Source organism: Anser anser (genome assembly GCF_964211835.1).
Source record: "Anser anser genome assembly, chromosome: 3".
NCBI classification, from domain to species: domain Eukaryota; kingdom Metazoa; phylum Chordata; class Aves; order Anseriformes; family Anatidae; genus Anser; species Anser anser.
Window position 1 is genome coordinate 12,238,946 of NC_139722.1, and position 72,089 is coordinate 12,311,034.

The 72,089-nt window shown below is 37.2% G+C and overlaps 1 protein-coding gene and 1 long non-coding RNA gene across 5 annotated transcripts; one reads left to right on the forward strand and one right to left on the reverse strand.

Annotated features, from left to right (window-relative positions):
• Positions 1-1,635: 1,635 nt before the first annotated feature.
• RAD51AP2 (RAD51 associated protein 2) lies at positions 1,636-17,269 on the forward strand. 4 transcript variants are annotated; one of them, XM_083830807.1, is made up of 4 exons: positions 1,638-4,614; positions 5,945-9,990; positions 11,873-11,974; positions 14,515-17,267. In XM_083830807.1, the coding sequence occupies exons 2-4, from the start codon at positions 5,982-5,984 to the stop codon at positions 14,631-14,633; spliced, it is 4,230 nt and encodes a 1,409-aa protein (XP_083686933.1). In that variant the 5' UTR covers positions 1,638-4,614; positions 5,945-5,981; the 3' UTR covers positions 14,634-17,267. The 4 variants fall into 4 exon arrangements, with proteins under 4 accessions (XP_083686932.1, XP_083686934.1, XP_083686931.1 ...); XM_083830806.1 differs by lacking the exon at positions 14,515-17,267 and having other exon boundaries at positions 1,636-4,487; positions 11,873-14,501; XM_083830808.1 differs by lacking the exon at positions 11,873-11,974 and having other exon boundaries at positions 1,637-4,614; positions 14,515-17,269.
• A 2,380-nt stretch (positions 17,270-19,649) lies between these two features.
• LOC310898059 lies at positions 19,650-33,046 on the reverse strand. The gene is made up of 3 exons (XR_014582930.1): positions 31,840-33,046; positions 31,019-31,112; positions 19,650-25,324 (listed from the first exon to the last, which is right to left on the reverse strand). It is a non-coding gene; the product is annotated as an uncharacterized lncRNA (long non-coding RNA).
• Positions 33,047-72,089: the final 39,043 nt, after the last annotated feature.

Consider the following 72,089-nt stretch of genomic DNA (forward strand, 5'->3'; position numbering starts at 1 on the left):
CCTTTTATCAGAAATAGATACTACTATAAGACTAAATGAATCACTGTGTGTTACTCATGCATCACACGTAATTTAGTTAGTCTGTACATGATAAGCATAAAGACTGAAAGAAGACAGCAACAATGAAAAAAGGACGATGGTTTACTTAAAAGGAAAAAAAAAATGTGGTATGACTAGCTTTTTGAATCAAGCAGCTGAGAGGCAACGAGGAATCTCCATCCGTAGAGGTTTTCAGAGCTTGACTGGAAAAGCCCTGAGCAGCTTGATCAAAGATTGAAGTTAGATGCAACTTGAAGCTTGGCTCCACTCTGAGCAGATTGGTCCAGAGGATTTCCAGAAGCCCCTCCCAACCTAATATTTTTCTACGGTTCTGTGAAGACAACCATATGTTGTGTACTGTATCTTGAACAAAAGTCGGGCTTAGGGATCATATGGACTGAGTTAATTGCCTTGCTAGCATGAAAGGGAGGGTTCAGCATTCTGAGTGCCTTTGGATGTGTATGACCTGAATTCAGCAACATTGCAGATTTATAACAAAGAGTTTTGAACTGTCTGGCAGGCATAACTATTTTCTTTGTTTCCCTTTGTGAATAAGATGGATAGTGGCAGGTAAAATTGGATGAAGATCCTTTGTATCTCTGTGTCTAGGGCTCTGTATATGAAATATCTTGTTTTGCTGCTTCTGTTTTGGAATCAAGCTGCAAACAAGGTACTTCAGCTGGAAAATGAGAATGTCTTTGGGAATGTAGAGGGAGTTAATATAATAGAGAATGATATGATCACAGCAGCAGAGCGGTATGATCAAACAGTGCATCGGGTGATAGGAAGAGAACGTGTCCAATATATCAAGTCCAATGAACAACAGCTTTTATTCAAAGTGACAGCTGTCAAATGTGTAGGATATGAAGCAGTCAAGCAGTGACTTCATTGCAGTGGACAAAAGAAACGGGTCGCACAGGGGGATGATTCACCCTACAGTTACATAGGGATAGTTTAAGCTCTTAAATGCATCTTAAGATTGCATGTCCTTCTTGTATTCCCCAAGATGTAACAAAGCTCCATTTGAAAACAACAGATGAGTCTATTATCAGTGGAAAGCAGAGCACCAAACCGTCTTCAAAGAATTCAAGTCATCGCTGTGGAGCTTTGCTAGACCAGTGCAGGGAGAAGACAATGTGTGTAACTCTTTTCAAAGGGTTGAAGAGTGGATACTTTGTAACCCCCTTGCTTTACAACAGTATTTTTCTTCTAATTTTTCTCTTTATGAGGCTGGAAGGGAAAAATTTTCCTTTTGAAGCAGCTTCATTTTTTTTTTTTTAAGATGGTTGCATTGTGTTGGTCACAAAAGAGTTGTCACCATTTAGAATGGTAGAAACAAAGAGGAAAATCAAAATTTGAGTACTAATGGAATATAAAAATAATAATGTCTCAAGAAATGGTACCAAGCATTTAGTAAATATTTACTAAATAAATTCATGGAAACTTGTGATTTTGGGGACAGTTTTATTCCGGGTCCAGCTCTGAGGGACAAGCAGATGCTGAATCATTCTCTTTTCGAAGAACTGTTGCATACACGTGGAACCTGATAGAAACATAGTGTTATCTCCTATATGATGGTTTTTGTTTGTTTTTTTTTTTTTTTGTGATTATGAGCACTGCTGAGAATATGGATTTAAGGTATATGATGAAACACGTGGTATTCCTTATGATTGCAAGTCCGCTGGGTATAGTTGAAGTTCTATCTTTAGTCTACCAAGGAACATTTAGGAAAAAAAGCTTAACAGCTAAGTATTAACTATTGGAGAATATGGATTAATCAGGAACACAGGGAATGGTGGAAGTCTTTATTTAAACTATTTCAAAATGACATGGGTATATAGAAATATGTGAGTTAGAGGTGTACAGCAGAAGTTATGATAGAAAGTATGTGAAGTATTTTCACGCAACAACTCTTTTCATGGATACTTTTAATGATACTTGTGTTACATGTGTGACAGTAAAATATTGAAAAAAGTTAACTTGTAAAATACTAGTTCTAAGAATGCTAATTTTCATGTTCATGAGTGTCAAATGCAACTTCTTAATGATGAAAAAGGTGGAGTATGATAATAAAATAATTTCCTACTAAAGAATAACATTACTTTTGGAATCTTAATTATTACCCTTAATGAACCAGTGTTACATGGTGAACTACTTTCAGAGTGGAATTTTTTGCATTACATTTCATGATAGAAACACAAAAGATTACAACAGACTTGAAGTTCATTCTTAAAATGCAGTTTACTTACAATAAAGTACAAGGGCAAGGCTGCGGTCATTAAGCTAGCACAGGCAGACTGAGAAAAAGGAGTTAAGTAACATTATGTTGTTTCACTTGGCAATTCAGTTGTCAAATTTTAGTGTCTTACAGCTCACATAGACTAGTATCATTATTTTTGGTACTGTCTGTTTATATTTGACTTAATCTCATAGTATTTATTTCTGACCTTTATTTGTTCCTGACCTTTATTTTATAATAGTTTGCCATGTTTTTCTTTCCTATTTTGAGAGAGAGTGAGTGTGCTACAAAGCCAATGTTTTAAACACTAGTTTGAAGTACAGGAGTGTTTCTGAAGTTGGTCACTGCATCAGAAACTTCTTTGTTGAACCCAATTAGTCAACTTGCAAACATAGTATAATAAAGGTTATATGAGAGACATATGGAGATATAATCATTTGACAGAAAGTAAAATTTTTGAAATTATAAAAATTCTAGAACTAAAATGTGAAGTGGTGTTTACATCCCATTAAAATATTACTGAACTTGATAGTGAGGAAAATCATTATGTCTTTTTCCTGCTCCATCTGTAGAAATATGCTGTATCCAGTTTGTAATATCAGTAATCAAGTAGTATGGATGTTTTTGGTTATGATTTGAAAATTGAAGTGTGCAAAATATGCTTCAGTGGAAGTCTGTCAGGTTATGCTAGCTAAGTTGTATATAACAAAATAAGCCACAGGTCTGAAACAACTGAATGGACTTTAATAATCAATCTTGATTTATCGTGGTGTAGATGCAAGAAAAAAAGTCTTCTTTATTTTTCATGTAATCCTTGTTATTTTCAGTGTTCAGAGACAATGAACAATTTTAAACTGACTCCTGTCTACCTGCAACCCACGAAGCGTGGTGAGGGACTTCACACTGGCAGGCAAGCGAGGAGCTATTCCACTCAGAAGATGTGAGAAAGCACTGTGAACACGATAACATTTCTGCTTCAGAAAAACACAATAATTTGTCTTCCAGGAATGCCACCTTGATGCTTCTCTAATGCAAGGGAATAGCACACACAAGTGTTGTGGTGACCCCGCTGCTCTCTTGCCTGCCTTAAAATCTTATTTCTAGTTCATATCATGGTCTTTGTTCCATATGGTGTTGTAAATACTTTAAAATATGAGTGTAATCTAATTGATTTCAGTGAGATTATTTGTTGCTTAAACACAGACAGGAACCATATCTTGTTAACTAAAGATTGATTCAATTAATATTATTTCTTGAGTATTAGAAAGCAGATATTACCCAGATTTATTTACAAAAGCAGGAATACTGAAAAGAAAGATATTTTAAGTCTCAGTTCCATACAGTTCGTAAGTGCAATGTGTGCTGCCAGGTGCAATGGATGTGTTGGGCTTCAGGAGACCTAATCACTGTGGCATGGAAACACACCTTAACAAAAATATATTTGTGGCAAAAGTCCCTGAAGATATTGGTATTTTTACTGTCGGTCCTTAATGGTGTTAAAGCAACCAGCTGGTTTAGTATGCACTTTAAAAAATAACCATTCTGAAAGGAATTTCAGGAGGGGAATAGAAGACACCTATTTCAGAAGTAGAAACCTGTGTGAATATTTGGTAGTTTTGGAATAAGTTTGTTGCCTTAAGCAATGCTTGCTACTGTGGGAAAAGAGTTGAAGGAAACAATGTCTTTTCTGCTGCCAATGTATCAAGAGAAGAATTGTGGAAAAAACCTTTGGATGTGAGGGTTTACATACACAGAGCCTCCTGCTTTTTGGAATTACGCAAGACAGAAGAAAGCTTGTAGAAATAACTGCCCGCGTGCTATTCGGTCAGCATCATCGCCTTGCTCGGGCACCAAATCTTGTACTTGTGGCCACCCCTCCTCACAGCGGCTGGGCAGCTGCGGCTGCCGCCGGACTTTTTCCTCCTGGCGGAGGGAGACTCAGACTCTGAGGAGAACTGATGTGAAGCGACTGGGTGGGGCGGAGGGATTCTTCCCGCCTCCAGAGGCTCTGCCTGCCCTGAGGCGACGGGAGCGGGCGGGCGGGGAAGGAGCCGCGGCGGGGACGCCGCAGACCGAGCGGGTCGGCGGTGTTGTCCCGGGGTCACTTGGCCAGGTTCCCAGCTCGAAGTGCCCCGTGCTCCGAGGGCAGCCCCGGTGCGGGGCACTCAGAGCCCGGGGAGGAAGAGGGCGGCCGAGGGGCGCCGCCGCGGTGGGTTCCTGTGGGCGCTGAGGGCTGCGCGGGGCGGGAACGCCGCGGGGCTGGGGCTCCGGGACAGGAGCGAGCCCGCTGCGGGAGGCGGTCGCCGTGAATGACTGAAAAATAAATAAATAAAAAGGTTTGTCAGAGGATAAACGAAAGCAGGAGGGAGAGGCAGGGGAGGAGGGGGCAGGACGAAGGGACCCATCACCTGCAACAAGGGAAACCCTCCTCAGGGAGGGGGAGAGCCTCGGGCTGGAAAGCCACAAGTTGCCTGGGCATTTGTTTCCTCTGCATTTCACAGGAATATCCTCACTTTATTTATTTATTTGTTTGTTTGTTTATCTATATATTTATCTATTTGTTTATTCTATGTGTGCCATTAAAGAGGTAAACCTGACTAATTAGGAACGCTGCTTAATCTTTTCAATCATGCGCTCTTGCTTAAGAAAAAAGAAATAAATAAAGTTTTCTTAACTATATACTTCATGAAACATTTTGAGCTCCTTCCCATTGGCTCTCGGAGGTCAGGTCTGCACGGTGACTGGGTTGCTCAGAGGTAACGGAACCAGTCTGTTACATGTGATTGCTGCTTACCTACATAACCACCCTAGAAAAGTTACTGACATTTGGAGAACTTAATTGTAATTAATATATATATATAATACATTTAACGTATAAATTTTGTATCTAATATATAAGCATATGCGTTTATTTTACATGTTTTTAAACCTTTATTTATTAATAATTATTTGCATTTCAAGAAATAATGAATTCCCTCTATCAGTACACGAAATGTTACTTTGTTCAAATTATGTTCCACACAGTACCTAGAATACCTGTTTGTAAATGTACTTGCTGTGTGCTTTTACTTTGAAGAGGCATGAAGCTAAATATCATGTAGGCTAGTATATGTGGTGATCTAGATATGTATCCTCTACAACACTGTTTCTTTGTACATGAAGACAGATACAGTGTTTTATCATACCTGAGGATTTTTGATAAACATAGTTACAGCTCCACATTACAAATTATCCCACAGTGAAGACAAGGCTAGCTATTCCTGTCAGCTTTTAACAACTTTAAAGGACCCACTCCCCAGATTCTGAAGAATTCATCAGTGAGCATTATTTTCTTTAAATTTGTTCTCAGTACTCATTTTGGGTAAAATTGCAGTGTGACAAATACATGAAAAATGTTCTTTAACTTGTTCACACAGTGAAATTATCACCACCCATTTTAATTTTGTATGCATCTGCAGCTTTTGTAAATAATCTCCATGTTAAATTTTAGGTCTTGTTTTTAAATGATTTTCAGTGATCCTGTCTTTATTCCTGTTATGCATACCAAACAAATATCAGCATGGTAACATGTATGTATAATAGAATTACTAATTTATATTCTGTACATTTTGGAAATCATTAAAAGATAATTTATGCCTAACACTCCAATATTTCTTTAATTTTCAGGACTGTCTCCACAAGTACACAGCTCATTTTTCTGAGCATGGAAAACGCATGTACTCAAACATTTTTATCTGTATCACAAAATCAAACCGAATACTACTTACATCCAAAGTGTGATAAAACAGAAAGTAATCAAGAAAACATAGAGGAAGAGGAGCAGCAAAAGTTAGAAGAAAGCATCTGCTGTGTTAACAGGTATCAGACACCACCAAATGAGCCTGTATATTTATCAGAAAGACAAAACAGCTGGGCATTAGAAAAGGAAAGTTGTGATAGAGCAAGAAAAACTTGTGTGAGAGAATTTTCCCATTTTCAAACTTGTAATAGTAAAAGATTACCATGTAGAGTATTAGAAAATAACCTGTCCACCAAAAGCCAGAGTCCTGAAAATGAAGATCAAAATATTGTACAAGATGACATTTCTTTGGATGTGTATGGGCAGCCTCTTGAAACAGAGTTTTGCAATGTGTGGAGTGCTACTAACACATGCAAAAATCTACAGGTACTAAATCCCATCCAAGTGCTTCAGGACAACAATATAGAACAAAATAAAATAAAAGATGATAATGAACTTAAACAAAATTGTTCAGTTACACCTTTAAACAGAGATTTATTTCAGATGGAAATGTTAAGTCATAGGTCTGTCTCTGATAAAAGGTGGAGACAATATCAACTTCTGCAAGTTCCATTTTTATGTGGTACCAGTTCTATGCTTTCACAGATAGAACACAAGAAAAATATTTTTTTGGAAAAAGTATGCAGTACAGAAAACAAAGATTATTACAATAATGGTCATCAAACTACTACAGAAAGAGATAATAAAGAAAAATACAATTCATATGTAATTCCAACATCAAAACCTTTTAAAAGTATAGAGCCACTGGAAATTCCCAATTTTTTAATGAAAGAAAACACATTTCATTTTCCTAGTATTTCAGATAAAATAAAGAATAAACTGCCATCAACTAAATTGAAGGAGATGGATGGGAAAACTCCTAAAGACCTACCATCTTTGATGCCATCTAAACAGATATGTGCTGTGCAAAAAATATCTGAGATAGGGAACCAAAATCTGCAAAATGGTGAAAACATTGTAAAAGCATCATCTGCTGGTTCTGAATGTAAAGAAAAGAATTACCAGTCGGTTAGCAAACAAGAGTACAGTGCTTGGGCGGAAGAAGACAAAGCATCTGCAACTTATTTCAGAGGTATCAACACAGATATTGAATGTAATCTAATATTTGTTGAAAGTGATTTTAAAGATAAGATGCTGGAGAAATCAGATGGTGAAGATGACCAGAAGTCAAGGATCCACATTTACATTAGTGCTAAAAAAGTTCAGAACAAGAAAGTTATCAGCAGTATGGATATTTTGAAGGGATTGGGGAGGAAGAACAGTCATAACAGGGTAACATTTAATATACAGAAAAGCATTCTAGCAGCAACAGAAGCATTAGAGAAAAATAAGTTAGACATTCACCATGGTCTGCGTAATTCCAATGCTGATATTAGATTGTATGAAGCAGCATCAAAACTATCTACAGAAGAAATACTTGATTTCAAAAGATATTTAACTAAAAACATTGTATTTGAAAGTAATTGTACTCCCATTGTTGTGCAGAATTTTCCAGATAAAAAAGTGAGTTTCAATATAGTGAGGGGAAAGAAATGGTTTAAATTAAGGTTTTCGTTTCAAAACTTGTTATTTGGAGCATTCAGGACATGGACTGAATCTTTACATAAAAATATGCCCAAGTGTCAGGCTGATGGTATTCTACATTGGTTTCATTTCTGTAAAACATTAAACAACCAGTGTTATACTCAAGAGTTAGTAAAGCGCAATATCACTAGGAGCCACAACAATAAAACATGCATTTATTTGCTGGCAATTGTTTCAAAGTATCTGAAGCTGAAACTACAAAAGACAATTCTTGCTTCCTTTTTCAATAAGAAGAAAGCTTTATTACCAACTGAAGGGAAGTTCATGCGAGTGGAGAAACATCCTTCATGTGGCAGAAAGCAAGTGCAGTTAAGTTCATGCACAGATAGTAATCTGAGGCAAAACGCAGACTTTTATAAAAAATATGAAACTTATCCAGGCATTGTAAAATCTAAATTTGTGAATACCATTAGTTTTGAATTGCATAATGAATGCCAGAGAAGACATTTTTCTAGAACTTCAGGTGATGAAAAGTCCACTTTCCTAAACAGAGGGACCATCTTTCATAACCAAAAAAGAGGATTACCTAAGGGAAGATGTATCAGAAAGGACCACCTCTTGTCCAGAGGGAGTGAAAGATTTCTCAGCACCTATTTGAAGTCTGTAAGTCACAAAAAGGATATGAAAAAGCAAATTTTAATTTCTAAATGCCTTATTTTGCTGCAGGGCAATTGTGATTGTTCTTCACTAGAGAAGATATTTTGCTCCAAAGTCACAAAAATGCAGTATCTGATAAGAGCAAATCTTAGATTTTTGACTTACCTTCCTGCTTATTCACAACTTAAATTTGAAAAGGTAAATTATAAATGTTCAAATCAGCAAATATTAGTAACTACAATAAAACAGGCAAAGAACGTATTGAAGAAAATGTTCATCAGCTGCTTTCATAGAGAAAGACTTATAGCTTTACCTTGTGTTTTAAATGACAATGAAAAACATAAAACAACTGGATTTAGAAATTGTATAAAGTCTACAAATGAAGTTATATATAAGAGGAAGAAATACTTGGGTACTTTTAGTTATGTAAAAGCTGATAACCAGGAATATTTTAAAACCAAAAAGTTACAAATAAGTTTGCATAATTTCATGTCTAAAAAAACTCTTCCAATTTTTGACACATACAAAAAAATTCCGCTTAATAATGATTCTGAAGACTTTGACCAGCTCCTGCTTGTAAATCAATATAATTCTGTCAAAAAAATGACTACTGAGGAAAACACTATCAGTAGTTCAGAAAACATTGATAATTTGTCTGATAAATCAAAAGATGCTTTAGCTTTACCTGAGCAGTCAAAAACAACTATGGAAAAATGTTGTTCTCTCTTGTTACAAGACAGTCAAACAAAGAAACCTGAATATTGCAAAGAAATAGATGCATGCAGCTTACATGTAGCCAATGAAAAAAAAATTGTAGATTTTCCAAATGCTTATTTAAGTTCTGGAAATATATTTGTTAGTTCCATAAGTGGTTATCAGTCTATCACTTCACCACTGCATAGCAGCACTTTAATCAGTAAAGATGGAGTAGTAAGTGATGATGGACACTGCAGGAGTTGCTTAAGTGCAGAAAAACAAAACCGATATGAAAGAATTCATGCCACTATGCACGATCTATCCACAGGAAGTCCTACTGTAACAGATATATACTTCCAATTACAGGCTAAAGAAACAGTGTATTTTTCTTTACAAGGACATACTCAGACAAATAAGGCTGTCAGTTTAGAGGCAGCAACTTGGAAACAACATCTTGAATATGTAAAACAGGAAGAGATAAGTGATGAACAAATGCATGTAACTAATGAAAGTCAATGTGAGAGTGTAATGAATGACTTGATTATGTCATATTCAGAAGATGAATCTAAAACATTCATTGCTGCAGAAGAGAAATTAAAAATGCATTTATCTGTAATGAACAATGGATGTCTTGAAGACATAAAAGATGAGTATTTACCTTCGGAAAACAAAATCACATATGAATTTGAACTGAAGAGGAAATTTGATTTAGTGCTAGAAGAGCTACGTATGTTTCATGAAATTAGCAAGGGAAACGAAAACAATTTATCTAGTGTGGAAACAAACTCACATAACAATTATCGTGCGTTAAATAATTCTGAGGGGATAGATGAAAATGTGGAAAGTGTTTATGAAAAGAAAACATGTGTTTCTTCTCCAGTCTGTGGTACTATAGAAGGGCAAAACATAACTGACAGTGATGAAAGTTCATTTAATGAAAAAATATCACATGAAAATGAAGACCAAGAAGCACCTAAGGAGTATTGCATTTCAAGACTGCTAGGTGAAGAATTGATACATTCACCTATTGCAGAAGGTAAGCACGTGGAATTACTAACTGTCAATAAACAAATATAATTTTTTAGGCAAATATTTATATTTCTTTAAAGGTACATTTCTTAGCTGAAAAAAAAAATCTGTAACAACAGCTGAGTTTTCATTGAATTGTACAATGTTTGTGGAACCAAAGGTCCTTCTCTGTGAAGAGCCAAATGCAAAACAGCCACACTGGTACCGCTGCTGCACATCGTGTAGTAGCAGTTGTAGTTTGGAATTCAGCCGGCGAATCTCAAACTTTACTTAATGCATTCCATTACAGATTATCTCTTTTGTCTTAAACTTCATCATAATAACCCTTAAAATCCCCCAAAATTTCACGGACTCCGTAAGATGCACATTTATAGAGAGAATAGGCTCAATTACTACATGATAGATAAAAACAATATGCGTAAAGGAGATGACTGTTCCCTTACAACCAATGTGTTCTACTGAAATACTTTTTACTATTATGGAAATCAACTTCACCTTTTCAAAATGAATTTTACATAATATTCAGAAGCCTGTTTTCTCTGAGAAAATGGAAGAGTAGAATGATCACAAAACAGAGAGAAATATTCGGAAAAATATTGTTTGGAGTTAGGTGATCAGTGGTGGCAGTCACTTATTAAATCTCTTGGTTTTGTTCTAGACCTAGGAATACATAAAAGCCAGTCTTGCAACATTTACACGTGTGGTATCTGCCATTGATACTAATATGTTCAATTTACTGAACAATAAAATACTTTGGGAAGATAGGCAGTTTAACACTAACTGAGATAAAATTAATAAAGATATATTTGAGCATTTTCATGAGCTATAGGCACTACTTGTCATGGGTGATCCTTGCTTATTTCTCACAAAGCATTTCTCTAAGCTATTTGTCCTTAACAGATAATTCTGGGCCATTGATACCGTGTTGGTGAAGGCATTTTGAAGCACTGAAGATCTCAAAATCAGGAAGTGGAAGTTGTTTCTAAACATATTCTGCATTTAATCTTTCTAAAGGCATTTCCATAAGCACTTCCTTGCCTACTTAGTTCCTTGTATAGCAACCTATTTTGAAAGACCTTTTTCCATCCAGAATAAAGGAAGCATATACACCTCACTTATGATTCTGGAAACCAAGAAGAAAGTCAGTTGAATACAGTACTTTATAGCTCCAAATAGCTCCCATATGATAGGTAAATTATTAAGACAGTTTTCAAAGAATATGCTTATAAGATTTTGCATTTGAAATCCAGGTTGCAAAACCGATGAGTTCTCACAGCTGTAAATTAAATCAATAAGAGATAAACTTTGGACAAAATTTGGTAAATTCACAGATAAAAACATGGCCATTTCAGATTTGGCATCTGAAATCAATTTCCTAGGGACTCAGCTCTAAATTTATAAAGCAAAGATCGCAGGGGTTTTGTGAAGGTAATTAGAATGAAACAATTAGAAGAGTGTCACAGAAAAGCCCAGGAGGAAATTCTGTTCAGTGGGGTTTCAACTGTATAATGTACTGCAAGTTACAGCTGCATGCCTTGTCGCAGAGAATGAAAACCTAACAAGATACCAGATTAATTGTTCACTAAATGATCATTCCTCTACCTTGGTCTGGATTAAGAACATCCAAGTGGAGAACACATGTAATCACAGGATTAAAGACTGCATCATTGTATCTATACAAAGAGTTAATGAGGTGTACAGATAACTTTTGACAGGCCTCTGAGCATGAGACTTTGCAGCTTCATTAATATTTCCCATGACGTGTACATTTTTTTTTTACTTACATCCCCAAGAACCACAAATTAACAAATAGTTGAAACAAAATTAATTATTTTTTTTTTAAATTTAGTTAAAAATCTTAGATGTTGCATTCTTGCTTCTCCTTTAAGGCGACTTTGATTCAGTTCATAAAATGCCATACACATGGGACCCTGCTTTTTTGTCCTGCATGCTTTCGAGGGAACAAAATTATAATTTACAGAAAGAGGGAGGTAAGAATATATTTTTCTATTATTTATACCCACAAATGCCAGTGCTAATAAACTCATTTCTGAAATACTACTATTTGTTTCTTCCCCATTTAGCTTTCTCTTCTCTTTCTCTCTCTTTCTCTCTCCCTTTAAATTATACGTTACTAGAAAGCTGTCTTATCTTTGGCTTTGGTTACAGAGCAAGTCATGCAGATAAGCCATTTTATTCCATGAGTAAAGAGAAGAAATCAAAAAATGTGGGGTTTCCTTTGCTTTTTTTTGGAGCTATTTGGAACAAACATCTTCAAGCTTCAATTGTTTTGATACAGCCAAAACAAATGAGAATATTATTTGCTATACTTTTCTTGGAAGAGTTGTGGTGTTGGACAGCTCGTGAAAGAAAATTCAGAAAGATATAGGCAATGTTTCTATTAGAATTTCAAAAGGCCTGTTTTTACATTTTTTCTAATGCTTGGAAACGTTCAGTAAAACAATATTATTAGTTTATTTTGAAATAAAATGTTAAAACTTTGTAAGACAATGCTATAGATGGCTCCTGTTTCACTGACGCAAATTATGTACAGATATTTTCACTTTTATTTCCTATCTTAAACTGGTGCACACATTGCTGTTCTCAGAATTCAGAGAATTCTGTTTCCTTCTTTCAGGCCATTCTGTGAAATAATGAGACCAAAAATCTTGAATGTTTACAGATCACCTCTGATTTTTTTTTCCCACTTTTTTTTTTTTTTACTGAAGATATTACGTGATACTATTTTATATGCCGAATTCAAAATGTTGCAAAGAATATGGCTGTATTTTTATTTTTATTTTTATTTTAGTTTTCTTAGAAGTTTTGTTCAGATGGTGTTGGAGCTTGCTTACTCCTGCAAAAGATCAGGAGATGACTGAAACTGGATCGTCTTCTGTTTCTTCTTCCCCTGTTGCTTTGGGTCAAAAGGCCAGAGGAAGAAAAAAACATACATTTTCTCCCTTGCTATTACTAGCAACTACTTCCTCTACGTCACTTCCTAGTCTTTTTTAAGTTCCCATCTCTAGATATGTTTGGAAGCAAACCTTAACAGTAATTGCCTGGATCACCTCTTTTCCAGTCATGTGGATTTCTAGGGCAATAGCACATTTCTAAGCCACTCTATACCTTATTTCTAGTACTTGTCAGAATCAACAGGCACCTAATAAACTTCCAGTGGAAGGAGCTGAAAAAATTTCATGTTCACATCTTCATCATTCTCAGTCAATAGACTGTATGGAACGTTTGAGTATCTTCCTACATGATTTGAGTTGTTTATGTATTTTGGGTATGATAACTGTTTTTTCTGCTATGCTATTAAGCCTATTAATTTATAAAGTTCGGTTGGCAAAGCTCTGTGGTATAACCCTGCATATTGTTCCTGTAGTTAGAAGAAAGAAGTTAGGAAGTACAGGTTTGATGCTTTCTGGTAGCAGTAAGTTCTTTGTTTTATACCTGAAGTGACCGTTGCCTCCAAAGCTGCAACTGTTTGAGAAAGGAGATACCTGAGTGGGACAAGAAGATTTATATATCATCAGTTTTACAATTCTGCATGGTTTCAGAACTACCATGCTTTATTGGCTGCATATAAGCTCATAATAGTAGATTGACTTTTAGTGCGTGCAGTTCCTCTTCCAACTGACTCTTACGAGTCTTATAAAAGATATATTGGCAGTACTACCTCATCATTGACTTTTTTTTTTTTTTCCTCATCCCATCATTTAAAATTTTGGTGCCTGCCTAAGGCTCTGATGGGCTCACTATTTGATATACTAGCTAACTGCTCATTGCTTCCTCTTTTCATAGAAGCATGGAAATAAAATTGGAAAAAGTCCTGAAATTTGACACCTTCCTTCTTGTGTGATTGTTACTTCTTCCAGATGCCTTAATGTCCTAATCTTTAGTTTACAACGTCGTGGTCTTTCATTCTTCCACACTGAATATACTGTTGTATGCAAACCAGAATATCTTCTAAAGCATGATTGAATCATGCTCCAGGTTACCACATGGGGTATACCTTACCTAATAAACTATGGAACAGAAAATCAACATCCTTCTATCCTACTTGGTGAAAAAAAAAAAAAAGTGATGCAAGAAGAGTCATTATGATTATTATCACCAGTGGAGTGATAAAAACTCCCATGGTAATTTGGAGTTGCACATCTAAACCCCTCAGACTAGTGGTAAGTATTAAAGCTTCGTCCTCTCGGTATATCCCCCTTCTCCCAGAATGCTAATTGCTGTGGACAATATGTGACTTGCCAGTATATTAGGAAAGTTTCTTTTTAACGTTAGGTTGAGGATCCTTCTATTTAAAAAAGAATGTGAGCATGACCCAGCTACTAGGATTTCAATTTCAACCAAAAAGCATATGTTAGATAATACAGCTGAATAAAATGGAGATGTGACAGAACCAAGAGGCTGCAATTAATGTTCATCTGATTTACACATCTTGGATGTATATATTTCTGGTGAATATCATATGCAATTCTGGTTTTACTTTCACTTTTTTTTCCTCTTTTTTATATAGGATACTTTCTGTCACGTGAAGTTGCAAGAGTACAGCCTCTTAAAACATGCAAAGGCCCCATCAGGATTGGTCTGTCAAGAAAAGCTAGACCCCAGAAGCTTCATCCTTACCTGAAATGACTTACTGGGTTCTCTTACCAGTCTTCACATGAAAACATTCTGCCTGAAAACTGTTGAAATGTTTTTATGCTAAGTTGCTATGTTGATAGTTTGATCTTTGTGCCTTATGTTTTTTTTAGGTATTAATATCAAGTACTTGTTCGTGATTTATTTAGGAATTCTCCTGTGAGTATTTAATAGCAAAGGGATTTATGATGAATGTTTACTAGTAGAAATGTTAATGGAAAAATGGGAACGTTTTAAAGTTTATGTGGTATTAATAAAAAGTGACGTATTCATCATCTATTGGAATGCTTATATATGTATGATTGTATAGTTTTAAAACTCAATTATTTTTTTAAAGGGAAATGTTACAAATGTTTACAGAGGTGTAGGGCAGAATTCCTGGAAGATACATTTAGATTACTAAACAGGAAGGTTATGTTTTAGGCTTCGTTTCCTCTGACTTCTTTTCAGTACCATGCACTTGTCCCATTAGACAAAGAAAACTTCAATTGCAGTGAAAGAATGATGATAAACCTCAGTACACATATTAATGCTTTGTAGCAGCTGACATGAGGAAAGCTGAGCAAGATGAATTGATAGGGAAACACATCCATAAACCAATTATTCTATAGAATCTGTAGAATTCTATTGGGTCTGTGGAATTTAGAACAATAGTGCAAAGAATAAATCACTACACAGTTGAGTCTAATTAGATGAAACCTCAGAATATGCCTTACAGTAATTATATCAGGATGCTGATCTCATAGGAACCTAAATAAGAAAAAGAAATTTAGTACACAATGTTGAGAGAAATTAATAAGGTAATAACTTTTAAGAAACTGTTTATAATTCAGTTTATATTTCTATTATCCTTGTATGAAATAGTAAAAATATCAGATAAACATTTGTTTCTGGGAACAGCTGGATCTAAAACAAGGGATTCTAGATTGCTATCTGTGGACCACAAGTTGTCCAAAAGACATAGTAAGTGACATTTACCTGCTCTAAAAAAATAATTTTATGCAGTAAAACTTACTGTAGTGATTTCACACCTGTGGCTATGTGTCAAATCATGCTGCTCCACCATGCTGCTCTCACACTCCCTGTCCTCAAAAGAACAGGGGGAGAAAATACCACGGGGTCCATCCCCCAGGAGCAAACTGCTCCAGCACGGGTCCCCCACGGGCGGCAGCTCCCTCCAGACCCCTGCTCCTGCGTGGGCTCCTCTCCACAGGCTGCAGCTCCGGCCTGGCGCCTGCTCCTGCAGGGGCTCTCTATGGGTTGCAGCCTCCTCCAGGCCACATCCACCTGCTCCACTGGGGGCTCCCTTTTCAATCTGTCTGGAGCTGTCTCTTATACACTGACCCATTAAAAATTTGATGATGCAGGTCTAAGACTGTCCATACTATTGGAGAGCATATTTCTGGAGCTCACAAGACAAAAAAAAAAAAAAAGTTCTTCCCGTAGCAGTAGTCCTAACCTATGTAAAAGTGTAAAAGTGCTAAGCAAAAGGGCAATTAGAAAACAAATTAAATATAACACCGACAAACCCAAATTAATGTGCTGTGAAGGTAATATATTAAGAGGTAATCATTGCACCCAACCATAGACCCAAGCTTAGTTTTTGTAACCTAAAGTGTCACATAAGCTTAGAAATAGGCATACCCATATGACATGACCAGCCCCACTGCATTTATTGACTGCTTGTAGGTATTGAACCATACAGGCAAAACTCATCCTCAGTCAAACATGTCACTATAGCCAATGATGACGTGACATCCACCTTTATAAATGCATGATTTTGTCTTTTACTTATTCTACAAAATCCAGTCCAAGTGAAGAATTTAGTTGATTGTTGCTGTTTCTTGTTGCTAGCATTTGGATCAAGACTCAGAGAACACACAGGATTTTCATACTGGTTTTGAAAATCCTGCGATAATTTTACACATGTTGAAAGGCAGCTGTCTGCAGCAGCACCTCCATGAGGATGCCAAGCAGTAGATCATAGGAATTTCCCTGTGTCAGACAAGATCCAGCATTCGTCAGGGCAGAGAACAGCAGGAGCTCAGCTATCAACTCTACCAAGATCTTGGGTGGGAAAACCATTGATACCTTGCTCTTGCCATGGTTGCCTCCACATCTACTCCAAGCAATTCAGAAGCAGCTTCCAAGGCAGGGAGGTTAATCAGCTCCCTTGAGGAATGTGCAAGTGAGCCTGTAATTAATCAGCTAAGAAGTACCAGCTTAAGTTTCACTGGATACAAGAAAGTAGTGACAGAAGAAAATTCTGTAGCTAACATTTTTTTTTACTATCTATCTGGCTTGAGAGCGGGTCCATAGGTATCTGAATGTCTCCCCTGGAGTTTTGTCCTCACAGTTGGGCAAGCAGTCCCTTGAGTGTTTTCCAACATGAATTAGATTTCAGGAATGACTTCTTACCAATGGCTTCTACCTCGGATTCATAAAGGTTGATGTTGACAATAGAGGATTTCTTACAATTTGTGAGTGATATTTTTGTATAACACATTCTCTGATCTCTTTGGAAAAATCTTCTCTCTATGTTGTTACCCACCCTACACCTCACACTTGCACTGAAGAGCTCTATTATCTGGTAAAAAGATAGAAAAAGCCTGATACAAGTTAGAAATACCTTAAAATGTTAAAATATCCAAATGTTAGATGGTATTATATACAATATAATTATTATACCAATAATATAAATATAAAACCAATAATTGTATACTTATATCTGTATTACATACAATATTTAGAAGTCAGAAACATGCATACTTTTAAATCAATGAATCTTGCAATGTTTTTTGCAAGATATCTCTTTACTTAATGCTTTCATATGAAAATACCAGAATTCTCTTGTGTGTAGAACAGAGAGCCACTTGTTTCAGAGCAAGAGACAAAATCCTAATTCACTGAATTTACGCTCAGCAGCAAACTTTGTTGTGTTTAACAGTGTAAAGTTTTAGCAAGAATGTTCCAAAGTATACTGGAAAATGTACTGGAAATATAAAAATGCATTCTCAAACTTAAAGACCAACCAACAAACAAAACCACAAATCAACCAAGGAAAAGGACAAAAATTGGACCATGCAGACAATTGAAAAGACTAGTCCAGCTGAGACATTATGTAAGCTTTGCTGATCATTCAGCTGGAGGTAGCTGCTAGGAACATGCCCTCATCTTAAATAACAGAGGAAGGGTTGGCACTGGGAATGCCAGACTGGACTTCTGCCAACTTTAGCTTCCCTATTAACCATCAACTGGAAAAAGCTCAGGTACCTTATTACACTGGATAGCAGGATGCGAATGTTCAGCTGTGTAAATCAGCTATATGAATTGGCCTTGTTCCATTGACTTCACTGAAGCTGTGCAGATAAATGCCAAGTGAAGATCCTGCCATATGTCTTTGCATATTTTATTAAAGCAATGTGTATAGATTCTGATTTTTTTTTCTTTTCATTGCAGAAACAGTATCTGGTGATATTTTTTGAATTAATTAAGCTCAGTTATTAATGCTGACTGTAACAGAAATGCAGGTGTTGAAGTGCCTTTATATTTTAATAATAATGCATAAAAGCCTAAATATAATTTTTGAATGATTTTTTTTATCAGCTTCTATAACAATGAATATATCTATGGCTTATTTAATACAAAAAGGATTCAATTATAGCCTAATGAACTTGAATTCTGTTATATGTACCAATAATGTGATTTTTTAATAAATAGTAATTGAATGTCTCTTTTTTTCTACCTTTGAATGACTGGATGAAATGCTCAGACTGCTTTTCTCAGGCTATTTTGGACAAATGCGGGTGGTTAGTAGGTGAACAAATGCAATACCTAAAATCCAGCTTTGTAACAACAGCTGTGTATTAGAAGTATAACTACTGTCGCTTTCAGGGAATTGAATTGAGACCCATGATGAAGCCCTGCTCCTTCTCCCACTGCTGGTAAGACAGTTTCTGAAGAAAAGAATATACAACAGACTTCTGAAAGAATGAATTGGAGAAAGGGCTGGAGTGACTGCATTTACTAAAAGGTTCTCCAACAAGCAAGATGGTGCCAGGGCTTATTGTGAACATTCATTACCAAGAAGCTTAATGTGGTTGAGATCAACTTCTGCTCTTAAAATTCACACCCAGTTTTGATCTTAACACTCTGCTCCCAACAGGAACATCCCAACACGTCATTTCCACATACCATTAGAGAACATACGTGGCCACATTCTTTACCTACTATGTTCCTTGCCAAACCATTTCTAGACAGTGTAAGATAAACTCAAAATACAATTTAAAACTACCTGGGCAAGCTAAAAGTTATTTTGTTCAATATTATTTCTGTTAAGTCTGAATAAAGACAGGCTTCCACACTGTTTTCAACATTTGTCTGTTGTTGGTCCAGGTGATAAATGGAAGTGTGACAGCTGTTTATATGAAATGCAGCAATTTAACATTTACAAGTCATGAATAATTTCTTAGGCAAAATTAGTTCATTGTGATTTTATAAAATAACCAAAGTAAACCAAAGTAAACAGTCAGACATTTTATAAAATATATGCTACCATTTGATATTTGATCTGAGTCAATGTTGTGATAGAAGAGACTGTGTTGATAGCTTAAAAGAAGTGTCTGTTCCATTTTGTAATTTAACATCTTCCCTCCACAAGACGCCTTGAATTAAAAAATGTATTTTTAGCCAGGAGTCATAATGAAAATTCAATACAAACAATTATTCAGTATATGCACTAAGATGCCTAGACCTGTTCTTTGTTAAAATACTTTCTGTCAAATCTTAAATATGTAAAAATACACAAAGCTTGCCAAAGAAACTTGAAAAATAAATGCTCCAGCACGGATATCCATCCATCCATCTATCTATCTATCTATCTATCTATCTATCTATCTATCTATCTATCATCTATCTATCTATCTATCTATATAATCTATCTAAACCTACCTTGTTTTAAAGTATAACCAGAATGTATTCTCATTAAAAATGGAATTTCGGAGCCTCTAATACAATATATTGGCAATGATATATTTCATGACTTTGAATACAGTTTATGGCTACATCTGGTCACAAACTCACCGTTTATTGTAAATCTTGAATAAAAGTATGGTTCGTGTCCCAAAAATCTTATAGTTTATGTTTTTAGTTTCTCTGTGTACTCTTAATTTATTTATTCCTTATTGCTATGATATTTATTACAGGCAAAATTACAAAGAAAAAACCTGTTCATAGAAAGCAAACTTCTTTCCTTCCTAAGGAAAAAAAAATATTTGCGGGTAGTCCAGTGTTCATTTTATCTACACTGTAGACAAAGGAATATTCTCAAATTTAAAATTATTTAGTGTATTGGAGAAGCACATCCAGGGATACCTAAGTGGAGGGAGGTGCTATATGTATGCACCAGGTAGGTGCTGACCGTAGGAAAGGTAAAGTCTCATAAATGTCTGAAGACAGATCTTTAGTTTTGTTCTCATCCGTTCCAACCAACCCCAACCTTTCTGGAGAAGACTTTTACTTGAGAAAAACTGTAATGTCCTCTCTGTGAATGAAGCCAGCAACTTGTGCCCCTTATCCTAGGTACTGTTACGTTCTTCTTTTTGCCTTACTTTCTTCCATCTCTATGGTTGCTTTCATCCCTGAACTTGCCGATGTTCTGGCATGGTAGGAAGCAAATAGAGCTGACCTTTTTTAGCTTAGTTACAATAGGGCTTACCTGCTCAGGCATGCCAAAGTTCATCTGTTATATGTTTGTGCTTCAGAAGTACATTATAACTTTCCCCTTGGGGTGAACTACTGGTCTGGTCTTCTATCTTCACCCTGCAAGAGGTCCATTGGTAACGGAGAGGTGCTGAATTGTCTCAGTATGCCTCTCTGACCACTTTCATGTATGCCTGTGTTAACACTGGCTGCTCTAAGTTGTCTGGCTTTGTAACAAGAACAGTTATGAAAAAAAGTAGTGTTAGAAATCTTCACTTTCCAGGTACCTATGAAGGGTGATCATCAAGGGAATTTGAACATGGTATAGATTTTGGAGCCAGTGCCCTAAGGAAAGTGCCATAACTCTTCTTTTGCTCCCTATGAAATAAGTTTTGTGGATAGTCCTATGCTCATTTTTCATATATCTTTCTATTTTACATGTATATTTTATTACTTGTTTTTTAAAAAACACTGTCATTAGCAATAGATCTGTAAAATAGCTTTTAGGATGGGAGAAAGCTGTAGAAAAAAATGTTTTGACATTTTCAGAAGAGGATCATTTAAAAAAGATGAGGGAGGCTTGAATTATGATTGCATACTACACTATACTACTGTTCTTTTTATCCCATGTACTTAGTATGTTATTGCTTGAAAATAATTATAGGGTACAAAGAATGGAGGTATGAGAAATAAGTATAGTTAATACTGGAAAAAGATACAAGACTGTTCAAAAAACCAAAGACACAGCGTAGGATGTGTTCATCCTTGTGAAAATTCTTCCTTTGTAAGTGCTGCCAAGGTCAATGTCAGCTTGAATTCTTTAATGCATACTGTAAGTGCTAGCTGTGCAGATTAGATCTGCCCAGAGCTATTCTTATTTGTTCATCCAGCTTTTAAAAATACATGTTTGTGCTCTTCTATTAAAAAAATTTCCACTAAAAAAATCAGCAGTCCAAGCTTGTATCAAGTCTTTCATTATACTTGTTCTCCACCTACTTTTCATTTTGCCTCAGGAATATGTACAGACAAGTTTTCAGCTGCACACTATTGAATGTGTTTTCATGTTCAGTAACAAAGGAATAATAGATTTCTTGTATTTCCCAGATAAGTTAATGAAATTCGATTTTATAAGAAATAAAAATGGTTCAATGTTAGGACTCATTATGGGAATTTTAATGTTTTCTAAAATGCTGAACTAATAATATTGAACATAGAAATGTAATTGCTTTTATTTCTAAAATGAATCTTTACCTGTATGAACCATGTCATTAATGGCACAAAATAATCAAAAGTACAGTGATATTTCATGCAGTCCCACTTATTCTATTAAGGCTACTTTTTTTTTTTTTTTTTTTTTTCCTGAAGCTTCCAAGGTAAGAGAGAAAGAAAAAAAAAAAAAAAAGACAGAAAAATAACTCTTCTTTTTATGTCCTTTTTTATTGCTAAAACAGTTGTTTGACTATTATGACCATCACTAGTGGTATTTTTTGCATAAACCTATTTTTTTCTGCAAAGAAAATATTAGAAGATATTCAAAATCAACCTGATTTCTAGGTACGGTTCTTAAGGACTTCTTGAGATACTAGTCTGCAAGACAGTGAGGTATGGGCAATCAAAAACTGGAATAATCAGAGTCTGTCAGTCTTTGCACCTAATACCTATACGCTCAGTCATTTACTGCTTTGCTCTTGACAGTTTTTTTTTTTTTTTTTTTTTTTTTTTTTTTTTAAATCAACAAGTTCAGGACAGTCCCTAGAACAGCAGATGGACAATGTTAGGCAACTCTGTGGTAGAAGCCAGTCAGAAATACTAACTCCTTCAGGACACTTTGAAGATGATTTCTTGTTATAATCAGAAATTTCTTGTTATCATCAGTAATTCTGGGCTACCAAATTCACTCAGTGTTTGACACTCTTATGTTTCAGAGGTGTTACTGAGCTTCCCAATTTGATAACAATTGACACTTTTATTGGCACTAAGCCGTCTGAAATTTCAGGGAGTGATGAACTTACAAATATCCCTCTTGATTCTGATGTTGCCATGCAACTCTCTCTCCTGGCTATACTGTTCTGTTTGCTTTGTAAGTTTAAAATCTTTTTTCTTCTTTCTTTCTTTCTTTTTTTTTTTTTTTAATTGGCTTTGCTCATTTATCTATCATTGCTGTGCTTCCTGCTGTTGGTGCTTGTCTGCCAATGGCTTTTGAAGGCGACCCTGCCACAGCCTGTTGACATTGCTAGGCTGTCTATTGTGACTGCGTATCTGTGGCAGAATGCTGGGGCTCTTGTTGCCATCCTTGTCCCACGCTGTACTTTGGTAGTTCTTACCGTGCTTCTGTGAATTACTGACAATTTATGCCATGTTGTTTCTTTATGAGAAGGGTGATCTCTTAAGACTGTGCAATAGATAGTTTTCTGTTTGGTGATTGAGCCAAACATAAAAAAGTAATGCCTGTATTGCAGTAGATTTTTTTTTTTTTCTCATGGGAATGAAAGGCTGAAAAATATTTATTCTGGATCAAGAAAACATTTAGCTCAATCTTAAACATAATATTTTGTTTCTAGTGTAGATATTTCTAACAAAAGTAAACAACAGAAATGCCGCAGTAAACTTCAGGCACCACCAGCCAGGAGCATTGCCCTTGGTGAGGAGTCAGGACACTTAGACAATGTTGATGTGGGAGGCTTTTGTTCCAGTCCTGCCTTGAGAAACATCACTTCACTTCTGCCTGCTTGGTGAATGTTTTAGGTGTCTCAGTGTATGAGTGTACTCAGACATTCAACTGTTGACAGTTTACTTTGTATAATTGTCGTTAACAAGAACTGACAGCTGCTTGTCCTACCTTCTGAAGAAGTACGTGAGAGTTTAACCTGTTATATCACTCTGATCTCTCTCATGAATATTTAAGTACTCATAAAACATTGATGAACTTCAGAAGAAGAAATGAGAACAACTAATGCTAGAACACATGACGGTCACTGCAGTGGTCGTAGTGTTCTGAGCTCCCAGTTCTTAAATGCACACCATAGTAACTGTTATTTCTGTGTGGCATCACTGAACATAACTGCAAATGTTTTTATTTGTGTATAAACAAGATTTCATATTGATATGTCACTGAGAGCTCTGAACTCTGTGGAGGGGGCAGTGATTCTTGGAGCAGGAAGCAAGGCAATTTGTTCTCCATCTCAGTCTCAGGTTAGTGTCAGCTCTTTGAAAAAGGATTAGTCTCTGCGATGATGACATTAGTAATGAGTTGTAACTCCTGCAGAAGTTTAATTCTTGTCAACTGTTTCATCACTTCAGTTCCTAGACCAGTGTAAATGTTGAAGTGTATCAAAATATACTTAGAAATTACTCAGCCTCAGTTTCATTGAAATCCACTCCACTGAGAAATCGAGTCCAAGTACTTGTGTTTAGCAAAGAGTTCATTCTGGTGCCAGAATGGTACATTGCAGTTGGAAAAGCTGGCAATAGATCCTCATCCAGCAGAGATTCTCCAAAACTGTCTCCCTGTTTCAGTCTGATAGTACAACAAGGAATAAAAGCTGTTACGTTTAGGTATAACTAATCTGGAAATGGTCTTTTGGGCCTCTCTCTGCTAGTTGTCATGATGCTAAGATCTTGTTGCTTCGCAGTCATATTCCCAGATTGTTACTTTTGTTAACCCTGGTTGTAGGATACATCTGGGTCTGACCCACTGGCAAGGCCCACAATAGTTCACTGCTCATAGCACAGCTTTCTTCCAGCACCATCTGGCTATCTAATCTGTTCAGAGTGAATAAAATGACTAATGGTCTGTTGAAAAAATCCCATTCTGAAGCATTATTCTCTCACAGAGACAGAAAAAAACTCAGAGCTGAAATGCAAGTCCCCTAGTCAATGAGAGTTTTGAAGCAAAAGTGCAACTCTCCTTTTTGCTGGCTCTCTCATGAGTTGAGGTATCTAGAAGAGCAAAAGTCCTTTGTATCAACATATTTAATCAGGTGAAATATTGCAGCATTTCAGATTGTATCTCTCTATGAAACCATACAAACTGAGTCTGTTAGAAGTTCTCTCCCTGACACTGTATTCATATATAATTGATTTAGAAAAATGGCTTCAACTTCTTTTCTCCCATCCTTGTATTTCCTGCTTCACATTATCATATTTGTCCACCAGGATGTTATTTCTCAATTCACTTTTATTGCAAGATTCTCTACCTTTTTATTTATTTATTTACTTATTTTTATTCCTGCGTCTGTATCCAATGATTTTGTATCCAGAGTTTCTTTGGTGAATGCTGTGGTGAATTTGTACTGGTCTTGTGGAAACTGTCAAAGGTATTGTAACTTGTTTCTTATCAGACAGAACATCATACCTCAGACCGTTCTCTTTATTATGGAGGTTGTGATTAAATGGATTTGATTGTCAAGTTCCCCACTGTCAATCTTATCAACCATTAGTAACCTTCTCTATCATGTTCTCAATTTAGTAAGCCAGTTCTAGGATAGCTGCCAGATTTCAATCGCAGCGAAAGCAACAGCTGCAGTTTCTCCAGCACTTCCTAGCCACTCTTGTGTGCCTATATCAGCACTTTCAGAGTCTGGACTCTATTTGATCTTCCTTAGAAAGTGATGGAGATGCACTGCCTTATTTATTTTCTCATGCATTTGTCATGCAAAGCATATAACATCAATGCATCTCCTGATCATTTCTCTGGGTAGAATCTAAGACAATTCAGAAAACTTTCTTTTCCATGAAAGACAAGAAATTTGGTCTATGAAAGACCAAGTTATTGGCAACAGATATCTACAAAGGTGTTCTCAATCTTTCTCATTGAAGCCAGCTGAGACAGAGAATGCTCCTGCACGTCCATTGGCAGCACTGGGCACCCTCTGAGGCCTCACTCTGGATGATTATCATTCTTCCTTAAAGAAAACGATGTTGTGCAAAAATTATGGGCAATGAGATGATAAGTTTATATGATGTAGATCTAGGAAATACACAATCTGAAAAAAAGGAAAAGGGTCAAAATAAATATCAGGGAAATAAAATTTCAGAAGACTGCCTCATATTAATCTTTCCTCAAGTATAAAAAGATTTGCACTAACTTCTGAAAAATATGTACTTTTAAAAAAATTATTATTTGGACAAATTGAGCTGTGATGCATTTTGTTCGTGCTTTCAACCCGGAAGGCTGTGCTTCATGAGTGTGGGCTGATGTAATGTTGCTTACTCTGTTTGGAACCTTTTTTGCATAACATTGAGAGCCAGTAAAACAGAGAAATATTCTGTTATTGTTCATCTGTTAGTAAATCTCCGATTCCACAAAATTCAACCACATGAACCCACATGTTTATAACAGCAGCGTTCAGCAGATGAATGTAACTGATATCATCCAGCAGTTTATCTTCTCAAAATTATTTCACCTCAGACGTAGCACTTGTCAGCTGTAATGAACTGTTCTTGAATTTAAGGTGCAATTAAGGTATCTTTTTTCAATTTCATATAAATTCATGTTATCTTACAGAAGATTAAAAGACTTTTTTTCTTTTCAATTACAGTACCCTAATACCAATTTATTTGATATAAATAAATTTGGTTTTGATCCTATAAAATACTATGAAGATTGAGAACCTAAAATTGTTGCAAGAGGAGATGAGGATACAAATAAAAAAAAAAAAGAAAAGCCATTAAAAAGAGATGTTAACATTACAGTCAGTGTTCATAGTTATTTTCTCACCCGTCCAGTGACTCCAATGTTTCTGTTGCTTTTAAATGCACAGCAATTTCAACATATTTCATGTAAAAACACTTCTAAATCCTACACTTTCTCTACATGCCATGGGCAAGCTAACTTTCATTTCAATCTTTCTTTTCCCTAAAATTAACAAAATAAAACAATCAGAATGGATTTTTCAGTATGGGAATGTAACTCATCGAAATGTTAATTTACAGTATTTCTTGGCATTGTTCAATTTTCTGTGACCATCAAAACAAATTTTAAATTCTATTTCTTGATTAACCAACTGATTTGGTTATTCATTCCCAGTTGTGATTGATGCTATTGATTGACTTCTCAAAGGGTCTGATTCCAAGCCATTTGAAGACAAGAGAGCATCAATAATTTAGTTTGTGTACTCCGGATCAGGACTGACTTGTAATCAGAATAACTGACGTTTTCTTGTTGGCTGCTCTCACTGCCACCGATTTTGTAATGAGGAGAAACAAGCATTAGCCAGGACTAAACTGTAAAATGTTAGTTCTTTAAATTAAAATATAAAGATGAAATACTGAAAACATGACAAGAGTATTAATGGTATTTCCTACTTAAATAACACTAATGTTGAACTATCTAATAAAGATGCGAGGGTAAAATGCACCGTGATTTTTATTTTGTGAGTGAGAAAATGAACCTAATTAAAAACTATGATGATTACAGGTAACAACAGTTGTACAGAGAAATGAAATCTAATTGTTGTTTGAGTGAAATAATTTGAATCTCTCCTAAAATATACAAGTTTCAACTTGAAGCTCCTAACTTAGTGTGATCTGTAACAAAAATCACGTTAACATTAAATTTACATTTATGTTTTTACTCTAAAATTTAGGAAATAGGTTTATTAGGCAAGCAGGAAGTAGCATTCTAGTGGCCAAAATACTGTGTTAACTTTTTCTTATTACATTACTTTTGTTCTGGAGAATCATTAATATTCATTCACTGAAATCTAGCAAATGTCAGCTGAAAGATAATTGTGTGAGAAGGACTGGATACCTTTCCTTGCAACTTTCAGTTCATTTAAAAACAAGTTTTTTTCTTCTTCTTTGGCAAAACTAATTTGAAAAAGGACTTAATGGGCTCTCTCTATCAGCTCTCTCTTATTCCAAGACAACCTTTTAGATTTTGTGTCTACTAGAGACACACACACACACACATACACATTCTGTAAAGTGCTGTGAATTTACACTAATTTGAAGAATTAATTACCAGCAACACTGAAAACCAGCTAGTTTTGAAGTGCAATGAAAAGCACCACACAGCAGTTTAAGACAGCAAATAATTGCATCGTATCAAGCAGAAACTCTGGTTTAGTTAAGCAAAATTGTCCAAGTGCCAAATTGGTGTTTGGCCAGGACACTGCAGCAAAACCCTTACTTTTAAAGCAGTAGTACTTGAGCATTAAGGAATTAATGAATGAATGTTAAGGAATCGAAAAACATTAAGGAATAAAAGTGTGCTGACTTAGCATTTCAGCCAAAACATAAAATAAACTCTCTGAACATAAAGGGCATGTCAGCATTGTATAATTATTGTAAATACCTTGAAACTTCAAACTTAACCTTAGGTGACAATTGCAGATTGAATTTATGCTTCTAATTTAAGCTGGTGTATCACCATGTTTTCAACCCAAGTGAACGTATTTCACTTTTTTTTGGCCTTTTATTCTAATTGTGGTTTATGATCCAGCCTGGCATCAAACAGGGGCTCCAGGGCAGCAGGGAAGGCTCCAACTTATGTTTCTGGCTGTTTCCCCCGGAAGGAGCCCCCGAGGAAGAGGTGAGATTGCTCCTTCCTGAGGAGGAAATGGGCATTCATAGAAGGGGAAATTTCTGGAGCGCAGGGAGAGAGAGGCAGAGACAGCATTGGGAGCAATTCTGCCACAGAGGGAGAAGCCAGGAGGTTCCTTAAAGGAGCAAGGACACGGTCAGGCTTTGGGGTGATGGCAGCTTTCATTGGAAAGATGAGGGGAATGCACAGAGCCTTTTCACACCAAACACACAGAAAACAAGGGTAAGAAACACTAAGAGAGCAGGAGAAAAAAATGTTTTTAGTTTAGTCAGCCTCACGAAACAGAGTTGTGTTACACCTCCAAAGTGATTTTGTATTAGTTTTCATCCGGATCAAACAGTACCTGAGATTCAGATTTTTCCGATATCTTTAGCGATTGCCTTAAGGAAAATGTAAGGTGATTCAGTAAGTCTAGTTTACCTGGAGCTCAGTCTCACAATTCAGCTTATTCAGAATTACATTGTTTTCTCTTAGTGTTGTGACAATCCTAAGTAAACCAGTCAACTGCCAGCAGCCACCTGAAATTGCTTAAATTCCTGGAATCTGACTATGCCACAATAACATCAGGTATTGCTGATTCCATTCTCCCACTGTAAATGATAACGGAAGAAATTTAAGGCAGAGTTATCACTATGCAGGTAGAGAGAACCATCACATTCTTGATTTTTTGGGGGCTTGCAAAGTTATTGGTCAAATGTTACACCCCCTACAAGAGAGTTATTTCTTCTTTCTTTCAAAGAAACTCTAACTTCCTATCAAATGCCACTTCAGAACAGACCCAAAACACTTGTGAAGCTCAGCATAAACACTTAGAGCTGGAGAGAAAAAGGTGAAAACAAGGGGCATGTCTTAGGTCTTGGTCCTCTGTTTTGTTCTGAGATATCTTACATGGGTTTATAGAGCACCTTTATCTTTTTCATTCCACAGCCTGGGAGTAGGTGCCTGCAACTTCTCGTTGGAAGCAATTGTGCAGGAAATGTTATCCAAAAGGCTGCCAGCAAGGCTAAATGAGGAAATGTCTGCTGACGTGACATTTTAACAGGATCCCAAAGACAAAATCTTACCTTCCTCCCAGCTCAACAAATGTACACCTGAATGCAGCAATACATACTTTTGCACATATACACCTCTATAAACACATAACTCAGGTAATTAGAATATTTCAATTTGTCGATTTGCCTTAGATTTTAATCAGCTTTTCTCACTTCACTTTGAAAATACCTTAACAGTGGTGGATTTTCAGCTCCTGAGGAGGCCACTTTTACAGGTGAGAAGACAGGTCCCTCACACAGCTCATCAGGCCATAATGGACAGGTTTATAAAGATTTTATTTTAATAATTTGACCAGTAGGCACTTAGCTAAAAGAGACCGATGGTTCTGGTTCTAGTTCTTAATCATAATATTGTTTTTATATTTAATTAGAAAATGTACAAACAGTATTCTGGAAGTGGGCCTGGACACAGCTTGCTGCTCCCAAGCGAATCCCCTAATCACCATTTCACTGAATGCTGTTGATACTGGATGTTGTGCTCTTAAGAGATTTGAACTACTTTCTTGTGGTGAGACAGTTTCAGTGGTGAGGAAGAGGATGTCATTCCTCCATTCTCATTCTGCCTTCCAGAATAGCTACCTAGTGTGTTTAGGAGATGGAGATTTCACCTTGTAAGGATGAAAAGAGAATTCATACCACTTTGCACAGAAATGGTAGGGTGGAAGGTGGATACTGCTGTCACAAATGCGTCCTGCAGGGTGTCTGCTCTCGTCAGCATCAGATATGGTCTGAGAAACTTTGTAGACCAAATCCCACAGGCACCTCAGTGAGAAATCTGTACATTCTGGCACATTGGGCCTCTGCTGATATCCCCCTACTCACAGCAGGGAGGCTTTACATAGACAGAGGTACTTTTTCAGCACTTCAAGATTTAAAAAAAAAAAAAAAAATAAGAAAGCAAAACAGCTATGGAGATTAAGTTTAGCTAGCTGCCTAAAGTGGATTTTGAAACCTGCATTCTGCCCCATATATCTGACATGAGCCAGGTACGACTCACATTGAATGTGGCAGAGATTTTGCAGCCTAAAGAGTTAGATGTATCTGAAGAAAAATAATGCATTCTGCATGGTCTACTGGAACAGAAAATTAAAATGTATGTGTCTGCTCTCAAGGAAAGAATTATAAAATTAGGCTGATAGGTCTGATTTGGTCTCACATATTGAGACATATCACCTTTCTCATGTTGCTCTTTTCTTCAAGGATAAACAATATCTAAAATGAGCATTGTGAATAAATGAAACTGTTCTTTTCAATATTAATTCAAGGTAAAACAAGTGTCCAGTAAAGGCATATATAATACCTCTATTGTATAAAGGAATTTCACTGTTTTTTTTAAAAGATACTTTGCTATTACTGCTACTAATAGTTTCCCTTATAGAAAATATGACCAGTTTCAGAATACACCAAGAAAATTACTAGAACTAGGCCAATTGTTCCAAAAGGCTGAAGGTGTTACCATTCTAAACAACAAACTTATTAAAATGCAGACTCATCACTAGATATGGCTTATCATATTAAGAAACTGTTTCACTTTAAACTAGATAAAGAAGCAGAAAATTGAGGCAACTACAATAAATACAATGAAGAATAAAAATGCATTTTCTGATACTACTGCTATTACAAAACCTGTTCTTCCTGTATTCTATATATGTAGAAATGTTATGCCAAATATTTGACAGAGCATGGATGACATTTCTGTAATTTATACTAGAAGAAAAGGACAGCAAATCCACCAGCATCAGTTAAAATCAATACAATCCACAGCAACTGTCTGCAATGCAGAGGATACAGGGGCAGGCATTTAAAGACAGTCAGAAAAACAGAGGAATGTGAACAAGCTGCCTGTAAAGAACAATATACACAGATGCCTGAATGCAGATTTAAAAACAAAAACAAAATATCAAAAGCAAATAAAACACAAGATCCCACACAGACTAAAGCTGTCCTAAAATGTTTTTTAACTTGCAGCAGATAGCAGTGACCTGACTGCTGTTACAGGAACAACAGTGACAGAAGAATAAGCTGCTATTAGACACCCTCTGGACAGTAACAAGTACTTCTGCATGAAGTCATCAAGTTACCTTGTTTCTTCTGTAGTTAATGCATTAAGGGGTGTGGTGGTTTCACCTTGATGGACAGCTAAACTCTACCACAACCACTCACTCACTCCCCCTCCTGAAAAGAAATGGAGGAGAAAATACAATGGAAAAGGGCTCAAGGGCTGTGATAAGGACAGGGAGATCACTCACCATTACTGTCATGGGTGAAACAGACTCAGCATAAGGGAGGTTAATGTAAACTATTGCCTATTACTAACAGTCTAGAGCAGTGAAAACTAAAAGCCAACTAAAAACACCTTACCCCCACCCACCCCCTCAAGCAGCGTAGGGGAACTTGAATGGGGGTTGCAGCCAGTCCCTGATGCTTCGTCTCCACCGCTCCTTCACGGTCCCTCTCTGCCCCTGCTCCCCGTGGGGTCCCTCCCACGGGATGCCGTCCTTCCCGAACTGAGCCTGCGGGGGATGCCCACAGGCAGCAGCTCCTCAAGAACTGCTCCCACATGGCCCCATACGATGGGGTCCATCCCCCAGGAGCAAACTGCTCCAGCACGGGTCCCCCACGGGCGGCAGCTCCCCCCAGACCCCCTGCTCCTGCGTGGGCTCCTCTCCACGGGCTGCAGCTCCGGCCCGGGGCCTGCTCCTGCGGGGGCTCTCCATGGGCCGCAGCCTCCTCCAGGCCACATCCACCTGCTCCACCGGGGGCTCCTCCACGGGCTGCAGCGTGGAGATCTGCTCCGTGTGGGACCCATGGGCTGCAGGGGGACAGCCTGCTCCACCAGGGGCCTCTCCACAGGGGAACTTCTGCGTGCCTGGAGCACCTCCTGCCCTCCTTCTGCACTGACCTTGGGGGATGAAGGGCTGCTTCTCTCACATTTTCTCACTCCTCTCTCCCAGCTGCTGTTGCATGGCATTTTTTCCCCTTTCTTCAATCTGCTCTCCCAAAGGCCCAACCAGCATCACTCCCTGACTCAGCTCTGGCCAGCAGCAGGTCCCTTTTGGAGCCAGCTGGAGCTGGCTCTGATCAGACAAGTGGCACCTGCTGACCTCTGCTCACATAAACCACCCCTGCAGCCCCCCTGCTACCAAAACCTTGCCACAAGGGGTCATTCAAAATGAAGATCCGTGAAGATCCCACTCTACCAATCACACTGAAAGACTCATTAATGGGGAATATTTTTCTCCAGAGCACAGAAATATACAGCATGTCCAACAATTTACTGTTTCTGTGCATTTTCTTATGAAGAATTTGGAGCAATTTGGTTCTCTTACTCACAGATTTCAGGAAAGTTCAAGAATTATTTTATGCAAAGGCACCAGAAGAATGAGCTTCTGCTCTAAGACAAGGACTGACTTATTATTTCTCCTAAATCTTAAGACAATCCTAATGAAATAACTCAAAGCTATTTATCTCAACTCTGAGGAGTCCAACTCTGAGAAGTCCTTCAGATGACTGTTTACAGAGGCCCAAGTGATGTCCTCGAGGTCAATTTTACATGAATATGAGGCAGGAATCAAAAAAAAAGAAAAATCAATAAAAATATTTATCCATGCCACATTCTTGCTGCTGGGGAAATTTAAAAATGGAACACATAGTAAACTCACAATTGTCTCAGAGCTTATCACTGCAGTGAGAAGGAGTACCTTCTGTGAAACGAAATCCAAAGATTTAGTAACATCCATACTGACATAAGACAAAATCTTTTGCCTAGAGGACACTGTAGTGATGCATTCTCTGGAGTTAGAGTTGCAAATTATCTCCGTATGAGCCTGGTTTTTAATCTTTCCATTTTAAGTTGCCAAAACAGAGTTAATCTCACTGATGTATTTGTTTGCTCTGGAAAGTTAAAAGTTTGGTGAAAAGCCGATAGGCAAATTACATTAGTAAGATATGACAATTTCAGTAAAACAAAGACTTCATTTTTTTAATGAACATAATGTCTCAAAAACTTCTGGGCTATAGCAGCACCAAACAGAGTTAATTTTTATTGATCTGAGAACTCCAAGAGCAACCTTTGCATACTTTGAGATGGTAAAGTGGTTAGTATTTAAATCATCCTAAATGCATTTGGAAAACATTAATTAATTTTATGATGTATGAAATGTAAGAGTTTTATTTTTTTATGGGATTTACAGACTTATAATTACATTATTCCTGGCATCAAAAAAGAGGCTGAATTAATGCACTTGCGATATAGATCTAGCACCTAATAGTACTACTATTAAGTGTCTGTACTGTGTCTAGCAATCCACAAGTATTAAATTCCCAGAAACTCTGACACACAGAGATGGAACCAGGGTCCGGGAAGGTTCCAGGTAATACTATGGCAAAGAAAATCAGATGTAGGTTGCATTGGAGTGGCTGGGTTGCCTATATGTGATAGAAATCAGATAAAATGATCTTATACAACATCATTCAGCTAAAGACAAATCTGGAAGGAGAAGAAATTAAAAATCAGACCAATACCTTGATCTACCGCTCCTGACTTGTGAGCTACAAATGATAACTCTTCCTCTCTTCCAAGCAAAATCTTTGTACCCTTACACATTTTTGAGGCTTTCAGTGATTATTAGTGAGCTGGAAGGCTCTAGATGAAGCTAGGAACTACCAAGATTTAGAATGATTCTTCAGATACATAATCTTAATTCTGTTAAGATAAGGAATTTAAATTTTATTAGTTACTTTTAAATTAGTCAGAAAGTTCACTCTTCAGGCCACACAAATAATACCTTCATATCTATCAAAGCATCTAAGCCTCAGAGTCCTTGTTACTGCATTCTTTCACTGCAGATTTCCTAGGATCTCTCATACTTTAAGTTGTAAGATCACACGTGAGTTAGACTGCCTTCCTCCCCTAAAGCAATTTCCATTCTTACAGTTTTTGATTACTTCCCAAAGTAATGAGAGAGACAAACGTGCAGTAGCAAAATTAAGTTTAGTGCAGACAGTTTAACTGAATATTTCCAGTCTCTCCAGGAGCTAGGATATTTATATGAAGTTTGATTCTGACTTCAAATCTAAGCCAAGAACAAATGCAAATGTCTTTATGGAAATGTAAGGCAATTCAGACCTCTCTATCTGATGAATACAGACAAGCATACAAAAATTTTTCTGCCCACATATGAACTGAAAATTGAAAGTTGAAAAGGAAACTACTCCCATTTCGATAAGTGGTGGTTTCTGAAAATTCATAGATCCTGTATACCTAACCTGTAAAACTTCAGATTGATTTTGTAATCAATAATCTGACTGAGGTGGGCATTTTGGAGATGTTGCTTTCAACTCCATGTATGGAAAGTGCTACTTTATTAGTAGCAAGTAGTATTGTGCTAATGCTGAAGATCACAAGTGATTTAGCATCCTCTATAAATTTAGTGGTACACATATTGTTATTTAACTGTTAGACTGGAGATGCTTGGCATTAGATTTCAAGACTACTGCAAATAATACCAGAGGCAATAATCTCTAGTTTGTCTATTCTTAATAAATGATCCATAAGGCCCTTTAAAAAAGATACTGTAAGCCCATTTTAAATCATAGAATCATAGAATGGCTTGGGTTGGAAGGGACCCTTAAGGACCAGCTCCAACCCCCCTGCTATGGATGAGGACACCTCCCGCCAGACCAGGTTGCTCAAAGCCCCATCCAACCTGGCCTTAAACACTTCCAGGGATGGGGTAGCCACAGCTTCTCTGAACAACCCGTTCCAGTGCCTCAGTGCCCTCACAGCAAAGAATTTATTCCTTATATCTAAACTAAATCTACCATTCAGTTTAACACCATTACCCCTTGTCCAATACACTCCCTAACAAAGTGTCCCTCTATACCTATCTTGCAGGTCACCTTTAGGTTAATAGACTGAATGGCTGCTAGGATCACTACTAAATCCACTGGACTCAGCATTTGTGTCACTATGGTATCACTACTTTTCTGGTGCTAAAAAATAAGTGGAATGACATTACTCATTTTTGTACTGGTCTGAAAGTTGAATTAGGACAGAACAGCCTCACTTTCCCCAGCTAACCACAAGAAAACTTATTAATTTAGTTAATATAACTGAAATACCTCTGTCCCTCTGTAAATGCAATGGTTTTGTATAAACAATGGCTGCAGATGCTTTGCTTTTGTTTGAAGTATTTCTCCAGGTGAATCTGAAAGAAATGCTCGGGGGGGAGGGGAGGTAGGTGCACCTCTCCCTAGGCAGGTTGCTTGATCCAGAAAGGAGTTAGAGCAGCTCTCTTGCCAGGCTGTATGTACAGGATGTTTTTATTCAGTTCTCCAGAGAGCTGCACATCTCACTGTCTGAGAAAAAAAGAAGCTGTTAGCACATGTCAAATTCCAACCAGGTGGAAGTCACCAGAGAAAGATTTGAGTAGTTACAGTCAGGAATTTAGTAGAGGCATAAATTGGACAGAAGAAAAAAGAGATTCTGCCTTCCCAAATATATAACAGGACCCAAAGTCACCGTAACACTTAGCATTTAATGGTGCAAAGGTCAACTTTCAAAAAATATTTCAATGGATGCTACTTTTGAGGCAGTTTCTCTAAGACAGAGGAGAAACACCAAGTCAGGGGATCTGCTGTACATGAGTATTGATTTTCTTCAGTATCTTCACTCTACAGGGTGTCTTAAACTTATATCATCAGTGTTATTTCAGTTGGCTCTGCTCTGTGAGCTGGACCATAATACTTTATATACACAAGCAGATGATAAAGGCAGTAGTTCCCCCCGCCCCCCCAAACAAAACAAACAAACAAAAACATAGATATTTTTTCATACAGGAAGTTACAACAGAAGATTAATGGACTTGTGGAAAAGGAGAAAAAGCTGCAAGTAACTCTCCTCCTTAATAGCAAGGGAAAAACTTTTTTTTTTTCCTTGTCTTCTTTATAGAAGGCTCATAAAAATACAGTAAGATTGTTTTTATGTCTTACAGTGATATGTATCACGGGTAGATTCATTTTTTTAGCTGACCCAGCCAACTTCTGGAAAGTATTTAGAATCATTAAACTTCATTTTATGATGACTAGAAATGCTGTCTTGCCACCTGGGATCTGCTTAAATCTTGGCATATTAAATATCAAGGTATGCATTCATTGTGACATTAAATTAAAGTAGGCTTTGAAGGATTAATTGCTCTCAAGTGTGCTCAGTTCTTCCACATTAGGGAAGCTATGATTTCAAACTGCAACTTTATCCATTAAACTCTCTGGTCTGAATTCAATCTTGTCATCATCCTCTGCTGGAATTTGTAAGTGTCTTTACAATAGATAACACCTGGAACAGAACCAACACAGTTTTGTTGCCTCGGGACAATTTATCTTTCTATTGACGTGTGTATAAACTATATATATATGCTTTCTGAGCATACAACATAACCTTCTTGCTGCTAGCCATCAACCTGTGGTCCCGAGAGACGATCACACTGTACATTTCCCAGGGTTCAAGGGCTGTGACATGACTTGTCAGAAAGCATCCTAAGCTTGTTAAATGGTGTCCTTTTATAGGCAGGGTGTTGAAACCATAATGAGTTCCAGCTGGAATCAATGCTGTGTTTCTGTTTTTATTATGGTGCCAAATAGCTGGTTTATACTATTTTATATATATATATATATATGTATGTATTTAAACTTGAGTTGGAGCAGAGGAGGAAAAGCATGCTGCCAGATACTTTTATCAGCTGGACAGTGGCAACAGAGATGAGTCCTTTTGTCTCTCAGGAGAGACCTTCCTGTAGCTGTGCTTCTCATTTTCTCTCTTCTGCAGCTGAAACCTGTTTGTCTTTCCACCTCCAGAGCAAAGTCATATTTGCAGCAATAACTCTGATGGGAAGGACAACTATTGTTGTGGCTTCTCTGCTGAAACCACTGTGATTTTAAATTAAACTAATTGCACTTTAACAGAGCAGGAAAAACAAAACAAAACAAAACAAAAACACACAAAAAACCAAAAACCCACAAATGAACAACAACAAAAAAAAAATCTAGCTTCAGCAGGGAAAACAGGAGGTCACTTGAGAAATGTATCCTAATTTGGCCTCAGAACCAAACCCTACTTTGTTTTATGAGTGCTGAGATATTGCTGCTTATGCAAGCTCTTTTTGGTCTGAGCTCTTGTGTATGGTGTCATATTCTTGACTTTAGAAATGAGTAGAGCCTGAGCTGTGTGAAAAGGTTATATTTCCAGGAGGTAGGACTTTGAATTCCTTCAGAATTATGTTGCAACTGAGCCTAAGCCTAAGCATGAATCATGTAGGCATAAAAACTACTTCTGTCTCTGGAACTAGCAGTCCTTCAGGTTTGCCTTGTAATACCTTTAAGAAAAATAGTGAAATCATATAGCTCTATTGTTTATATAAAAGTTCAGTGATTGTTATGTCCTTACAGGTTATTTGTCATAACAATTATCTGTTAAATGTATTTTATTTTTTTATTTTTCATAATTGTGCTGCTTGGCTAGTCAGCAGAGATTCTATTGGGGCACAAGAACTGACTCAGAGGGCTTACTCATCCCATTCAGAAACAGTAAGGCAGTTCAAGAACCAAAGTATAAGGACTCTAGTCATTGATTTATTTCAGCAAAAACTTGCCAATTAGGTTATCAAGCAGTCTCATAAATCCAGATCCATCCTACTTAGACATTAAATCAGAAGTGTATCTCTAGAAGACAATTTAAACTGTAGTTTGATTGGTTTGCTTCCAACGATGTCCACCGTTCCTGTCGACTTGAGGACTCTAATTCCTAACTGAAACACTTCAAGTACCTACAGCCAGCTGAAATGAATACTGATATGTGTTATAGTTAGTTGAATTTCTTAGGCAATGGCAGTGCACTATATGACACAATGGGACATGTATGGATTCATGGCCTATATCAGGTAGTAGACAAGCTCTCAGGGAGGAGGTTTGCAGGGTTTTATTGTAAACTTTGTAAACGATGAGGTGATATTGACAAGTTAGACTTTGGCAAGCTTTGCCATAGAAGAAACCTTGTTATAATGGTTGGAGAGCTGGTGTTACTGCCGCTGATCATTATTCCAGGAACAGAGCAGAGCATGGACGAAGTCAGGAGCAAAAGAGGTAAGAAGAAAATAAAAGCTGCCGGGCTACTAGCATTAGCTGGAGAACAAAATGGGTCAGAGAGAAAAGATCAGGAGAAATTCTGTACAGAAAGGCAGGGGATGCAATAGGATGCTAAATGAAGTTGAAGTTGTTAGAGAGAAGGATTATAGCAAATAGGTCAAAGGATTATTTTTAAGGATGGGAAATGTCTGAACGCTGAGGTGAAAAGTGACTCACTTTCTAATTGTGAAATTTGTCTCTTCACCTTATACTCCTTCAATAAGTTACAAAAATTAAGCCCTCTGATTTTGTATGATACCCTTAAAATCTATACATAAACTTTTATCTTGAAATTGGTACCAAACAAGATATAGATATTAAGGGAATTACTTCAAAAGATCACTCTTGTCTAGATAATTATTTTTCCCTTTGAGAACTGAACACCTTTTTACTTCTGAATGCTGTGGTTTCAAGCACAAAAACTTGCTATTTTTATTTTCATTTTCATTTTTATTTTTTTTTAGTAATGTTCTGGAATAGTAAATTAAAACTGAGATGGAAAAACATCCAAGTAATCACCAAAGAAATGGTAATATGGCAGTCCTGTCTTCCTAGACAGGTTCTGGTGCCTCAGCAGAAAACAAAAGGGAGGAGGAAAAAACAAAACAAAACAAAACAAAACAAAACAAAAATAAAATAAAATAAAATAAAATAAAATAAAATAAAAGTCCAGTTAGTGAATGAACAGCACAGAATCTCCTGGCTGGACAGGATTCAAAATTAAATTTCATTAAAAAGGCATACATACTAGGTGGGGATTATCACTATAAACCTCTTTCTAAAAGAAGTCCTTGGCTTTGTCCTTGGAAATGAAGGGAAGAGGCAATTCCATCTTCTTGTACTTGTGAATAAAATTCAAAGGTTTGAAACAAAAGGAAAATTCCTAAGTATGCACTGCTGTCTTTTTCAGATTACGTTATCTGTGATTCATGTTCCTATCCTTCATTTTTTTGTACTGTACTCTTGGGACAGCAGGAAAATTGCAAAAGAATAAATGAATATTACTTTGTCAAAAAGGTGAAAGACACATCTATCATATCCTGTTCTTTTGATCAGATAATTTGTGGAGAGGGTGCAAAGTAGTAAATATTCTGGGTAGGTAGATTTATTTATTTATTGTTCTATTTTCGTTTTGAATCACAGAGTCGCAGAATGGTTGAGATTGGAAGGGACCTCTGAAGGTCATCTGGTCCAAACCCGCTGCTCAAGTATCACCACCTAGACCAGGTTACCCAGAACAACATCCACGTGGCTTTTGAAGATCTCCAAAGAGGGAGAATTCACAGCCTCTCTGAGCAACCTGTGCCAGTGCTCCATCACCTGCACAGCACAGACGTGCTTCCTGACGTTTAGGTGAAGCATCCTGCATTCCAGTTTATGCCCATCTCCTCTTGTCTTAGAAGTAAGAACAAGTTGTTTCTATGTAATTAAATATTAATGGTAAAAATACCAATTTATCTGAAAGAAAGGACCCAACACACTAACATACAATGTAATATAATCAGGTGGGCATTTAATGAGGTCCTTAAGGGACAGACACAAAAAACAAAAACAAACAACAACAACAACAAAAAATTGTACTTCTGTTAAACGTCTGTTTCCAAGAATTCTTTGGTCCTTCTCAAATCCTAGAATATAAGAAAAGACATGTCTCACATCAGAAAGTCAGGCAAAAGTTGCAAAAAGGTTAATATGTGTGTAGGTGTCAGAAGTTTTTTGGCTGTTTCCTCTCCTGGTTTCTATTCCAAGACCCCTTCAGTGTTTAGGAGGACAGATATAACAAAGACAAACAATAGGAACTGTCAAAGAGAACAAATGGGCATGGATCAGCCATACACTGGGATTTTATTTTCACCAGCAACAGAGAATGATTTGGACCCAGAAGTTACATCTATAAAAACAAAATCTAACAATGCTCTGGATGGAGGCATTTATACTGTGGAATCTATTTTCTGTATGGCCTAGTAATGCATACAAGACAAATGTACATCCATTACAGTACCTCAGTGTCCAAAATAAAATACACAGAAAGCATATATACTTATGCTGTTAGGATGAAAATTGAAGCCAAAATAAAACAATATCGGCTGATTTGATTTACCTATATATGTCTTGTATAATGCAACAGCACAATTGCATAAAAAGTTGGTCAAATAGTTATTCAGTTTTTTATCTATTATAATAAATTTATTTTCCAAAACGTAAAAATAAAGGATAAAAATTGTTGTTTGAAGATCTTTTGCAAGCATTTCTAACAGTCTGATAGGTACTGAAATTCTGAAACTACAGTCCTAGTCCAACATCCTTGTTGGACTAGTAGAAATCTCTTCCACAAAGCTAAAGGCAATATCTTTTCAGCATGTGTCTGTCTAATGCAGAAAATAGACAATGTTCTCCTTTTAACTCTGAATGTAAGTAGAATATGAGCTCCAAGACTAAAAATTTTGTTACCATCATACATTTTAAGCCTTCATGACAAAGGGAAAATACCTGTGGAGTCGACAAGAGCAATATGTTCACAGTTAGCTTATTGTCCTCTATATAAACACATACTGCATGGATGAAAGGAACATGAAATTTATCTTCCTGTAATATATATATTTGCCATATTAACATGTGTGTTTTCAAATTGCCATAAACATCATCTTATTCTTTTGGGTCTCAGTTGAAAATAGTCTTGTAAACTTGGAATTTGGAAAATAAAAATAAAAGTCCAGTTCTGAACTGTGATTCCATCATGGTTCCATCTCTGAAAAAAGAGAGAGAGAAATTTATTTATTTATTTATTTTTTACACAGATGTAACATAGTTGAACTCCAGTGGATTTTCTTACATCTCCAAAAAGTGTTCTAAACATCAAAATATCAATGATGGATCGATTTTTAAACCACTATTTTCTGGAAAAAAAAAAAAAAAGCTTTTAAAAATTGCTTTTCAATTCAGTTTTAAATCTTAAAATGCAAGAATAACCATATAATTTTTTACTTACGCACTTCGAGATGTATTTTTTCCATGACATGTGTCCATGTAATCACACCAATCTCTTTCAGTGTTTGAAGATCAAAAGCCTATTGAACTTTGCTGAGCTTTTGGTGAAATCATTTAAATTAGAGCAGATTTTAATTTGATCCTTTCCATCTCCTGAAATGTAATAGTTCACACAAAAATAAACTGTTACACATGGCATTTAAAATTTAGCTTATAACAATGGAAGGAACTGTCTTGGTGTATAAGAAATGACTCACTTAAAGTTTATAGGATTTAATGAGTCTGGCTTTTCTGTTACTCCACTTCAACCCAGAAATCACTTTCTAGGCATCAAGGAACTATTGCTAGTGTATGAGCAGTGACAGTGGGAAAGAAAACCTTGGTGAAACTCTACAAAGAGGAAACAGCAATAGAACTGCATGGTCAGACATTATTATTTTTTTTTGCAAAAGTGACTGAGGATCTGAAACCATGGTCCCTGTTCTTGGGAGTTTGCTGTCTGATAAGAGTGAGTGGAGAAAGATTGATTTAGATAAATAAATGGTGCTGATGCCTTCAGAAAAGCTATATACTGGGAACCAACACTAAGAACTTGGTTTTGTTAAAATATAAAGTATTTAAAGTATTTACTAATTCTTAAAAGTCACGCCTTTTTTTTTTGTTTTGTTTTGTTTTTTAATCAGAGAAAAGTTAAATTGAGATAAAATTTGAAAAGATGTATTTTAATTACAAGTAATGTTTTCTTCATGAGGGATTTCTGTCTTAAATTCCACTACTGCTTTCAATTCTTGAGCTCTCTCCTCCTAAATTAACATGAAAAGATGTCAAATCAGTCAGACTTTAAAAATGTTGTTTTGTATGCATTGTTAACTTCTGTGGTGTTACTCCACAGTGACACTTTTGGAGTACTTCACTCCAATGGAGGAGGCTGACAGTTTTGCAGTAAGCAGTGGTTTCCTGCCCTAGTACCTCAGTTCTGATTCGCTGTACATTTGCATTTACATTAAACTTCACCCAGAGATGATGTATTGATCATTTAACATTAAAAAATAAATTAAGAATAAAAAGATTTTTTCCTCATCTATGAAGTAAAGCCAAAAAAGGACATGCTGTTCGTGCCTCGTCAAATACACATTTGCAAGAAGTCCTTCAGTTTAAAGGCAGGGAAAGCATTAAGAATGTTAAAAGTCATCAACTGAGGAATTTTCTTTCTTTACTGAAAGATACTTGGACTTGTGCAAAGCATTTGACACTGCTCTGCGCAACATCCTTGTCTCTAAACTGGAGAGACGTGAATTTGATGGATGGACCACTCAGTGGCTCTGTCTGGATGGTCACACTGAGAGTGTTGTGGTCAATGGCTCTATGTCCAAGTGGAGATCAGTGAGGAGTGGTGTTCCTCAGGGCTTGGTGTTGGGACCGTTTCTATTTAACATCGTTGTCCTCGTGGACGGTATGATTGAGCGCACCCTCAGCAAGTTTGCTGACAACACCAAGCTGAGTGGTGGGGTCAATGCTATGTAGAGGGATCCTGACAAAGGTGGGCCTGTGCATACTGGGCCTGTGCAATCCTCATGAAGTTCAACAAGGCCGAGTGCAAGGTCCTGTACATGGGTGAGGGCAATCCCAAACACAAATACAGACTGGGCAGAGCATGGATTGAGAGCAGCTTCAAGGAGAAGGCCCTGGGGGTGTAGGTTGATGATAAGCACAACATGAGCCAGCAATGTGTGCTTGCAGCCCAAAAAGCCAACGATGTCCTGGGCTGCATCAATAGAAGTGTGGCCAGTGGGTCAAGGGATGTGATTCTGCCCCTCTGCTCTGCTCTTGTGAGACCTCACCTGGAACCCTGGCTTCAGCTCTGGGGCCCGTAAGACAAGAGGACGTGGACCTGTTGAAGTGAGTCTAGAAGGAGGGCGGCAAAGGTAAGCAGGGTGCTGGAGCACCTCTCCTGTGAAGAAAGGCTGAGGGAGTTGGGGTTGTTCAGCCTGTGGAAGAGAAAGCTCTGGGTAGACCTTATAGTGTCCTTCTAGTACCTAAAGGGGGCCTACAGGAAAGCTGGGGAGGGATGTTGTCAAGGGGTGTAGCAATAGGGCAAGGGGGTAGTGGCTTCAAAACTGAAAGAGGTGTCCCTGTCTATGGCAGGAGGGGTGGAACTAGATGATCTTTAAAGGTCCTTCCAATCTTAAACTGTTCTGGATTCTATGATAAGAAGACAAAAATATTCTTTTTTTTTTTTTTTAAATTTCTTTTATTAGTGTTTAGGAAGCCTATAAGAGCCACAGTGTTGTTTAGTTTGCATCCCAGATTTTCTGAAATCCAGGTGCTCTGCATGTACAAATTCCTTTTATCTGCTTTTTTTGCAGACCCTGTTTTCTATTTCCTCTCTTCTACCCTTACCCTCCCTTCCCATTTTCACTGTACTATAATACACTGAAAAGGCTGTATCAGGGTGATCTGCCAGCATTATCTATAGTTCTAATTATTTCTTGGAAAATGGTTTGCCCTCTCTATACTAGCAGAATGTAAAGTTCTCAGCTTATTCTGACTATTTTATTATTTTATTTTATTTATTTATTTTAATTTCACTTATCAGAATTAGAAATGCAAGAGATGATAGGGCATTCCTTTTATATATATATATATTTGAAGCAGTCATTATTTATCCATGAATTTTTGCAAAATGTTATTGCAGTAGATCATAACAAGAAGCTCTTTACTTAGTATTTTAAAGATTTTCAAATTTCAGAGAAAGAAACTGCAGGAAATTTCTATCTGGTTACCAAAATTTATTTTCTGTCTGTCATTTTCCTTTTCAGAGATTCAACCAATACAGAGATTTTTATCTCTACCTAGGTCCTAATCCATTTCAAACATTAAGATACTCAAATTCAAGTATAAGATACTCAAATTCAAATTCACGTGGCACTTGCAGGGCAACCAGGCGATCAGGCCCAGTCAGCATGGGTTTATGAAAGGTAGGTCCTGCTTGACGAACCTGATCTCCTTCTATGAACAAGTGACGCGCTTGGTGGATGAGGGGAAGGCTGTGGATGTGGTCTACCTTGACTTCAGTAAGGCTTTTGACACTGTTTCCCACAACATTCTCCTCGAGAAACTGGCTGCTCGTGGCTTGGACTGGCGTACGCTTTGTTGGGTTAAAAACTGGCTGGATGGCCGGGCCCAAAGAGTTGTGGTGAATGGAGCCAAATCCAGTCGGAGGCCGGTTACTAGTGGAGTCCCCCAGGGCTCAGTGCTGGGGCCGGTCCTCTTTAATATCTTTATCGATGACCTGGATGAGGGGATCGAGTGCACCCTCAGTAAGTTTGAAGATGACACCAAGTTAGGTGCATGTGTCAATCTGCTCGAGGGAAGGAAGGCTCTGCAGGAGGATCTGGACAGGCTGGACCGATGGGCTGAGGTCAACTGTATGAAGTTCAACAAGGCCAAGTGCCGGGTCCTGCATCTGGGGCACAACAACCCCAAGCAGCGCTACAGGCTGGGAGATGAGTGGCTGGAAAGCTGCCTGGCAGAGAAGGACCTGGGAGTACTGGTTGATAGGCAGCTGAATATGAGCCAGCAGCATGCTCAGGTGGCCAAGAAGGCCAACAGCATCCTGGCCTGTATAAGAAGCAGTGTGGCCAGCAGGTCTAGGGAAGTGATTGTGCCCCTGTACTCGGCTCTGGTGAGGCCGCACCTGGAGTACTGTGTTCAGTTTTGGGCCCCTCGCTACAAGAAGGACATGGAGGTGCTCGAGCGAGCGCAGAGAAGGGCAACGAAGCTGGTGAGGGTTCTGGAGAACAAGTCTTACGAGGAGCGGCTGAGGGAGCTGGGGTTGTTTAGCCTCGAGAAGAGGAGGCTCAGGGGAGACCTCATCGCTCTCTATAGGTACCTTAAAGGAGGCTGTAGCGAGGTGGGGGTTGGTCTATTCTCCCACGTGCCTGGTGACAGGACGAGGGGGAATGGGCTAAAGTTGTGCCAGGGGAGGTTTAGGTTGGATGTTAGGAAGAACTTCTTTACTGAAAGGGTTGTTAGACATTGGAATAGGCTGCCCAGGGAGGTGGTTGAGTCACCATCCCTGGAGGTCTTTAAAAGACGTTTAGATGTAGCCCTTAGTGATATGGTTTAGTGTAGGACTTGTTAGTGTTAGGGCAGAGGTTGGACTAGATGATCTTGGAGGTCTCTTCCAACCTAGACAATTCTGTGATTCTGTGATTCTGTGAAGTAATTTTTATTTCTAGTGAATTGGTACATCCACACACACACACACACACAAAGTCACATTTACTGTAAGAACTTGTTCTTCTAGATTATTTCCTGATATTATTAACACATGAGAATGCCTCATGAATCTCACCATAACTGTTGAGCTTTCAGTTTCTGATAAGTTCACCCAGCAAATCTGTAATTGCAGAAGAAGCCTCACAGAGAATTAATAGAGACACTAGAACTGATGGCAAGGTAACTGCCAGTCATCCACTGTAAACATATTAAAATTAAACTGTTATTGATATGCAATTAATGTCCATAGGTGGCAGACATTTTCTTCCATTTAAATAATTCAGTGTTTTTCTCCTTAAAAGCAATGTCTGTGTTTGTGGAAAACTTGAGATCGACAGGCACCAGAAAATGAAGTCCTTGGTTCATCCATTGGATGTGCAGTGCTTGCCCAGGACAGCTCTGACCCCCAATGCACTGGCTGTCAAAGTGCCTCACCTCTTTCCTGGAAGGCCTGCTCTACCTAATAAAAACACAAATCCTTGTGCATGTAGTTGCAGGTGAAAGTGTTGATGAGTAATTACTGTCGTGTTCCTGCTATGTGCCTGAGCTGAGTCCAAATATGCCTTTTTATTGTATTTATTATTATTCACAGTTTCCCAAGCTATTCACTGGTCTGGCTCAGACTTGCTTGATTAATGTGAAGGTAGTCTGAGTCAATATTGCAGGGTATCATTGCAGCACATTGACAAAATAATACATTTTGGAATAGATTAAATACTGTTCTACAGTTTTGCATCACTCTGAAAATACAAGGATAACACTAAACCTGCTTGTCTTGTACTTCTGCTTGTATGTGTGAACAAAACTTGTGGATGAGAAATCAGAAATAAAATGGACAACTGAGTGATATATATATGTATATAGTCTGCCCCTAAGGGTGTAATCAGTGATTTAAAAATAAAAGCAAATTGTTTTCTTTTGTCACAAAATTTTATCTCAACTTGGGGCTGAAGGTGTAGGTCTTGCTTGTGTCAATGGCCTTGTTAGTATCAAAATCCACACAGCTGGATGTTTATTTAGTCTGGATATACATCTCAGAAACTGTACAACTATGCTTTGATTTAGTCACTTAAATATTGTAAATGTATTGTGTGGAATATACACAAAATTAGGATAAAAACAAAACAAAACAAAACAAAAAACCTCCATCACTGAAGTTTAAGTTGGGGAAATTCAGACGGAATAATATATGCATTTTTTAGTAGGGGAGTAGAGGTAGTCTGTAAATCACAACTAGGACCATCTGCTAAGTCTCTAAGTCTTAGATTGTCTCTCACTGACAATATATTTATATATATATATATATATATTTAAAGGATTTGAAAGCCTAATAAAGCTTAGATCACTGAAGTCCTATTGCTTCTCTTCTGTGGAAATCTTTACCCTATTTTATGAAGTTCTCATACTCTCATTTAAACAGTTACAAAAGTGGAAGATAGCTTTTTTTTTTTTTTCTTTAAGCCATATGCTATATTTTCTAATGCACAGAAAACAATTAATTACACACACTCACAAAATCATAAAAAAAAATAGGGAATGCTTAATATCAGATTACAGGAGCCCATCTATATTATTAATGCTGACAATGCATGCCTATATTATATTATATTATTATATTATTATATTTCTATTTATTCAATAGAAATGTATGAATAATACAATCTACTTTCAGATTTATTTTTTTTCAACACAAGGTTTACCCAGAATCTAAGTATTTTTCTCAATGTTTCAAGTATTATCAGTAGTGAAGATAGAAGTTGAACTCAAATTTCTTTACATTCAGGTTCAGACTCATTATACTGTTTTAAAAAAATCTCACTGCAGTGTGGTAAGTCCAGCTCTCAAGGCTGTTTTAAACAGGTAAGGTACATTCTGACAACTTTAAGAAGAGGTTTTTAAAGGAAGGTTTATAAAAGAAAGTGAAATAACTATCTAGTTAGTGGTGGAGGAGGAAGAGAGAGGCAGGTGTAGTGTGACTACATCTGTACTGGGAAATTAAGTGTGGGGCCACTCTGCTGCACGGAACATCTCATATGTGTGCTTGAAATAAGGGTGCCTGGAAATGCTACCTGGCCACTGTTATCTTCTGAGCAGTGCCTGGGAACTGTTCAGGAGGAATAGGCAACCTGTGCCAAAACGGTCAGGGAGTAGCCTAACAATTTAACAGTGCAGATAATTGCCTTGCCAAAGACCTTGACCTTTCTCATTTATTGGTGTAGATTGGCCTGTGGTTCTGTAAGAGCCAGTGCTATGTAACAAGGCAAACTAACTTCGTATATTGTCAGGGCAGTGTTGTCTGGTGAGACTGAACACGGTGAAACACATGAGGAGTGTATCACAGTGGGGCATTCATCATTTCATTAAGATGGACTGAATCACTTTGTATTCTAGCAAAATGGCATAAAACAGAATAGGAAGATGTTGTGGATATTGGAAGTTAAAGACTTTCCTTTACATAATCTAACACCAACACATGGTATATTTTCTAGATTATAAAACATTAGTTGTTAAGTAACAGTTGTCAGTGTTCACTAATCCAATGCTGCAGCTCTGTGCTAGAGCATGACATCCTGACATGACCCACGTTGCAGTTAGATATGACCGACTTTTCACACCCAATTACACTCAGAGTTTGTATCTGTTTTTCAAAGTGTGAGGCTAAGGATACCTGGATTATAAATTTATTATTATAGTTGTTATTGTTATTATTGTTACTGTTATAGCTAATTGGAAAAGTGTGTCTACCTGGGCCTGGCCAATTTACGAGAGAGATACAACATCTCTCCAGACATTTCTGGTCATATCAGTTCTTATTCTCTTGCTCTTTCTCCGCCTTCAATACTGCTTATTTTAAAATCTAACTAAGATTAGATTTCTGAGAGGAGGCAATTCCCATCGATGTAGGGACAATTTTTGGATCATTTTGAAACATGAACACATTCCTTTACACTGATAGGCATAAATGTCCCTCAATAAGTAAACATAAAAGAAAGAAAGAAAACAAAAGATGGCTAAAAAAGCCATCTAAAAAAGCTAAGAACATATTTACTCTTTTCAAACTGAGAGAAATAAAATCAATCAACAAAACATCTATGTTTTCTTTCAATGCCTTTATTTTAATTTAATTTAAAGGGAAAAGAGAGAGTCTGTAACATGAACATTTTTGAATACCAGATGGATTAATATTTTTCACATCAGGTTGAAAACTCGTGAATCTCTCATGAAATTTCAGTCTGATTCTTAACCTAGCTCTGATCTGACTTGGATCTTACACCACTGATCAATGTAATTCATCAGCAAAAACTCTATCCAGATGCCACCTCTCTTATTTGTGAATACAAACAAAGAAAAATATTTTAAAGATGGAAGCTTATGGGCTGATGTGTCTGTTATATTGATGTTAGCGAAGAAGGTCTTACCTGTATTTGTGTAGAAATAAGCAAGAGTGGCAGTACCTAAAAGGCTGTCAAAAGCCATGTTCATCTCTTTACTCATCTCCTTTAGAAAGAAGATTAACATTGATCTTGTGAATGAACAAATGAAGGAAAGAATCTGTCAGTGCAGAAGAAGCTTTGAGAAAGAAGTGACACTCAAGGAAACAGTTTGTTAGCAGCTATTCCAGGGCACTAAAGCAGACATTTTAGGTTCCATTTTTCACAACAGTATTCCTGAGCTATATACACAGATCTGCAATTATAAAACCAGAAAAAGAATCTGGCATAGAATTCAAGAGCATGTAATTCAATTATTGTAGCAATGACCCTTCTCCCAAATAATCCTAACATAAAATAAAATATGAAAGCATACATTTATAGAAAACACAAAATGCCACATGAGTTTTTTGATAACATTTTGTTAATTTAATTGTTTAGACTGCTCTGAAACACAAGGGAATATAAAATTCTTTTTAGCAACCGTAACACAGTGCCCCCACTCACTAACTATATTTATGCAATTTTTTTTCAGGATTGAAAAATGGAATCTTATAAATGGATTTCAGTCTGTGAATTCCTCATAGCATGAAATGCCTTTATCTTCTCTGTTATCTTTTGCTGCAGCATTAGTGATACTTGTATAAAAGGAACTTAACTGTCAAGAAAATTATTCTGAAAGCAGCAGTTCTTCAAGGCTTATGAATGTCCTGGAAAGCAAGAAAAAAATTAACTCTATCATAAGAGAACATAATGTGTGAAACATAGAAATGTGAGCTCAGTTATGACTCATCTCTAAATAGCATCATCAAAACATGATAGTAGCCAAATATGTTTCCCCTAGTTAACATTTATCACTGAACTCTTTGAATACGTATTTTTCATCTGCAGTGCTATTATTTTAATGACAACCCCTAATTTGGGCTGACATTTCACTATCCTTATTTTACAATTCAGCTCATTCTGACCTCGGTCAAGTTACTTAAAGTAGGAGGAAGCTGTTGAGGTTGATTTTAATAAAAAATGGTGTGTGCATGTTTACTTTTCCATGGCAACTAACCCATCTGAAGTCTATCTTCATTTACAGTATTAGTGTCCTATTGAACTCTGTGTTAGGGTAGCATCTAGCATAAATGCCTCCAAAATCCCTGCAACATTCCACCTTAGCAAAAGGAAGCTGTAAAGCCAATAAACAGATCATGCCAGGCTTTAACCAGCCTCTGGTGCATGGTTATGTCTACTAAAAGACTGGTGATGTAGGGGAGCATCACTGCTAAGAGAGAGGGAGAGCTCATCTTGGAGAAGGGAAAGCTGATGGAGCATTTGTTTGTCTTACCCACCACTGCCAATGCCTGAGAGACCTTTCTGCACTACTTGGGCTTGAGAGGAGCACAGCTGGGAGGAGAACAGGTAGCAAGGACATTGTCTATACTTCAGCCTTACATCATGCATCCTATATTGAAAACATAAGGGAAATATAAGAAAAAGTCCCATATGTTCTTAATGAATACATTTCTAAAGCTAGGAAATTCCATCTTGTATGGGACACGTGGCAGACCATATAGCTGGAGACACAGAACTCTCTTCCATTAAACTGTCATAATAGGGATCCAGTCCAACTGGGGGAAAAAAAAAAAAAGTGAATTTGCCCATATGCCCATTTTTTGAGACGAAACCTTTTTTAAGGGAGGACCATCATCTAAGAGGGAGGAAGAGAGAGAGGGAGGCTTACTCTAATGCTTATGGAAAAGTTCCATCTTCATCTACACAAGTCAAGAAAACAGGCACAAAATATAAAGAGTGAGATTGCTCAGGACTTTTTTTGGTACTAGAATTTCTTGATCTGTAATGATAAAAATTTTACACTTCCAAATAAAGCATAAAAATAATCAAAAGTAAGAGACACAGCTATATATTTTTTATTGCATGTTTTTTACTATACAAAATAATGAAAGGACAAAGCTCTTATCACTCACATAGGTGTAAGGTAGCAAAAACTTGGAGATTTAGATGGAATGGAAATGCTGATGGTATATTTGTTGTGTACAGTTCTGCCTTTCATTGTTGCACTGAGCTGTAGCAGCTTAAACAGCTTATGGATGATTATGTGGAAAGAGACTTCAAAGGTTAATTTAAACATCTGAAATTCATATACATCTGAAAAGTGTAAATACTTATCTGCAGTAAAAACATGGTGCCTACACTGTGTTCCTCAGGTCAGGGGTGATGCTTTTCCCTTTCTGTCAGTGTGGTATAATGCACCATCCCACCTGGAAATTCTGTGAAAAAGAATTGTGCTGAAAATCTGTATTAAAATGATGATCTTGTCTATTTCATATGGATTTGACTGGAACATTTTTCACATAGGTTTCAAAGTTTGCATGCAATTTGTATTCATAAGTTTGATGCCAAATCAAAAGACTAGCTTTATAAAAGTGAATATTGTCACTATTCTGGGTATTAAATAGCTAATTCTGTGGCAGAATTAAGTTATATACACATAAAAATGACCAAGAGATGGTTCTTTCTGAAAAAGATTTCACACATATTTGCTGTGAGTCATAATTCCTTAACCACATCTGTCTTCTAAGAAATCCCCAGGTGCTGTATAGCTCTTCTTGAGCACAAATTTTGTTTGTTTTGCCTTCTTTCCCTGTCTGCTTTGTTGTGTCATGTCCCCCTTTCCTCTCCCTAGAACCAAAACAAGAAACTGTTCATATTTCTCGTGTCCTCTCCAGCACAGTCACTTCTCAAAGAACAGAGTGTGAGTGTCCTTACTCTTCAGGACAACAGCTGAGATGTTAATGTGAAAGTGAAACTTGCCTTCTGCTAGAAGAATGAGCATGGGGAGGATGGTTTTAGGATGGTAGGACTTCAGAAAACCTTTGTTATCTGATTCTCCTTCCTTTCCCTTAAACCATCCTTCTTTTACCTCCATAATTTCTACTTGTTTTGGAGATGGCCACAGTGATCATCTGTCCCCTAGAACATTTGTCTATATCTGCTGAGCTCCAGCAACTCTGGCTTGAGCCTAGGTTTTAGCAGTCAAAGCCTGTAGGAAGTTGGTGCCTTATAAGAGCATTGAGAGCAGACTTCTGTCTGCTTCTTTCATACATGAAAGCTTTTCTGCCTTTTTCTTTTCTTTTTTTTTTTTTTTAATTTCATGAGTGCATCTGTTGGTCTAATATAAACTATTAGCTCTATGAGATTTGTTTTTACCCCAGAGCATCACAGATAGAGCAGCAGAACATCTGTAACACAACTATCCACAAAAACATGTGCACACACAAATTTATTATTTCCTCTTAATAATTCTCATGTTTATTTTTTTCAGTATTTCCCTCTCTCGTATAATATTGCTTCATAGTTTATTTCTGCTTTTAGAATTGTTTCACAAATATGGAAAATTGCAGAATGATATAATAATCTATAAGTAATAGTGCTTCATCACTCCAGTTTTCTGCATAATTCAGTGTGGTTCCATTATGTAAAAGGATGTTGCACAGTATCAGCTTAATGTAGCACATTTTATGATTCCTATTGCCCAAATATCAGCCTTTATACAGAAGAAATATGCAAAGAAATATATATCCATTTTACCTCTCCACAGCAATAAAATGGACATCTTCTGTGTACTGCAAAATCTAAAACTAAAAAGACAACATAAATTGAGAATGTTAGGCAGTGCTTTTTTACCCTGATTAGCTCTTTAGTCTGATCTAAACCTTATAATCTCGCAGTCTCAAAGACTGAGTTCCTCTGGGGATTAAAAACATACAGAAGAGAAACCAAAGACTAGTAATAGAATCTGAAAAAGAGCGATAACAGAAATGCCTGTATCCTGCTATAAAACTGGAAAGGGAAAGTAAAGAAAACAATTAAGGGACTTCAAATTTCCTGGTCCAGAGAGCAGGAGTCAGCATCGTAGATTTTCTGTCAAAATTCAAGCTACTTAAGCCATCTTCTTAAGCCATCTTACTGAAAAAAGACAGTGAAAAGTCAATTCATATCCATCATCTATGGTTTGTACATCTCTTTCTTACTTTCCAAGTCATCTCTTTTTCAGTCTTGAAGATCTTCAGTTTATTCAATCATACTGCATATGGAAACTCTCCCACACCATTGATCATCCTTTTCTTGATTTTTCTAAATCTTTTTCTAGCTTTTTTGCCCTTCCTTAGACAAACAAACCACAAATGCCCACAGTGTTCCCAGCATGAATAAATGACATATTTGTATAGTGGCATAAGGGTATTTGTTCTCTTATTTATTTTTTTTTCTATTCATTATTCCTAATTGTACTTATTTATCTATAATAAATACATTTGCTGGAGAGTGACTTTTTACACAGGCATATTTGTCTTGACATAGCTCACTTGCTTTTCCATTTTTTTATAAGACTGTTAAACAGCACAGCTCTCTGTTACTGTTAACTTCCCTCCAGCATTTAGAAACATTTACTGTTTCTTCTATTTTGGTCAATTATATAGCCATATTAAATAACTAGCATATTTTTTCTTCTACTAGAATATTCTCACTTCTATTATGACTACTTTGTTTCTTTTAAAGTATTTTTTTTTTTTTTTTGTGAGAGACTTTGTTAAAAACATTGGTGAAACTCAGTTCATCTTTATCCATGTTCTAGTTGACTCTTTCAAACAACTGCAAGAGTTTTGCAAGGCACCTTTTACAGGTGACTCTTCTCAGAGCTGATTTTTCACACCTGTATTCTATTACAGCTTCTGCTACTGTGACTTGTTCAGCTCTCAGTCTTACATTCATGTAGTTCTCCCTGACTTTCAAGGGATTTCTTTTAAACTTTGGCATTGCAATTGCTTACCTTCATTCTTCATGTATAAAGGAAGTTTTAGGTGAGAGGTTACATGCTGCTGTTAGTTGTTCAGCTGTTCCATTCTTCAAATCTTTCGGAATACTTTGATGAATTCTGTCTGGTTTTGGTGATTTATCGGAGTTCACTTGCTGTATTTGTAAGACACTCCATCTGTTCCTTCAATTTCAGAGCAATTCACTGCTCAGCCCATTTATCTGCGAGGGTTCAGGTACCAGAATACACCCAATGTCTTCTACAGTAAAATCTTCAAAAAAAAAAAAAAGAGCTTCTTTACAATGTTTTTGTCATCTCTGAGTGTTCCTTTTATGCCTTGGAAGTTAGTAGGTTCTGCAGGCTCTGCAGGCTCACTGGCAACATTTTTGCTCTTAGTATGTCAGAATGAAGACTTAGTCTAAGCTTTGATTTCTTGACTGAGTTGCTCCTCAAGTTCTTTTTTGACCTGCCTGGTGGTGTTTTTATATTTGATCTGCTGGAAATTTTAATAATTTACATTCTTTTATTTTAAGTTGGAAATTAGGAGAAATTTATTCTCAAATAGAGTGGTTAGGCAGTGGAATGGGTTGTCCAGGGAGGCGGTGGAGTCACTGTCCCTGGGGGTGTTTAAGAAAAGGATGTGGTACTTAGGGATATGATTTAGTGGGTGACATTAGTGATAGGGAGATGGTTGGACCATATGATCTTGGAGGTCTTTTCTAACCTTAATGATTCTATGATTCTGTTAAGATGCATCATCAACTTTAGGGATGATGTCTTATTACTAAAAATTTCTTTTACTTTGGTGACTAGCTGTACTGATTTCTTTTCACCATTTCTTTCAAGCCTGTCCTAATGGATGTTAGTGCACTATTAGAAGGCTTACAAGATGGAGTCCTTCTCTAGTCTTCGTGACACTTGTCATGTAATGGTTTTCTCTGCTGTGACTTCTAGTTTCTTGTCAATAAGCTTAATTTTACATCATTCCCAACTTTTAAGTTCAGCAGAACTGGGGTAGATATTTTGACATTTGTCTTCTTAAAACACAGTGAATAACTAGGCATCATCAAAAGATATCTTTATCATCTAGATGAAAGTAGACAGACACAACTGCTCACTTTTTAGGTATAGCACTCCTGCTAACATGACCAACAGAAAGGTCTGTCTATTTGAAAGAGTGTGTTTCATTTGTATTTTGTTTCTAGTCTGCTAAACTGCATCTCTGCTACTAAACTAAGCACTATTGTATTAAACAAAGGCACTTGTTAGAACTCTGATTGCTTCTGACATTCAGAAAACTACAAGTCTCACAATTTCAGATACTCTTTGGGACATAACACAGGACAGGAACTATTCTCCATAGTTTGGATACAGCTATCCTCCTACAAAGGTTAAGGTAATGGATGTGTATGATCATGCTATGCCAGTAAACTAAAGGACCAGATAATGTGTTCTGGTGTGGTTTTGTTTAGCGGAATAGACATAGACTTATTTTGTGCTCCATGGATTTATGTTAGTCAGAACAGATCTGCTCAGATATTACATTTGATTTCCTACATTTAGCTTTTCTTCTTCATCTTCTGGATAATTTATGCAAGGCAACTGTCATTAAAGTAGGATCTTCTAGTTTTTATCCTGGCAAAAGATTTTCTTCCTGCCCCCTTCAGTCAACTGTTGACATTACTGAGGCCCTGTGCTACTTAGTTTCAAACTTTGTAAATTAAAAGTTAAATTAGGATAACAGAGATCCAACTTTTTTTTTCTTTTTTTCTGTCTAAAAGTAAACAATAAAATTAGCTACAACATGATTATAAATATGGCTTAAAGATCATATTTCATTGTAAAATAGACACTCAAAGCAGGACATAGTTGCCTAGTTGTTGCCATCTAGGGTTATCTGAGACTCTCTATGATATCCCACCTGGTCTCCATCTTCTGCTCAAGGATAAGTGTCTTGTAGAGGCTTTGTCATATCTGATAGCCTAATGGTAAAGTGTCTCAGGTATGCTAGAACATCTAAAATAGCACTCAGTACCTACATTTTAGGCAGTTAAATTAAGGTTCTTATCAGCTGGATTTGTCTCTAGGCTCCACTGACTGTACTAATTCAATTTCCATTGTCTATAATGGAAATTTAGACACCTACTTCATTTCTTCCCTCAGAAACAGATATTTAGACAACTTCTATTGACAACAATGATATGATCTGAATGTTACAGAAATAGAATGAATTAGGGAGATGCTGGGATGAAAATGAAAGGAAAATCTTCAGACAGCAGATATTTATAGTGCATTTAGACAACTTACAAATGAATGGGAGAAAGAGAGCACTTGAAGAGGCAGGCATAGCAAAGTGTGTCAATTATCTTAAATATGTCTGTTATGCAGGAAGGAATACACTGATGAAAAATAAAGGATGGATTCACGTTCAGTTTGTAGTGCTTTTAATGCCTCTGACTGTATAAAGGGACCTTAGGGCAAGCATGATACCGCAGCTTTTAATGGCAATGTGAAAAGACCTCCTTGTAACTAAGAATTCAGTCTTAGGTAACTGGGACTACAGAGTTTATGTTTAGACCCTCCTAAGCATAATTAACCAGCAAAGGAAAGCAAAACAAACAAACAAAAAACAGCAAACTACTTCCCTCCTCCTCCCCCCCTGCCCACCCCCAACTCTCAAGGTCATTATAGCAACTGTTAATAAAAGATTCAGCTGTGATATGAGTTACCTTGAAAATATGTATGAGCTTGTTCCATGTCATCAGTAATAAACATTTTGCAGAATGATTTCTGCATGCCCTCCCTATGCAGTATAGCAGAAGATATAATGGGGATCCTCATAAATGTCTCTTCGCAGCACGTTTCTGCACTGTCACCTTAGTCAATATCTAAAGGTCAGCCTCTGCCTTTGATCTTATGTATGTATAACAGAGTAAATCTGAAGAAACAGACCTTTCTTAAAGAAAGTACACTGACAATTTACAGACTGGAGATACATAAAAGTAATTCTTACATTAAGAGTTGTTGTATATACATCAGGCTCATGGGAATAATACAATTTGTTTTGTTCCAAAGAGTCTGGAGCCTGCTGTGTTCCTTTGGTGTTGAGGCTGTGCTGTGTTTTCTCACATCAGATATTATTACCAGCACATCCCACCTGCAGCACAGTGTTTGGCCCCAGAGTTTGTAGTGCATAGTTGTGTCTATTTAACTACAAAGTGTGCTGTGATCAGGACACTTGGGTGACCGGAGAATCAGCTGGAACAGAAATAGAGGTTACAGAAAGAGTGACACTTTAAAAGCATATGACACAAACTTCTGATAGCTTCTCTATTACAAAAAATCTAGAGCTATTACAAGCCTTTTTGCTATAATAACCTGAATCCACTGAACATTTTCTGCTAGCTACATTAAGCACCAATATATTCGTTTTAGACCTTCTGACTTTGACTTTTTTATGCTAACTTTCATACAGTGTAACTCCATTCCCATTGAGATATTCCTGGATCACATCAAAGGATATGGGAGGAGAAGCAAGCACTAGAATCCTCACTTTGAAGCCTCCATTTTAATTCAAAACATTTCCTTCCAAGTCCTAAAGTATAACTTAGGATACTTAATGCATTAAAAAGTGAGGTATAGCTCAAACGAAAGATCATTCTAGATGTACTTCATTCAAAAGAAGCCAAAATCTGGGATCTGAGAAACTGGAAGGAGGGATACAAACTGGAAAGATTGTAGTTTGAGTCATATCTTTTATAGGAAAACTTATTGACAGAGTTCTGTACAGGGATGAATGAGTCCACAGGCAGGATAGGGGCCAGCCTCCAGATCCTGACCCTTCTTTCTTCTTCCCAGCTGTATCTGAATACAGCATGTTCCCTGTCAGCTGCCGTGACCATAACAATTGAGTGGGGTCAGAAGGACATCTGCATCAAGCAGCAGCAACACAGACACTTTGAAAAGCCATCTTGGCTTGTACTTTGGCTTGTAGATTATTTGTCTGCCCAGAGCTGTCTGAAAGGAAAATGTATTGCTGCTTTCTTCAGAGTAGGCAAACAAACAAACAAAATGCTTAAAGTTTTGGGAATGTCTGTCAAGAAGTTGCCATAACTCAGTGCAGAGAGGTTTCTAGAGCCTGCTTACTAATGAGGATTTTGTTTTGAAATGCAAGTGACTGGGATTTCTTCCCAGGAAGGAACATTTCCTCGCTTCCACCTGGAAGCCAAATCAGCAAAGCTGCATGGCAGCATGGGCTCCGTGCTCTGAAGAGGCAGGGAGCGGTGCTTTTGTGTAGCATCAGCTAAAATCGTTAGGCAGTCCCATCTGTTATATCTCATCACAGAGATTGCTGGAAATTAGCTTTGTTTGCTGTTATTGCTAAAGAATTGTTAAAGGAGGTATATTTAAAGGTACCGCTGTCTAGAATGAAGCACCAGTATCCATACATTTCTAGCTCGTTAGAGACCACCACTTTGTGCTGCTTCCTTGGATGCTACTTAGAGAAGACCATGACCAACAGAATAATGCTTTCAGAATTTTGAAAAATAAGTTTTATTTGTGTTAAGAGAATGCATATCTAAATATTATAGAACTGCTTTCATTTTTATTTTTATTTTTTTTCCCCTTAGATTTATTTTTAATGGCATTCCCAGAGGCTCACATTTCAGCATGGCTCAGGTTTTAGTACACAGCTTTCCTTCTTTATCAGAATCTCACAAACTGCCTTTTATAAAAGGCTATAAAGGGCTCAAGTTCACAGTACGCCTGAAGATAAATCTACAAAGGAACTTCAGTGCTACAAAACTCAATGCTGAAATGTTTAACTCTTGGGTGTTCTGTTGCTCTGTGAAAACCTTGATGTATAGCACCCAATATCTGCTATCTATAGAGGAATGTCTAAGCAAAAGAAATGCAGCAAAATAAGTGAAAAATTTCCAGAATTGTTTAGTGCTTCTTCTAAAATTCTTCTAGAGTTTAATATGCAAAGCTGAAAAAAAGTGAAACAGATGAACCAACCATCCCCCCTGCTTCCAAACAAAATCTCTGTATGTCTTGTGGTTAGAGAGTTTGTGGAGGAGTTAAGAGACTTCTGCATGTTCTGACCAGACTTTCTGAGTAGCAGAAAAGAGTGTGAACCAATCTCCCTCATATATGTAAAGAAGAGATGGAAGTGCAGGTGTTCAGGGATGCACCGCTCTCAATAACTCTATGGAGATTGCTCTGCCTTGGGTAATTACTTAATCCTAGGAACAGGGATTTGAGTGTAATTCTTTGTCTCCATCCTCATAGTGCTTCCAGGTGAAGATCCTGGAAAGTTATTCTTTCTCTCTGTCAGTAATTAAAGGAATGAAGTGAAAGTCAAAATTAAAGATTCAGGGTGATTTTCTCAGAAAAACAATTTGGAGAATTAGAAACCTGTCCTGGCATGCATGGCTAAGTCTGTCATTTGAAACCAGCAGGAGAGAAAATCCTGCCTGCCAGGCTACTGGATGGACACAGATGTGGTCCTGGAAGGTCAATTGTCAAAATCTTTTGCAGAAAAATTAATCTGAAGAGTGGTTTAAACCTGGCTTCACAGGAGAATAAGGCATGGAGAATCCAGAATAAGGATTTGTGATTTTTATAACTGTAGTGTAGACATAGGTACCTGCAGGACTTCTTAACCTTTTGGGATAAATACTGGTTGTTCTACAAAGCTGACCCTACTGGAAAATATTTTGATAACATCAGGCTCTAGTTTAAAATACACTTTGTTCCTGAGGGCAATGAATTTACTTGTTAAGGTGTATATAACCTAGTTAGATGCAATTTCTAACACTAGCAGTACCAATCAGACCAAAGTCAGTATTGATATTTCTGATGATGTTATAATGTAATCTGTGTAGTCAACCTTCATTCAGTGGTATTTCTGCATGGTCTGAGAACTCACTCTCATAGCATGGGTCAAAAGGAGAAGTGACAGGTGCTGCCACAGTTTGCTATTATGGTATGTGCAGCCCTGAATTACCACATTCCTCACACCTCAATATTCAAGCTTGATAGGATTTCACAAAGATATGTACAAGAAGATATGCAAATCACAGCCATATGCTGCAGAAAAGAGCAGATACATCATGCCGTGCCTGTGCTTAAACCTCTGAGAGAATTTATGCATCCAGAAGAAGGATCTCCCCAACTCCAAAAATGGCTCATTAAAGGATAGGTAGTAAGTGTGGCACAGCATGTAACTAATGATCATGCAGTGATGTCTTTATGGAATATTTTAGTAATATGGCCCAAATTAATCTCATCTGATGTTAGGCACAGCAGGGCACTACTTGGGTTAGTATCATAGTTATCTGTGTCTCCCTCTTTAGAGAGTGGGAAGGAAATTTAAGATGATATTTCTTTGGAAATCTCTCTTTGTTGCCTGTGCATTTTGATTAGGTGGAATGAACCTGAACATTTGCCTGGAAAAGAGGTGAGAAGACAGATCATGAGAGAAAAGAGGAACAGATTTCCCATTTTTGCAGTGTCAGTGTTGTCCTTGCTGAAAAAGGATCTGTGCTCTTCAAGGTGAACAAATAAATTTTGATGTACAGCATGGGACAGGAAGGACCAAGAGAGACCAGTGATCTTGTAAGAAGAGCTGGGAGTGGTCGTAGCTAAACCTCAGGGATTTTCCAAAGGCTGTAGGGGAGACATTGTCAAATTTGTTGCAGATCAAGAAGCTTCCAAATATTGCTAGACTCATAACTAGAGAAACATGGACAATTTTCAAGGACAGGGAAGAGATTTATTTTCAAACTTTTTTTTTTTTTTTTTAGCCTGTCCCACTTTGGTTTTCTTTCTGTAGAAAGCCATAAATCATGACCTAGCAATTCAAAGCTCTTCTGGTATTTCTGCTGTGTTCACTTGAAGAGAACAGCAAATCCCTTCAAAGCTCTGGATGATTTGATTGTTCTGGCTCCCCATGTGGGAGAATTGTGGAGTACTTTTTCCTAGTTACAGAAATTTAAGCTCCCAAGGAAGACAGGTGTCATCTTTCATATTTGTCTCCTAAATTTCACTCCACTGAACAAAGATCCTTGTTATTTAGTTGTTTTGAAGCGCTGAATTCTCCTCTGGCATTTTTTAATTTAATTTTAATTTTTATTTATTTATTTATTTATTTTACAGCAAAGCTAAGGGCCAGCTTGAGGAAACACCCAAGTTTCCCCAACCTCACTCCCCACTTTCAATTGGGGAAACCCCAGAAACACCAAAGTTTCACCCAAGTACTCCCAGACTTTCAATTTTTAGCAGAGGCATGGGACCTCTCACATCTATCTTCACTGCACAAATGTGTCTTTCTGGGTCTAAGTGGTTCTAGATTACCTCTGAGCCTTAAGGTAACTCATCACAGCCTTCAGACAGTTGTTAGCTATGTTATCCATTCTAATGGGCAACGAAGTCCTCAGAGGAAATCCACCAGCTCAAGTCAGCAGGAGCTCAGTGTGATGGCGAAAGGGAATAGCCATTTTGTACACCTTTACTCCCACATGTGGCCGTGATCATGAGAGAGAATCCAGTGTTAACTGAGAAAGGCTTTAAAATCAGCTGAAGTTTCCATAAGCATAATTCATAGCCTGCCCTGGTGCAGAAACAATTATTCGTTTTAAAATTCTGCAGGATCATATTTGCAGAGACTGTTTCATATCTAGGATTAATTAGTGGATGGGTCTTAAGGGAGCAATATAGAAGCAACAACTGGGCTAGCTTAACTCCATGCCTTGCCTTGCCTTGCCTTGCCTTGCCCTGCCCTGCCCTGCCCTATCCTTTCCCTATCCTTTCTCTTTTCTGTATTTCCTACCATTATCTATTCTTTGTTGTTTAGTCAACTTTTGAGGGTTTGAGAACATCATTTTTTTCTGGCTAATATAAGAAACGTGCCATTGATTTTCCTTGAATTTGCTACACGTCAGTAATCTTTTGATGTTTTCATAAACATCTTTTGAAAATAATATATAGACATATATATATATATTTTTCCTTAGGTCTGCTATGAAACTTAGTTTGTTCAAGTAGAGTTCTTTTCTGAGGAAATTTTCAGTCACACACTTGCAAATCAATGTAGCCCCTGAACTGCAAATTAAGGCTGAGTATGAGAGCTCTTTGAAAGTGTCTTTCTGATCTTTAAGACATGGATTCCCTTCACTTAAATAAAGGTCCTTAGGGGCTTATTCTGTAGTCATATTCTCTCCCTCTGCAGTGAATGGAGGAGGCAGGTATTACAAGTTTTTGCAGGACTCCTGAAGCCCACGTTTCTTCTGAGCATAGGAGGCTGCAGGTTTTCACAGAGGTCTGACACTTCAGCTGGATTTTCTTGCAGAAAAGTAAAAATGGCACACAGGCAAGAGGAGAAAAGGTTACCTTATTATTATTATTATTATTAATTATTATGATTACTATTACTATTATAATTATTACTTTATCAGTTACAAGAACTGGCTAAAAACCTAAAGGTAATAATTCTGTTACACAGCTTCCTTGGCTGCTTCCTGGTATCCCAGGAAATAACAACTATCTCATAACATTCCCTAAAAGCTGTCCTTAAAAACAGTGCTCTCAGCTTGGCACTAGGTACCAAACTTCAGATTTGCTTCCACCATAATTCAAATAAATGTTTTCAGAGTAAGTTTTTACTGACTCCTGAAGTATCAGAAGCCCAAACAGTGGTTCTAGATGAAAAGCTATTTGTGATCTGGTAAAAACCACAGGCTCCTGGAGTGTATATATTTCTGCTTATCTTGAGAGAAGAAAAAGCTTCAGCAGTTCTGATATTTAGTGACTGACCTTTTGCGTTGGGACAGAGATCAAAGAGAACAAAAATCAAAGGGAATCACAGCCAGAATTGGCCACTGTTTCCCTACCCCTCCCCCCCCCCCCCCCCCCAACATTAACAACAACTAGAAGTAAACTAAGTCTCAGATGACAGCTTTAGCAAGTTATGAGCAACAGATTGATAAAATCTCACCCAAGTCCTAGGTAGATGGTAGAGAGGGTCAGAAGACCACCCTAGAAGCATCACTCACTGAACAGCTGCACTTCTAGGTACTTTGGTTTTGCTCAGATTCACAGAGCTGCAGGATGCACATTACTGAGCAGGAACAGTTGGTCAAAGTAGAAACTGCAGTGTAGGAGACAGAAGAGGAGGTTAGATCAAGTAGCATCTGCATAGCTATAAAAGTGCACATTATAGCTTTGTAGGAATGAGCCAAACAAGTGAAAAGAGGACTCAAAACATTGATATCATAGGAAAAAAAAAAAAAGGAAAAAAAGAAAGCCCACAGCATTATGCTACCCCCAAAAGACTATCACTGAACAGCATGTGAAATAGGATTTAAGCCATGAAAGAATTCCAGAGGGCACCTTCAGCAGCGCAAGGCTTGCTAAAAATGTGCTGGAGCAGGCTGGCTTACTGCCAAGTAAAGCATACCCTCTTGTTTAATCTGTGACAAGCCTTCCTACAGAAAGTAGGTTCTTTCACTGAAGTGTCTGATCATGCCTCACTGCTTAGCTGGACTGAGGATTTGTTTTGATGGGCTCACTCTTTTGCACAGAAAGGGAATGGATGGAGACTCTAGCCATCCTGAAAATGTGCATCACCATGCAAGAATGGACCAGAATGGCTGAATTTCTCACTAACTTTAAAGAAGTTAACCAAAGTGATAGGAACCTAACCTTATTCTGATGTTCTAGAGGGCACCCTAAGCCAATGGAATCCATGTGCTATATTCAAGAAGAGCTGTGAGCTCTTGCAGTGAAGTTTTCAGACTAGAACGTTAAGAGCTCTGGGAGCAGAATACATGCTGCTGAGACATATCTGAGCTACTGAAACTAAAATCAACAGATATGATGGGCTGTGGCCAGGTGTGGCTGTCTGTTGGGCTGGGACAGGGACCCACAGCTTGGGAGCAGGTACTCCTATGAAAGTGGGATTCAGAGCTTGAGCTTCCACAGATACCTGTAATGTAGTGACAGCCACCTGGGGGTTGTGCTACCTGCTTTTTAAAGCACTTACCAAAATGTGAGACCTCCATTTTAGGCCCATCGGAGATAAGGAACTCGCAGGAATTAAATGCAAAGTGCTTATTATTTCAGAGCACTAACCACCAGGAGAAAGATGGGCTGTTCTCTCTCCATCTGTTGAAAATAGGTCAGTGGCAACCAAAATGCAAAATAATATAAGAAACAGGAACAGGCTTCTGTCTTCCAGTGAGACACAGAAAGTGAAGGAGAGGAAAGAGAGAAGAGACATCCGAATGTTCAGGGAATGGCAAGTATATATTGTGTTCTGAAGATTCTTTGTCCAGCAATGCCTTTGAAGATATACATCGAGATTGCTAAATATATGTAAGTTCCTCTAGTGAAACATACAAACCCAGCTTTATTAGCCAGTAAAACAACTTAGCTTCTCAACATAAAAAGACTTATTAGCAATGAGATAAGTATTCTAGCTGTAATAACGATATGCGTAACATTAAACAGTACTCCCTGCCACCCACAAGTACCATGGACTTTAACTCATCTAACAGTCTGAGGGGAGAACTAGATAAAAGATTCCATCACAGCATTAAGAATTTTTACTAGATTTGTCCTCTAATTATTTTTCCCCATATGCAATTGAACTACATTTTCACTGTTTAAAAGAAAGAAATCATTAAAGTTTTAAAGAAATTAAAAGCCTTTAGTGATATCTCTGTATGCAATATTTTTTTGTGAGTTGCTCCGGAAATTGTTTATCCACATGCAGGAGAGATATCATTTTTAGTTTGAGACACAGAACATTCATCACAACTTCTTAAATATTTTGCTGCAAGAAAGCAAGAAGCAGGCTCTTTAATCTTATCGATCAAGATGCAAGGCAATGTATATCCACAAGGCAGTTAAAGCTTGGGCTAAGCTGTGTCCAGGAGGAGCAGATCTATTTTATATATGTAAATTGAAATGACCAGATCTTGCAGTATTAAGAAATATTCACTGAATCCTCTGGAAAACTCATTTTCAAGATATTATTTTGGAAATAACAGGAAATGGCAGCCTTTGCAGGAGAGTCATTTGCTTTTCATTTAGGATTAGAATCTGCCAGGTATTTAAGTGTGGTACAGAAATAGCTAGGCTGGGATGAATCCACTGTCCTTTTACATCTTATATAAGACAGGGAGACATTGCACATCCTGCGGCTGAGAAAACGGTATTACATCATCTCAGCCTCATGGTTTCTGGTGCCCTGAACAATGCAAAGAAAGCACATGAACCTATGACAGTCTGTTCTGTTCTGTTTCTGAAGATCTGGGATAAATAGTAGTTCAGACATATATAGGGCATGGCGGGTGAAAAAAAACAAAAACAAAAAAATGTTCTGACTCTGTTTTGCACATCAGCTCTTCAGCAGAGCTGTTCAGCTTTTTGAGAGCGTGTGAACACAAGGAGTGACCTATAATGTGACTCCAGTGCTCCATGGGTCCCGTTCCCAAGAGTTGGAGATGCTGTTTGGGAGGAGATCCTGAACATCCCCACTCTGCAAACCATCACTCTTGTTGTCTCGCAGCATTAGATTAGGGATGTTACAGTCTCCATCCTTGCATATTTCTTTTGGTTATTTATGCACCCATTGTCCATGAATTTGTCATGAAGAATGAATCTAACAGCTTTCTGAAAATGGTGAAATTATCAGCCTTCATGACTTGTTTCAACAGAAATTCCATTACTCTCTGTGAAAAAAAAAAAAAAAAAGACTGTTTTATCTGTTTTAAACTGACTTCCAATTAGTTTCAATGCTATTTCTAACTGGATTTGGTGAATGCCAGTTTCACACTCACTTAATGTACAACATCCTAACTCTGAAGTTGCCCTGGTTTGAGTGGGAGGTAAGTCTAGATGACCTTTGTGGTCATCTTCTATATAATTGATCTTTCAGTCTAAATTATTCTGCAATTCATGATTTTATGACCATGACCATATCACTCTCCAGTCCTCCCCTTGCCAAGCTGAAGTTTCAGCATTTCTAGTCTCTGTTTATAAAGCAGTTGCTTCATCGTCTTTATAATCTTAGGTGTCTTTCTCTATAATTACTTTAACTCCATTCCATCTTTCTTGAGCTGTGGAAACCAGAACTAAATACTATAATCAAGCTATAGGGGGCCAAAATTTTATGCAGTATCCCTTTATTTTCTTTCAATATCCTTCCTTATGATGCTCACTGTTCTGTTATCTTACTTCTGTTGTTGCTGCCCCCAAATCCAGTGATTTCTGAAAACTGTCACTGATGACTCTAAGATTTCTTTCCCAAGTTGTAGATGTTACACTCCCTAAAGCTACTTGACACAGTTTTCTGTGGTTCATGCCTCAGTGACCCAATCCATTTTTTACACCTTGGCTTTGACTAGTGTCCTTGATAAACTTCAGATTTCCTGCTTTACATTTGCAATACAGCACATATACAGGAATAGTACGTAACTGTGGATTTCTTGTGCTTTTTGTAGGGAATAAATAAATAAATAAATAAATAAAAGGCAAAGAAAAAAAATGGATAAAGACAACACCAGCTCCAGGGCTGGAAAATGATCAAGCAATATGAATAGATAGCTTTTCTGTGTTCCAGTGACTGTAATGTTATTGGATTTTTACACACATTTATTTAGCTGATCAAATGTTATGCAATCTCTGTCATATACTTATCAGGATGGTGAATTTGACTGCTTTTCCATATACAGGTTGATCTGATTTTTTTATAGAGCAGGATTTGACATCTTTGATGTCCATACAGAATGCAGCAATATCCTTCAAATTACTGCTCTTAATTCTTTCTACACATAATGGATTTTCAGAGGTTGGGTAAAGCATGCAATTGTTTGCTAATTAGCCCATTAATCACATTTAATTAAAAATGCTTTCTTAAAATAATGTCGCATACAGGACTCCTTTCATTTTGAATTATCTTGATAATTGGTGAACAAGGATTCTTCTAACATATCTGAGTTTAAGTATTTAGTTTCAATGAAGATATTAATGATCATCGGATATATGATTGTTCCTAGTGAATAATAGATGAAATCAGGTCAGCCACTCACATCTTATGAGGTATGGCCAGGCACACAGGTATGATTCCTTACATCATTCTGATATCAGAGGAGGCTCCAATGTCCTTTATACTTCCTCATAACCTCATTTGTATCATGCAGCTCTATTTAAAATGGATCCTCAATGAAAGTTATTTCCCGAGTCAAAAATTCATATCAACTTCTGTAGATTTACTTCACTGAAATTATTAATATTTTATCAACAGAAGGTTTTTCTTCCTGAACTAAACCACCTTTAGTCTATTCTCATTTCTCAGAGAACTAAAAGAACAATGAATTACTGGTGAATTTGAAAGAGCAATCTGATATCATTATGCAAGTGGGTGGTAAGGCTTATGCAGCTTCTTCATGGAGAGATGTGCTGGGAAAGGACTGGATTTCACGTGCTGTTGTTTGCAGAGTCAGACAGGTGCTGCTTGGTGAGTGCTGATGCAGGTTATGGGAACAGATTGCTTTTCTAAACATGAGCCTCACCTGCTGCCAGCTACTACTTGCTGCTCAGGGTGGTCCTTGTACATGTGCCCTCAACTTCTAAAAATAATGCTCTTTGAGGAACACGGTGAACACACAGCCAACAGCGTAACATCACACTATCAAGATGTTGAAATAGTTTTCATGACAGACAGAGACCATAACTCTAAAATTTAACTTTCTAAAGAATTACTTTTACCCACAGTTCTGCTAATTTCACTCTGTTGTTCTTTCTGTGGTAGTTAGTTCCCACTGCTGATATCGTGGCTCTGCAATCTGTCCTCCTGAGTTCAGTGGAACTGCTTTGAGAACCTCAGCCAGAAATCCATGAGACCTTGGATCAAGCCAGCAATAAAACAATGCTTACAATGAGGATGTATTAAATTAAAGCATACCAGCACAGGTGAATGAGAATGTCAATAGCAAGTTTATCTAAGAATGAATCTAGTTATTTATTAAATTGAAAGCAGTACCACCACTGAAATTTTCCAGCAGATTACATCTGAGATTTGACTACATGTCTAAGGAAAAAAATTGTTCTAATTGGCCATGCACTTTCTCCTGACTGTTTTGTCAAATTACTGGCATTGCATATCAATAACTGATTACCCTCTAAGAACAGTGTATATTATTAGATGTTTCAGGGCAGAACTCTTTTTGCAAAAAAATAAGAAATAAAATTATATATATATATGTATAATTTTGGCAAAATGTTTTATGTAGAACTGTAAATTTTTCTCCTTTCTGCCTGTATATCATTCAATAATTAATTCAAACAAAAACAAAAACACCATCAATTACAAAAAAAAATGTTTACTTAATTTGTATTGAACATTAAAGGAATCTCTAAAGATATGTCCTTGGAATACTTAGATGTTGTTCTCCTAATGACGTGACTGTAATGTAAGAAGTTACATTTATCAGGCTGCAGGAATTGGCCTTTTTTTTTTTTTAACTTTTATTTTTTTGTGAGAGAAAATAAAAAGGAATTGAACCAAGAGTATACAGCAGTAATAAAAACATGGAATCTATAAAACTTAACTTAGGGAGACTTCATGCAGAGACAGATAATATTAACATCAGATTATAAGCATGATGTTTTTGATTCACACATCAGAAGACAATGATATGGTCTAAAAATATTTGTTTTTCCTATACAGTTCTTTACTGTTTTCCTGTTCAGAGTGCTGTACTTCTTGCCCTTCTTGCCTGTCTAAAAATTAGTAGATTTATCTTTGTAACAGCCAGTGAGGTGAGTAAGGGATAACATCTGTATTTTACAATGAGATTCTGAAGATAAGACTCATCTGCCTTTCTTTGGCTGATACAGTGTCAACATCTAAATTTAAACTAGTCGCCTTGGGTTGTGTTTTTGAAGAGAATGAAGAGAAACAGGTACTGTTCAAATGCCTGTTTACGATAAAATGGAATGGCTTGGATGACTAGGTTGGATATATATGCCTGTATAATAGACATTTACCTATGGTGGAGGAATTTCTTCTGTCAAGAAACACAAAAATTACTGGATTACATTTATAGTCAATAAAGAGAAACCAAAATTTTTCAGACCACAATTAACCACCTCTGAAACTAATTACCTAACCAAAAATGGCTGAACTTGGTATTATGAGTTTTAGTTTTGAAAGGATAAAAACTCCAGAGCATTGGATTTAGAGAAATGTATTGACTGGCAAAACCTCCGTTGACCATATCCTAATCTGTGAATTCTGCCACCTTATTCTTGATGCAATATTACAGCTTGTTACTTCATGACAGAAGATGATAGGCTTTGTCATTTATGTGGAATATAGTCTCAGGTCTTGTGTTTAAATAATAAAGGCAAAATCTAGAAGTTTTTTTTTGTTTTGTTTTGCTTTGTTTTGTTTTTTTTTTTTTTTTTTTGCAACTGCTGTACTAAATGATATATGTCCTCACAGCAGATAATCTCACAGGTTGACTCAAGAGATATTTTTATCACAGTAACAGTGCAGAAGGAAAAAAATATTCTGAGCAATTTTATGAGAAAAAAATATTTTGCTCAGAAATCAGAAGTGGTAAAACAACGGGCAGTGTTTTGGAAATTCCTCTTTCATTGGACTAGTTCTTCAAAGCCTTCAATACCATCCTGGTCATTGTGTACATTGCAAAGTTGTTCATTACTGTTGTGAGTATGAGAACTGACTTTATGCTGTGTGCAGTGAGAGTATGCAGGAATGGAAGCTTCATTATCTTAGCTTTGTTGTGCTTTTGTGAATCTGCCTTTTAGTAGTTTAGTTTGAAGACAGACACCGATTTTGCCCCTTAGAAATATTTCTCAACAAATTTAAGGAGCATTGTTCTAAAGAAGCTTTACATATTGACATAAACACATTTTGTTACTTTTTGCTGTGGTATTACACTATGGTATTACTTTGAGTCTAGGTCATCCTCTTGTCCAACTGGATCCTTCCTGGAAAAACAACCTCTGTCTTTCTTCCCAGAGAGGAAGGAAGAAAAAAGACAGGCTGTTACAGGAGTTGGTGGACAGGACATACCCCAACACAGATGTGAATGGAAATATTTGAGTTTAGACATAGCCATTTTGGAGCTATTGGCATTCTGGCACACAAGCCTATGAGCAGTCATATACAGTGTATCTAACTTCTGAAAGGTTATTATTTGGGAACAGACTGTTAGCATTTCCAATAATCATTATTGAGGGAATCAAAATGAAGCACCCATGCTAAATGCTGTTATTGCTCTCACCCAGAGTGAGATCAGAACTTGAGTCACTGCTTATTTCCTGTCAGGCTCCAAGAGGCTTTTCTCTGTTCTCTATCCACGTACAACTTGAAGGCAACTTATGAGATATCGGACTGACAAATTTTTGTTTGTTTGTTGTTTTGTTTCCTTTTATTTTCTTCTTTTCAGAATTGTCTTGGAGTTGAGTTGGAGGAGGTCAAGCAATGGGACCTGTCAGATGGACTCTGTTCATAAACACTACTAAATTTTCTGATGCATTAGCTCTTGTTAAATGGTCAGTGGACTTTCAGCACTCATATTTGTCATATCACTTTTAAGCAACTGCACAATGTCATTATGTAAGTAATAATATTTATGGGAGACTATTGATGAGATTTAATGAACTTTCTCTTCTAAGAAGAAATTTAGCTAGAATTGACCTGGATGAGCTAGCTGAGCCTGGAATTTAATTAACTTGACTTGTCTATTCTTTGAAAGAACATGCAGTTCCTATTGAACTATTCAGGTCTCTTGGGCAAATATAAAGGGTTTTTCTAATTTTGTTCATTATTTAGCTGAAAAATTAAAATGAAGGAAACAAATTAGTTAGAAGCTATGTCTTTTTAAAAGTCTTTTCACTTTTATTATAGTAAAAAAAGTCCCTAATTAAAATTCATATTACCTACTTAGAGTTTATAAAAGTGTAAAATTTAGATATGCTAATAACTAAGCTATTTTTAAATTACAATGTATTTAAAATATATATTATGCAATTAGTATTTTTAATATGTGCTATTTACCCTAGAGAATTAACCTCCATAATATTCAAGCTAATTACAGTACCAGACAAATCTTTTATGACAAACCCTCATGTATCACCTCATCACCACCTCTAATGAGCATTGTATGAATGGTATAACAGTAAACCAGCTCCTTTGCCTTGTATGTGGAGGATGCAATGCACACTGCTGCTGATAATGTCCATGCTTTGCTTATCCTGTATAAGTTCTTATGTTGTGTTCCAGCCCCATAGTATCTAAGCGTTTCCTAGTACAGCTTTAAAGGACTTGGCTAGTACCTGATATATATATTTTCTTACACTCTCCTCCAGAGAGTTATGGCCAGTGGCAGATGGTGTAAAAAAATATATATATATATAATAAAGGCTTGAAACATTAAACATGACAATTCCCACAGATCACAGAGGGATCTGAGTGTTTATATGTGATTTAAGTATCAACACTTTAAGAAGAAATTGTGCTTTGACCAGCACTGAGCACAAGGTGCAGTGTAAATAAATGGGCTTTGGTAACCTGCAGCTCATGTGCTGTTCTGGGCAGCAGTGCAGGGAATGATGGTGCTGGAGGGAAGTGGGAAGAACGGAAAAGAGAAGGGCCAACCAGCTGTTTAAAACAGTCTGTCTAATTGGCTTTTGACTTACAGGAAATTGTAACTACCAGAGATATGCAGTGGAAACTACCTGGGGAAACATCCATAGAAATAGCCAGAAAAAAAAAAACAAGAACATAGCCAGCTGAGGAGAACTGTGACTTCAGTCAATGCTGCTGCGAATAAACCAGATCAGATCTTCCAAACACAAGTGGATGGAATGATGGTTAGTAACTGTCCCATCTTATAGTCAACTAATCTCTATGGCTGTAGCAATCTTAGCAGTCTAAAAGTGATCCTAACAAACAAATCCCAACCTTCTCTCTAGGCACACTGCCACATTGGGTTTTACAGCACATCTTCCACAAATTTCTGATGACCAAAGAAGAGGTGGGTTAGCTTTGTTCTGCACAGCTCTTGAGCATCTCAAGCTGGAACTCTGACCTGAAGTTTTTTTCACTGTAAATGTTTAGGGAGCACAAGGGACTTCCTACCCCTTTCATAAAACAATCAGAAACAGTCTTCAAAATGCTGCACGAATCTGTGGGAAAGGTTCCAATTCACTCTGCAGGTTCCTATTCACAATTCAGTGTTTATGGGGCTGAACACAGTTGTTATTCCTGCACTTGTTTTCATCTTTCCTACAAAGTCTGTGCAACTAGCAGCAGCCAGATAGCTAACAGGAATAATACACCCTAGTATATATAGAGAGAAATCCATTGCTACAAAACTGCCAGTCCAGCATTGGTGCAAAAACCCT

Coding starts and splice junctions, on each gene's coding strand:
- RAD51AP2 (XM_083830806.1), top strand. CDS start 5,982: ATGGAAAACGCATGTACTCAAACATTTTTATCTGTATCACAAAATCAA. Junction 9,991..11,872: donor ACATTCACCTATTGCAGAAG/GTAAGCACGTGG, acceptor TTCTCCTTTAAG/GCGACTTTGATTCAGTTCAT.